At 29.5% G+C, this 72,089-nt stretch overlaps 5 protein-coding genes, 1 long non-coding RNA gene and 2 other non-coding genes across 19 annotated transcripts; 4 read left to right on the forward strand and 4 right to left on the reverse strand.

Moving 5' to 3' along the window:
• The first annotated feature begins 3,950 nt into the window (after window positions 1-3,950).
• On the forward strand, window positions 3,951-8,902 carry LOC108487054 (protein BTR1-like). 6 transcript variants are annotated; one of them, XM_053020693.1, is made up of 10 exons: window positions 3,957-4,198; window positions 4,305-4,413; window positions 4,702-4,940; window positions 5,020-5,126; window positions 6,575-6,768; window positions 7,601-7,725; window positions 8,038-8,133; window positions 8,209-8,270; window positions 8,372-8,456; window positions 8,537-8,902. In XM_053020693.1, exons 2-10 carry the CDS (start codon window positions 4,329-4,331, stop codon window positions 8,543-8,545), a joined length of 1,002 nt encoding a protein of 333 aa, XP_052876653.1. In that variant the 5' UTR covers window positions 3,957-4,198; window positions 4,305-4,328; the 3' UTR covers window positions 8,546-8,902. The 6 variants fall into 6 exon arrangements, with proteins under 6 accessions (XP_052876652.1, XP_017646762.1, XP_052876653.1 ...); XM_053020692.1 differs by having other exon boundaries at window positions 3,951-4,114; window positions 4,311-4,413; window positions 8,372-8,902; XM_017791273.2 differs by having other exon boundaries at window positions 3,953-4,114; window positions 8,372-8,902.
• A 1,949-nt stretch (window positions 8,903-10,851) lies between these two features.
• LOC108487277 (eukaryotic translation initiation factor 6-2-like) lies at window positions 10,852-14,346 on the reverse strand. 3 transcript variants are annotated; one of them, XM_017791577.2, is made up of 9 exons: window positions 14,196-14,341; window positions 13,437-13,462; window positions 12,885-12,973; window positions 12,570-12,666; window positions 12,409-12,494; window positions 12,282-12,326; window positions 11,924-12,054; window positions 11,356-11,466; window positions 10,852-11,270 (listed from the first exon to the last, which is right to left on the reverse strand). In XM_017791577.2, the coding sequence occupies exons 3-9, from the start codon at window positions 12,892-12,894 to the stop codon at window positions 11,013-11,015; spliced, it is 738 nt and encodes a 245-aa protein (XP_017647066.1). In that variant the 5' UTR covers window positions 12,895-12,973; window positions 13,437-13,462; window positions 14,196-14,341; the 3' UTR covers window positions 10,852-11,012. The 3 variants fall into 3 exon arrangements, with proteins under 3 accessions (XP_017647066.1, XP_017647065.1, XP_052876695.1); XM_017791576.2 differs by lacking the exon at window positions 13,437-13,462 and having other exon boundaries at window positions 14,196-14,346; XM_053020735.1 differs by lacking the exon at window positions 13,437-13,462 and having other exon boundaries at window positions 12,885-12,943; window positions 14,196-14,342.
• Window positions 14,347-16,467: 2,121 nt separating this feature from the next.
• LOC108486942 (NAC domain containing protein 50-like) lies at window positions 16,468-22,166 on the reverse strand. Of its 4 annotated transcripts, none has more exons than XM_053020225.1 (5): window positions 21,928-22,166; window positions 20,197-20,397; window positions 19,248-19,525; window positions 18,432-18,665; window positions 16,468-17,753 (listed from the first exon to the last, which is right to left on the reverse strand). In XM_053020225.1, the coding sequence occupies exons 2-5, from the start codon at window positions 20,240-20,242 to the stop codon at window positions 17,151-17,153; spliced, it is 1,161 nt and encodes a 386-aa protein (XP_052876185.1). In that variant the 5' UTR covers window positions 20,243-20,397; window positions 21,928-22,166; the 3' UTR covers window positions 16,468-17,150. The 4 variants fall into 4 exon arrangements, with proteins under 4 accessions (XP_052876185.1, XP_017646602.1, XP_052876184.1 ...); XM_017791113.2 differs by having other exon boundaries at window positions 20,197-20,403; XM_053020224.1 differs by lacking the exon at window positions 21,928-22,166 and adding an exon at window positions 20,558-20,703 and having other exon boundaries at window positions 20,197-20,403.
• An 8,386-nt stretch (window positions 22,167-30,552) lies between these two features.
• On the forward strand, window positions 30,553-36,405 carry LOC108487447 (ras-related protein RABC2a-like). The gene is made up of 7 exons (XM_017791794.2): window positions 30,553-30,886; window positions 31,747-31,815; window positions 33,622-33,687; window positions 33,984-34,105; window positions 34,229-34,357; window positions 34,468-34,600; window positions 36,052-36,405. Exons 1-6 carry the CDS (start codon window positions 30,730-30,732, stop codon window positions 34,579-34,581), a joined length of 657 nt encoding a protein of 218 aa, XP_017647283.1. The 5' UTR covers window positions 30,553-30,729; the 3' UTR covers window positions 34,582-34,600; window positions 36,052-36,405.
• Window positions 36,406-36,840: 435 nt separating this feature from the next.
• TRNAI-AAU (transfer RNA isoleucine (anticodon AAU)) lies at window positions 36,841-36,914 on the forward strand. The gene has a single exon. It is a non-coding gene; the product is annotated as a tRNA-Ile (tRNA).
• Window positions 36,915-39,165: 2,251 nt separating this feature from the next.
• On the forward strand, window positions 39,166-39,239 carry TRNAI-AAU (transfer RNA isoleucine (anticodon AAU)). The gene has a single exon. It is a non-coding gene; the product is annotated as a tRNA-Ile (tRNA).
• Window positions 39,240-54,311: 15,072 nt separating this feature from the next.
• LOC108488859 (zinc finger protein ZAT5-like) lies at window positions 54,312-55,890 on the reverse strand. Its single transcript, XM_017793139.2, has one exon. The coding sequence runs from the start codon at window positions 55,615-55,617 to the stop codon at window positions 54,481-54,483; it is 1,137 nt and encodes a 378-aa protein (XP_017648628.1). The 5' UTR covers window positions 55,618-55,890; the 3' UTR covers window positions 54,312-54,480.
• A 4,746-nt stretch (window positions 55,891-60,636) lies between these two features.
• LOC128282558 (uncharacterized) lies at window positions 60,637-61,482 on the reverse strand. Of its 2 annotated transcripts, none has more exons than XR_008272861.1 (2): window positions 61,065-61,482; window positions 60,637-60,928 (listed from the first exon to the last, which is right to left on the reverse strand). It is a non-coding gene; the product is annotated as an uncharacterized LOC128282558 (long non-coding RNA). The 2 variants fall into 2 exon arrangements; XR_008272862.1 differs by having other exon boundaries at window positions 60,637-60,935.
• Between the last annotated feature and the right edge of the window lie 10,607 nt (window positions 61,483-72,089).

Genomic DNA, 72,089 nt, shown 5'->3' on the forward strand with positions numbered 1-72,089 from the left:
TCGAATAAGTGCATCCAAGCCACCAGAACAGATATGTGGTTTAAACCACCGGATAAGACAAATTATTAAACTGTCAACACTTCCTTCGTCACATCATTATCCCATCCCAATGCACATGGAATACTATACAAATATCAGATGCACATATATCATACATGCTATACACATCATAATATAATATCATGCTTTTAGAAATCACATTAACAGAGGCAAAATATTAGATTTTAAATCCATAATACATACGTAACACATTTCGGAACCTATGAAGTGACTAATTTCAAATCACATTTCAAATACGGTCCTAACGAAATTTTATAAAAAAATGGGTCTACATGCTTGTGTGGCCCACATGGCCAAACCGGCCCAACCTGTGTGGCCCATACAGACGTGCGGCTTTCAAAATTTGTTTTGTCACTTTTTTTTTCTTTTTGTTCTTTCCTTTTCTCTTTTGTTGGCTTTCAAAATTTCAATGTCAATGTTTGCTACTTTATTATTGTTTTCTCTGTTATTGATTTCATGACTTATGATAATCGCAATGTCGTGTTCAAGCAAGGAATTTGTATTGACAATTAAGTGTAAATCTCATAAATGCGTTCTTCAGTGGTAAGATTTGTTAGTTCGTTTACGTATGTCGATTAGGGGTTATAGTATTCTGTAATATTCAATTAATAATCAATTTTGGTTTCTAATAGGAGAAAAGGGTGGTGCGTATGATGTCTCACCAACGACTTAGGCACTATTTTAGGCTGCCACTTTGCAATGGTAAGTGATTAATATTTCCAGATTAAGGGCTATTTCATTTGGTTAGGCTTTAGTTTGGCAGTTGCATTTGATTTGTGACTTGGTTTTAAATGTATGATTGATAATTTTCACTTTCTGGGATGTCGATTTAGGTATTGGAATTCTCGTAGTTGAGTTTGCTTCAGAAACTGATCAAGTGTGTAACGGAAAACTTGAAAAAAATAGTGAATGGTGCGATGCCGAAAAACCCACTGTCAACATACACGGTCGTGTGCCAGACCGTGTGTGTCGCACGAGCGTGTGTGAGGTCATGTGGGCCTATTTTTTGAAATTTTACCCTTGGTTCGTTTTTGATGTATGCATCAAATTTAGGCTTTCCGTAGGGTCCGTACTGTGTAAATAAGAATGTAAAATATGAGATTTGATTTTTTGCTTCCATTAATATTACTTTTGAAAGTCTGACGTGTATAATATGCGTGACTTTATTATCTATTATTGATTGTGTAGGCCACATAGGCGTGTGAACTCATTTTTTGGAAATTTCGCCTAAGGTTGTATTTATTTGTGATGCGTATTTAGCCATTTTGTAAAGTCCATATTGTATAAATAAGACTTCAAACCATGATATATGATATTATGATAATGTCTATAATGTCTAAAAGGTACGAAATATATATATGCATGATCTGTATATTGATAATTCTGATGGTATGTTTCTATTTTGCTATGTTTGTATATGAGCATATGATGTCTGATTATGTTATTTTGTGTATCTCTGAATCTGTTATATGACCATGCATGTGACGTTATGGCGAAACTGGTTTGCTTTTGTTGAATTTGTGACACACCTGTTCTGCAAAGCATGGAATTCCATGCCTTATGATTTCTATTATTGTACAATTGCATGTATTACATGCTTGTCATTTAGATTTTGTATTTGCATGCCATGTCACATTGCATGGAGATGGGATAATATGGTAAGGAGGACGTTCTGGCACTTTAATGATCTGCACTATTTGGTGGTTTATCCACATTTCTGTCTGATAGCTTGTCTGCAATTAATATAGTGGCTCGACCATACATATATGCTATGGCAGCTTGGTTGCAATATAGTGACGTGACCACATATATTTAATCTGGCAGTTTAACTATAACTCTGGTGGCATTGTCCACAATTATTTGTTGGTGTGTTTTCTGATGGACGAGTTCTAGGAAACTCTAATTTGGTTTGTATCGGAGTTAGGTAGGAAGTTTTTAAAAAAATATGCATTATGTTTTTTTCTAAAAAATACTGCATTAGCATAAACATGCATTTTCAATTTTGCTTAATTGATTGTTATGAAGCTCTCTGCGATACTTTGATCTAATTATTGTGTTATTTGTATTCTCTCTTTGAGTTTGGTTGTACACTAGGCTTTATAACTCACCCATCTCTTTTCACCATTTCAGGAAAACAACAGAATTATGATTAGGCGGCGTTTGAGAACTCGGATTGGTTTTTCGCTAAGATGGTTTGAATTATTTATAACTAAGTTTTCTAGATTTTTTATTTTTGGACTAGGTTTTCAGATTTGATTTTGGTTTTGGAGTTTTGTTATTTGACTTAAGTTTTTTTTTTACATGTTTTCTATTAAGTTAAAGGAATGCTTGATTTTTTTTTTTAAATTAAACAAAATATGAATTTTCCACTGCAAATTTGAAATAAGTTTTAGACAAGTTAATAACTAAAGTTTCAGAAAATGCACAATCGGTAAATATACGTTTTCTCTAATCTGAATCACAGTTTTCGAATTAGCTACTCTAAATTTTTCGTCGTAAATCTAAATATCAAATTAGTTGTTTTTCCGTAAAATAAACAAATTATGCGCGTGATTTCATAAAGGACTTGTAAGTGTTTTGCCGAAAATAATATTTCTAGAACTCACGATTTCCAAAGCTAAATTTTGATTTGGATTTTCAATCGGGAAATGTAATACCTCAAAATTTGATCATAACGTTTAAGCCAAGTCCGGAGTATTATAATTTTTTTCGTAATTTAAAAATTCTCATTGTGATTTTTAAAAAAAACTAAATACAATATTTATTACATATTTTATAATGAATTGTATAACATGAATTACGATATATATTGCCCAATTACATAATTTCTTATGGCATGCATAATATATTTTGTAAACCCCTCGTAACGTGTTTATGTTGTTAAAATGTATATTACCTGTTATAGTATTTATTATTAGCGTAATATGGGATCTATCAATTATTTTTATGATCAAATTAATTAAAATTAAATAAGTTGAAATTATTGAATATTAAATTTCCATTCACCCATAACTAATTAAATATTAAATTAAAACATCCTATAGATTTTATACTTTCATAAAATTTGAGATTTATTTTTATATTTAAAATTTAAAATAAAATTTGTTATTTAAACATATCAATTTAATAATTAATATTTTTGGTATTTTGTCAAAATTACCAATATTGTTGCTATCAATAAGTGTGTTATTATGGTACCTTTACTTTCATAAAAGTTCAATATGGTATTTGGACTATCAATATATGGTTTATTATAATACTTGGTGCTAACACCATTACTAAATTGCTGAACCAACCAATAAAAATTTGACACGTAGAATTTTTTCCAAACTATTAAGACCACATGGATAATATAACATGTAAGTTTAGTATTCACTTCTTTTTATTAACCATATGTTTAGTTATTTGTTTTTAATTTAATTTAAATTTTTTGTTTTATTTGATTTTTCATATAATGCTATATTATCCACGTGGACTATATGTTTTGGAAAAAAATTTTACGAGTCAAATTTTCATTAATTGGTTTAACAATTTATTAATCGTGTTAACAACAAATATTATAATAAAATACATATTGATAGTTTAAGACCTTAGGTACGATATTAAACATTTTATTAAAGTACAAGTAATAGAATAAAATACATATTAACAGTTCAGTACCACATTCCCCATCTGCGAAGTTCAATTATCACATTGGATATTTTATAAAAGTGTAGGTACCAAATGTGACATTATCCCTTTAAACTTTGACTTTTAAAGTATAAGTACTAAATTAAAAACTTTTGTAAAATTATAGGAACTGACAAGATATTCTAACCTAAATGTTATTAACTTTTAGCTTTCCTTAGGTTATTAACTTTTAAAAAATAGGCGGTTTTCTCGCTATAATTTTTTTTTAAATATAATAAATTAAATTAAAAACTCTAACGAGCCTGACTAAGCCATCGAGCGATGGATAGATAACGAAAATTAAAAAAACAAAAAAAAAAAACCAGAAAACTTCAGCTCAGGCCTCAAAGTCTCAGACGAAGGAGGAAAAAGCTACGAACTGAAAGTAAAAAATTGAGAAGAAATTTTGAAAAATAAAAGCATTAATCTCTGTTCTTACTGATTATTTGTTTAACATTTGATTACTTAGGTGAACTTTTTTATTAATTCCCATAAGCTCTGCGTTTTTTTTTGTCTATTTATTTGTTTACGCAGTGTTATCGTTGTTATTTACTCTTTTTTTGGTTTTGATTAAGGTTTAGAAGAGGAGAGAAGTGATAATGGAGTCGACTGAGTCATCTTACGTGTCATCTCCGGAGGAAGCGAGGAAGAGATCTTCGCCGCCGCCTAGATCGCCGACTTCCGGTAATTTCTGATCCAATCTTCTTCTTTTTTTCGTCGAAGCTTTTCATACTTGTGTTTTTACTTTTGACTCAATGACGTTAATCTTAATTTTTTGTTTTATGTTTCTAATGTAATGATTGATGTTTGAAATTGTTTGAATTTCGGATTCTTTTCATTTCGCTTATTTATTTATGTAGCAGTTTTCCCCTTATTAACGTGTGAAATTGTTTCAACTTTTCATATTTTCCAAAAAAGGCAAGATCTCATGAACTAAGTGATTAATTCTTCTCATTCTTCTTCTTCTGTCAGAAAACGGGGAGAAGGCTACATATATAAGGTTTCTTGTCTCCAATGCTGCAGCTGGTTCTGTAATTGGGAAGGGTGGTTCAACAATTACTGATTTCCAGTCCAGATCAGGAGCTCGAATTCAGTTGTCACGCAATCATGAATTTTTCCCAGGAACATCAGATAGGATTATTATGGTCTCTGGAACAGTTGATGAAGTACTCAAAGTTATGGAACTTATCCTTGGAAAATTATTGAATGAGGTGATCTTTATGATGACTTTTAACTCTACTAGTTTTCTGTCTTTCAGATTATTACAAATGTTGGTTTCCCTTTTGTCAGCTCAATATTGAAGAAAATGATGATGTTGAACCAAGAACAAAGGTGAGGCTAGTTGTTCCCAACAGCTCTTGTGGCAGCATAATTGGGAAAGGAGGGGCTACCATAAAGTAAGAAGTCTGCATGAACACTCCGATTATTCCAGATGTTTTTGTTGATACGTTTTTGAAAATTCACCTGTGACATAATATTATTTTGCAGGCTTGAAATTAATGAAAATTCTTTAACATCAATTCTTTAGTTTTTAGTAGTGTTGACAAGCATCCTGAGTAAGCTCAATTATAAAAGTGCAATTTATTCTTCCATTGTTTTGTATATTTCCAGGGGATAAACCTCGTAAAAGTTTTGACCTATAGTTGATTTATAGCATATGCAGATAAGCATTAGTAGTGACTGAAGCACTTTTTGGAATTGGTCATATGTGAGAATGTGTGCAATGAAAGATATATTTGACTGGGTTGTGGATTATTTGGCAATTTTGCACACAAAGAGCTCTTTATGATGAATTTGGGAGATTACTTTCAGGAGACAAGGTCTGGAAAGGACAATTTCTTGGCAATAGGACTAAGTTTAGTAAAAGTTACCCTAGGGATAATTTTGTTGCATCATAGTGAGTTACTTCTGTTGAGTTGTCTATTGAAAGCTTATATAGAAACTTGATGATGATGGCTTTAGGGCATAAACCAGTCAAGTTGCTAGTAGTTTCCCGTCTGGCCGAGGTTCACTCTAGATTGTGGTTAAGTCTTACATGGAGTTGACTTGGATGAGAATTGAAAATAATTTTATTTCATGAAATGGTTAGTAAAGATTAAAAACTTGAGGTCTAAAATTGTGGACTTAAGGTTTTTGAGAAGAATGCTTTCTAACATGCTGGTCTAGCTGGCATCAATGTCTGAACTGCATGATATTCTGCTATATTTTTCCTCTGTTTTCTATTGATGCACACTTATGTTTTTTGAGATGGACCAACCTCTTAAAAGTTACTTCCATGTCTGGAAATAGTAGGATCGGAGCCCTGTGCTTTTCTGCACTAATATTCTACTTCGCATAAAGTAAGCATGCTGTGACTGAGATGTCGTTCTGATCCAGGAAGTATAACTGCTTCCCCTAATTGGTTTTTGAGATGGACCAACCTCTTAAAAGTAACTTCCATGTCTGGAAATAGTAGTATTGGAGCCTGTGCTTTTCTGCACTAATATTCTACTTCGCATAAAGTAAGCATGCTGTGACTGAGATGTCGTTCTGATCCAGGAAGTATAACTGCTTCCCCTAATTGATTATAGCTACTACTTGTGGTTTGAGCCCTGCAAAAAATTATGACCAAATACTAAAAGCTCAAATAACTTTCACTTCCTTGCGTCCTTGTAAGAAAACTATCATTGTGAAATGTTGTTTTGTGCTAATGAATCTGAGGAAATGAAAAATGAGATTGTAATACAAAAACACATAAAATGATGGTTTTATACATGTGTGGTGTGTGGTCAGTTACTACCAAAGTATTATTGGCTGCCTAAAACAGATATTGCCATTTTTAATTGTTATTTATGCCTTTCTGTAGGTCATTTATTGAAGAATCTCAAGCTGGCATTAAGATATCTCCGCAGGATAATAATTTCAATGGCTTGAATGATAGGCTAGTGACACTGACTGGCACTCTAGACGAGCAGATGCGAGCAATTGAATTAATTCTGTCCAAGCTTAGTGAAGATCCTCACTACTCACAAGCTATGCATGCTCCATTTTCATATGCAGGTGTGTTCTCTTCTTATTTGGCCACTGAGTCTTAAGAGACTTTCACACTGCATCACTTGTTTCTGCTCCATGAACACCACTATTGCTTTTTATATCATCCTTAACAGTTATATTTTAGTCCTGATATGCAAGCACTTTTTTTACATTTCATGTTTGGCTAAGATAGCTTTTTAGCTGTTGTATGATGTTAACTATTAAAGCTTAGCTGTCAGAACATTTTTATTCCCTTTCTTTTATTTTTGTGTCTGGGGTTGTTGGTGGCTGGGGATACACACTTTTTCCTCTTTAATAGTACTAATTTTTACACTATTCCATCTAATATCTGTTACTAAGTCCAAGCCTGGCGGAAATCTTCTATGTCATTAAATCATTTTTCATGTCCTATGAAGTTAAATGTTAAAACTTAGTTGTCATCATGGTGTGTTTCTTTTTGGGGAAACACACTTGTTCTTTAATCTGTAATAATCATTTTTACACCATCCTATCAATCAGTGAATTCAATCCTGTCTATTCTGGGGCATAACTGAACCGAACACAATCTGTGCCTATATTTAGAGGTAATCATAGAATTTAAGAAAATGAGGCCAAAAGAGCATGACACCTCATTCAAGCTTTGTACATGAGACGGTATGGAATTTTCTTACGTTTGTTTAAAATCCAGTGGCTCGCTTTGATGGTTTTCTGGAATGCTGTTATGAGATACTTTTAGTTCTTCTAGTCAGATTCTTGATCATATTTTATTAGTGAACTGTTCTTAACGTGCGATTGGTATTTTTCCTTTCTGTAATCATTACTATATGCTACAGTAAGATTTCTTCAACTTGAAATTTAGGTGTTCTCTTCTCTGGTTTTCATGGTATTCCACATGCATATGGGCTTCCTTCTATGGCAACAGCGACCTACAATTCAATGAGCTATGCACCAAATGGGGCTGGAGGGAAGTTTCCGAATCCCAAGGTTCATCTCTTTCTATCATGTTTTATCAATAACATGTGATGACTTATGCTATTTACCCTGCTTACTGTTTAGAGAAAATATTTTAATTTGTTTTATTTTGACATCCATATAGTTCTAAAGATCAGTCCTATGCTCATTTTCTCTTCTGTTTGCAGACTCATAGAATTACTTTTTTAATAACTCATTTCACCCAAATTATATCACATTTCTTCTAGAATTGTTGTATTGCAGTATTTGTAATGTCTAACCCATTTTGATATCTCCTAAACCCTTGTTGTTTCTGAATTAAACTGAATAATGTTTCTTACCCAGGAGGATCGTAGCAACTCTATCACTATCGGTGTTTCAGATGGCCATATTGGACTGGTTCTTGGACGTGGTGGAAGAAATATCATGGAAATTAGTCAGGTTCATAAACGATAAAATATCATTTGGTTCATTTATTTTACTTATATTCTAAACATGAGCGCTTTGTTGTTGCAGGTTAGTGGGGCCAGGATAAAAATATCAGATAGAGGTGATTTCATGTCTGGAACAACCGATAGGTAACGATTACAGCTTTATCATTATGCTGTCTATGCATCGAGTCTGGTGGTGATTTTTTCCTTATTAAAAACCTTTTCTATCTTTCACCTTTCTTTGGCAGGAAAGTGACAATCACCGGATCCCAGAGAGCAATTCGACAAGCTGAAACCATGATAATGCAGAAGGTAGCTAATACCACTCAAAGGGTAATGGCTTAGTTTTCCAGTTATCAGAACCATTCTTTTTTGAATCTTTCGATGGAACCGCTTAGAACTTCCTCGTATAGTTTGACTAGAAACATATCCTCATTCATTGGCACACTACGAATCGACAATGCCAACAACATGACGTTAGCAACAAGAACAGGAAATTTTTACTCTAGCAGAGCTCTAATCAGGTACTCTTCGGGACACATGGACAAAAATTGTAGATTTTTTTAATTTTTTTTTTTTAAATTTTAAGAAAGAAAAAAGATGATGGAATAGACTTTGGCATGATTACTTGACTGAGAATTGGAATTAGCATAATGTGCTTTGGTTATATAATTGTAACAGATATCCGTGGTTAAACTTGTGGTATAATATGGTTATGCTTCATTAGAAGTTAGAACATCTAAATAATTATAATTTTGAAAAGATACCCTCTTTTTTTACGTTGAATTTATGCAACTTTGCTTATTTATAGATGATTTCATTTTCATCATACCTTAAAAGAACTTGTGGCTTGAAATGTTGCTCGGTGTCTAAACCTGCTCATGGGCTGGGTGTTTGAAAATAGGAAGGTGGTTCGAAAAATGAGTTTGTGTAACATTGAAGGTATGTTTTTTTTTTTTTTTATGTGATTTGGGCATTGGACAAGTTTTTTTACTTGAGCATGGCTCAGCTTGGCCTAAATATATTATGTCATAAAAAAATATTATATTAATTATATATTTATATTTATATTAAATTACTAATCCAATAATCATTAAACTCATTACTTAGAATCTAAAAAAGCTTACCCAATTAAGTAATCCAACTTGATTTTTAATATAAATATTTTTAATATATTAGAAAGTTTTTATTTTAACGCTTTTTAGTAAATTTAGTATATTATATTTTAAAAATATTTTAAATAAAATTAATTTAGAAAAATTAAATATGGGCGGGCGAGTTAAATTTACTTTTTATAAATTGGGCCAGGTTTGGATTAAAAACTAAGTTTATTTTTTAGACTAAATGGAATCCGAACTTAAAAAATTAATCTAGATATTTTGCATGGGTTCGATTTAAACCCGGTTTGGCTCAAGAGCACCGGTGTCTTTAATAAATTTTTGGTGTAGAGGTAAATATCAAATTAAGATAGCTGTGGCTGTAAGCTCAACTCAAGGCCGATCACTCCTAGTTAAATTTCACTTCTAAAGCTTGTACTTAATTGTAGATAAAATAAAGTTTTATATACTGAGAATTGATTATACCAACTTAAATCTCTAAACCTATTCAACCCACCATACCACTTTGGCTTATAATTAATTGCCCAAGTGCTTTTCCTTTTCCTTTTATATTGACTTATAGAATCTCCTCAATTTTTTCCATGCATGTTAATTGCATTATACATCTATAAATTATTATTTTTATTTTAAATTAATCTCTAAATTTTAAAATATTTTAATTACACCCTTGAACTATTAATGTTATATCAATTAGATTCTTTTATTATTAAAACCGTTAAATGACATGTCAATCTTATGTAGGATAATTTAAAATAATTTTTAAATAAAGTAAAACCAAAAAAGATATTGAACGATAAAACTTTAATAAAAGTTTTGAAAATTTTAAAATTAAGATTCTATTCACTTTCTTTAAAGTTACTGTGTCTGATATCCTAAACTACTTTTATTCTAAGAAAATTCCTACATTAATTAGCTCAAAAGTAAAAGCAGAACTGCTTATGAAACACTTTTAATGTAAGTTTTTTTATCAAATAAATTGACTTCTTATCTTTTAACTGGACCTACTTTTAATTTTTTGAAAAAAAAAACCTTTTAATATAAAAGTTTTAAAAGCCTTTGTCAACTGTACTATTTTATATTAACCTTTCTTATTTTCTCTTTGAAAACATTTCACATTTTCAAACGTTTAAGAATATTTAATTTTTCTCAACATTTGCAAATTAAAGAAAAGAAGTAGAAACCACAACAGAAAGTGAAAACCCAAAGCTTTTATTATTTTTTTTTTTGGAACAGTTTCATAAGTAGATCTGGTGTTTTTACTTTTCTTTTCCAAGACTATTTTTTGAACTTCAATTTCCTTTTTCCATTTACTTTATTTTTACCAGTGCAGCCAGTATTCTCCTAAAACACCGACAGCATTATTTAAAAAATAAATTTTTTTGTTCCCTAACGTACCCATCCGATTGATGGGAAAAATGAGGTGGTGCCTGTGCTGTACGGGCACCGTGCATTTTACCTATTTTCGTCTTTACCATTTAATCTATTCCATTTTGATAATTATTTATTTTATTTCATATTATTTATATAAAAAAGCTGAAAAGTTGAGGAATTACATATATAGAATGGTTCCTATGTAGCATAACATAAGGATAAAAGATGCATCCAAGTGATTTTCATCAAACATCAACATCTCACTTAATTTACACTTACATTATGTTTCTCATCTTCATTTTAAACCATTTCATATAAACTTCAGAGATCACATAAAACAGTGTAATACCATATTTATATGGAGGACTTCAATTTTTGATTAACCAAAGGAAGGGGAAGCTTAAACACAGGTATCAATCAATGACTTTCTCATCTCATCAACAATGGCGCTAGGTTGCGCTTCTCTCAACTTGAACACGCTCTCTATCACGGAAAGCTCCGTTGCAGTGGTGTCTGACCCGCAAAAGGCCGTCCAGTCATTTACGGTCATCCCAGCGGCTATCACTTCGCTCCCACGGTTGATAGTGCCAGCTACCAATGGAACCTGAAGAAGCGTTGAAAGTTCATCCAAGTCTTCAATGGATGTATGAGGATGGACCTGCACCATTCAACACCCAAAATCAGAATACAAGTGCGTACAATATGAGGCAACTATATCGCTAAAGGAAGAGATTCAATCTTACCAAGCCACCTCTGTTAGAAAAGGCACAGTAGCTCCCTACAAGAATATTACCAGCAATTGTCTGCCTGAAAACTTCTACGCCGAGAACATCAGCGATTATCTCCTCGGTTTCCTGATTCAAATTGTGGATGAACAGCATTATAAGCATATTGTAACATCTTGAGATACACAAGAAGAATACCCATTTATGCCTGTTTCAACCATCCATGGCATGGAAGCTAAAACAAGGCACTGACTGCAAAAGAAATGCTTTAACAAATACCTAAGATTTATGCTTAGGGATCAATGTCCTGTTTTCTTTTCCTTGATATTCAAGTTATGACATTGAAAAGGGAAATAAATATCGAGGATATTGAGGAACAAACATACAATCATCAAGGATTAAAGGATAATTCGAAAGTTCAGATATCATTTCAAACCAAGATGAAAAGACACCACAACCAAGTCATAATCTAGTCAATAATCAGTATCCATAAGGAACTACAACTTATAATCTGACAGCGAAGTCGCAAGTTCAAACATTTTCTTACCCATTCGCAATAAAAACTATTAGTGACATAGAAATTTACCTTGTCTAGATCAGTGTGTGTCAGAGCAACATGATCATTGCAAGCTATACAGTTGCCAAGAGCAGATAGTTTCTCCTCTATGCGCCGAACAACGACTTGATCCGGTAGACTATTCCGCAAGTGTTGAAGTTCTTCAATAAGAAGGAATAAAAAGAAAATCCAACATCAATGTTAGAAACTGAGTTTAGACTTCAAAACTAGTGAAATATAACAAATGTAACAAATGTACAACATTTTCCTATGGTGACAAGAGAATATGATCAAAAAGGTTTTCAGATCTGGCTCAGTAATAAAAATAATAGAAGCAAGTCAAACAACTTTATCATTCTTCCTTTTTCAACATAACTCATAAAATTACCTTGATCGGTCGTGTTGTGGGGTACAAGTAACCCATTCTTATTTCCTGTCAAAACAAGAAAGCTCACATAAGCGAAGTCAGAGGCATCTAACAGGTACAATCAAGAATGTCTTAAAAAAGTTCGCACCAGCACATAGACGTCCTATTATTCTGGTGCCAGCAATAGAGGTCTTAACAACTGGAATGACATCTGCCAGCTCTGACTCAAAAGTACTGCAAGGTGCCATTATAACCTAAGTACATCATCGAAAATAGGAAAGAGAAGAAAACTTTAGAAGACATGCTCACCTATAGAAGTTTTCTGACCCTCCAATTGCAGCCAAGCAGTAGGCATTGGTCAGCTTGGAAAAGACACCAACGTCACATGAATTTTCAAATTGAAGCCCTGCAAAAATCCACGATATAAGACTTGTGATTGTAGACCTATTTACTCCAAATGTTGCAAAACTAACAAATAATATGAGTACTGAATTTAAAGAAATTTAACCACAATGGCAATCTATACAAATATAAGAGATACAAGACATAGCAATAGTATGACTACCTTAGTCACATCAAAAGAAGATTAAATATAAACATCCTGAAGGCTGAACCGAAACTTACTAGTTGCCATTATCAAGCAGAGACTTGATCAAAAAGATAAGAACAGAAAGGAAGAAGCTCTGCGATAAAGAAGCTGGGTTTAAATCAACCTGACAAAAAAAGAAAAATACAATTCTTAGACTGAAAAAGAAAATCATACTCATCCTACAGTCATGCATAATAATATACTACAAGTCTACAGCAAGTAACCCTTTAACAAAATTTGTGGTCGAATTCAAGCAACAACCTTCTCATCCATTTTTTACCCATGAAAGATGGTGCTATACGAAAACATGTGATCAAATTGAAGGCTCAAAGAGAACATCTCCAATGAAAAAGTACAACCTAATAAGACATTATACTAATTGTTTCTACTTATCTCAAACCATCTTTCAACAGTTCTATCAAATAACAAAAACATATAAAACTTCTTTCGAAAATCTCATCATATATCACTTCCAGAATCCTATAAAACAGAAATACACACACAATTAAAACATTTTTCCTTCACAAAACTTGAACAATGTTTGAACAACAATCTGAACTTCGGTCATCTTCATAAAACCAGCTCACCTATATATGTTAAAAAGGTCTGAAACCTGCTAAAAAGAGATACGTGAGCTTATCATTGGACTAAATGCTTAGCTGAAACTGTATCACTAAATCAATTCCTTAGGAATATTAAATCAACACCACTAACAAGCAATTCCAAAGTGAACCTTAAGCATCCATAAACATAAAACGGCAACACAAACACAAATCCGTAAACATGAATAGGATTCATTAAAAGAAGAACATATATATGTGTGTTTTTTTGTGTGTGTATATATATATTTACGGTGTAGTTTTAGTTTTTCCAAGGAAAAAGATAAAAAAGGAACAAATATAAATGGAAACTGAAAGTCTCAAAAACCTTACGTCTCTTATAGAACCAAAGAAACCTGATAAAATAGAATACTAATACGATTGCTTAAATATCAAAGAGAATGAAGCAGGGTTTCAAATAGCGGTGGCCTAACAGTGCGGCGTTGCTGCCACCACTAAAGACCTCAATAGCAGTGTGAACAAATTCGACATCAATAACAGCAAATCGCGGCGGCATATAGCAATTCAACATAAAATAGCGGTGATAACAGTCCCCTATTTCCGGTAAGCCGATACTTATTTTTTGGAAAAAAAAAAAACCTTTCTCAACAAAGTAAAACAGAGAGAGAAAGAGAGAGAGAAGCAGTAGGATCATAAAACAGGAAATCAAATAATAGGAAAGTGATGCAAATAACTCAAAAAGTAGAAATCAAATCAAAACTTCAAATTTAGGTTTCAAAAAATTACCTTATTTGATTTTGCTGCTCTTTTCGGAAGGCAAGAGAGGGATATAACAAGTGGAAGACAAATGGCTCGGTTGGCGGCGGAGGATGTATGTGTGAATCGAAATGAGCGTGGGTCGGGAATTTTTAAAGCAAAATTTATTAAAGAAAACAACTTTTTGATATATATAGTACTTGGGGAAGATGAAAAAAAAAAAAAAACCTTGGAGAAGAGGGTTAAAAAAGGATTTATTCATGATTTAGTCCCTAACTTTTCCTCATTTTCATTTTAAAACTTTTTCTAATTTCATTTTGATACTGGAATTAGTATTTGGCATATACTTATTAGATGGAAATAGGAATGATAATTAATTAATTAAAATATTTAAAATATTTTATATTAAATCTTAAAAATTTTGACTAAAAACAATTAATCGTGACTTTCTTACTAAAATCGAATAAGTAAAAAGATTAGTTTAGAAAACTCATTTTTATAATCTAAAAACTAAGCTACATCTGTTCAATTTAGTGTCACAAATAAACAGACACCAACTCGTTAAGGAAAAAATAATAAAATCAATAAATTTTATGTGAATATTTAGTACACTAGCAATACACATTTTAATTTCACAAACAGAGCTATAAATTTATCACTGTCTCATTAATTAAATAATTTAAATTATATTAATAGTATACCAAATATTTTTCATAAATTTTAAATTAAATAATGAAAATTTGAAAACCTGTACTTGTAGTTTTGATTTTCTTCTTGAAAATTTACCCTTTAAAATATTATCTATTTTTCCAATAACTTTCCATTTTTAAAGAGAACTCCTCGTGTCTCTTTGAAAAGAGAAAAAATAACTATATATATTTACAACATTTTATTTTTAAAAATATATTTATTTACTTGAACATTACCATTTTATTTTTTTCAAAATTATTATTTAGAATATTTTTACCCTGATCTTATAAATAATTATATAAAAAGAAAAAAAGAAAATAGAGGAAATGAAAGGAAAGTTAAGAAAATATTATGAATTTTTATTTTGTTTAGATATATAAAATTAGTAAATGAAAATAAAATAAATGATTATTTACAGTTTGATTAAATTGTGAAAGTAAAGGAAATAATCTATTATGATTTTTTAATTATGTCATTTTATAAAATAGCTCATATAAAAACTAATAGGATAAAATGTAATTTTAAATTTTAAGAATGTGATTGATGGGAAGGTTATTTTACAATTTTTAATATATATCAAAACGTTGAGCCGGATCTAGGGGCTAGTAGTGCCCGCCTCATAATATGATTTTTTTCATTTAACCCTTTATAATTTATAAAAATTAAATTAGTAATTATAAAATTATACTTTGGTCTCAAAAATGACAAAAAATTAATTTAATCATTTAAAATTATAAAGATATAAAATATTAAAATAGCTATAATGTATTTTTACTATCATAAAATGTATAATTTAATTTTGGTCCTCCAAAAAATATTCGACTTTGCCTCTACCTCTTAAGTCGTAGTTCTGGGTTTGCCGTAGTAGAAAAGTATTAATTGAAAAGCCAAATAATTACATTAACATGTTTAGTACACTCAACACTTTCTTGAGAATGTAATGATACTTTAAAAATTACCCTTATAAAATAAAGGATAATATTCATATATTTTAGCATTTTCAATCATTTTTATTTTTAACAAATACTTGAAATAATCCAAAGATATTATTTGCTCACGTTTTGGCCTAATCAGTTTCATAAATACATTTGAAAAACCACTCCTATATTAACTCAAGATTGTATAGTTGTAAATTTTGTAAAATTTTTCTCACTTTTTACTTTGATTTTCTTTTACTAATAGAATTTTTTTTAATATCAAGTTAACCTATCTAATATATTGGTTCTATAATATTCTGTTATTTATAATTTTGGTTAATTCGTAAATTATTCAATTTCGAACTGAATTAATTGTTAATGAAATTTTAAAAGACTGAATTAGATTTGGTAACCAATCGATTAATCAAAATAATTCGGTTGAATAAGTTAATTTAATTAGAACCAAATTATGCACACCAATAAAAATTTCTAATAAACACACTTACTATGTTAAGACTTCTTTTTATTGGAAGGAGAATGATGATGACAAAATTTAAACTCTTATCATTTAAGTGCCTAATAAAAGCTCAATAGTGCTCAAAACAAGTGTTGGCAAAACGCTCAACCCTCGTTGGATGTGTGTATGCACGAATGATAAATATTGAAATGAAATGGCAACTTCATGCAAGAGGATGTATAGAACGAACTTGATAACCTTCTTTTTTTTCTTTTTGGTTCAAATGAGATGAAATTTACAGCAAAAAGGTCCGATACCCAGAAAGGTGATGAAATTTACAGCAAAAAGGTCCGATACCCAGAAAGGTACAACAAGCAAAGTCCAACCAAACCCACTACCCCACAAGCCAGAGGAGGGAGAGAGCACCGGGAAACAAAAAGAGAGGCTGTTGCACGCCTCTGGTAAAGGCCATGTCACCATGAAGCCCCAAAAAATCAATCCCAAAGTTGCCTTGGCATTTGCTAGACCACCGATAGAGGTGGAGCCAAGCCGAACATCGGCTACAACAGCCACCAGATGCTAAATCTTCAGATACGATGAAACCCCGGAGAGGTGCCAGCATCTTAACTCCATAAGAGCAAGGGAACTTCACCAACCAAAGATAACAGCAAACAGAGTCCATCAAAAAGCAAAGGTCATAACAGAGACTTGGGGCAAACGGACGGCCACAACCATGGGAGGTGAACCCATGTTTATTTGGTTAGATTTAAAATGCAACTAGGGCTTAAAAAATGCAAGAAAGCTACAACATTGTTCAACAACAAACAGAACCAAATGCTAATACCAATTTTACAACTGCGCTGGTGAACTATTATTCAATGCATAAAAATGAGAGTACCAAGGCTTCGCATGCTACCCGTCTCAGTTGCTCCTCTTTAGCTCCTCGTTCTCCTTGCTAAGGGAATCTATTCTTGAATGGAGAATGTTGATCATAGTTTGAGCACTCATCATTTCAAGCTTCAATGACTCCCTCTCAACAGAAATCTTGCGGATCTCTTTCTGCAATTCATTGATAAGTTTCATGCAGCTTGGAGGCACCACAGAGTCTAGATTAGCAATGTCAAATGTTGGTGGAGGAACGCGATGGTTATTCTCTTTCAGTTCTAGAGATTCCATTAGAGAAAATTCCAAGAGTGCAGAAATCGCCGTTGTTGTCGCAGATGATGGCGACGTTGTTGTTGCTGCCGCTGCAGTTGTTGTTGTCGATGAGCAACGATCCTGAGTTGTTCGAGTTGAATTCTCAGAAGCATTTGCATGGTTGGGACCCAAATCAGTATGCCGTCTTCTCTTGTACCGGAGTAGTGGCAAGGATGCTTCCCTGTTAAGCATGCATATGGGAGGGCAATCATCGGGTCTCTCAACCTTGCATGGAGGCAATGGAGGACAGTCATCTGTTTTGTCATTTAGCATCTCTCTTGGGACCTCATCATTAGGCAAAGCATCCTTACCGGCATGTTCAGTCTCCTACATTTTAAAAGAAGCTTTAGAAGCAATCAAGACTTAAGAAAATGAGGCAGATGACTTTTCGATAATACAACTGTATCTGTCCAACTTGCATACAAACAGGAAAGGGAAAAGTAAAATGAAAGATGGAAACACCAAACCTTATACAGAGATGATAAAACTAAACTAATAGTGTCAACTATCTATAGTTCTTGCACGATTAGGGTTCCAATTCTACATTTTGTTGCATATAAAACTTTGCATTCGTCATCAGTACTAGAAGGGTAAAAAAAAAAGGGAGACATTATAACATAGAAATAGAAGTAAATTCACAAGCAAGCATCATTTATCATTTAAGCCAAAAAGGAGAATGTAAAAGACGATATACAAATGCTGCATGCTACATGAAGAGATGCAGAACACAATCAATTCTGTCTAAAATACCCAATATCACCACCATTCATTGTAAAGATGCCTCGGACCATGATATAATCAGCTTCTCGTGTTGCATCACTTGCAGGCAATCATACATTATGCTGGCCTTTATAAGTTGGAGAAATTGTTATAGAATACTTTAAAACATGTGAAGTCATCAAAATGAGGATCTAAGGAAAAGTTCAACTGTGAATATGATGAGCACCTATAATAAAGATCAATATTTTAAGAAATGCAATAGCAGAAAAAAAATACAGCCCAAACCTGCTCAGAACCAATCATATGATCAGCATTGTTTTCAACTGCTGCATTTTCAGTAGTTGCCACATCATTGCCAGCAATCGCATCATTTCCAGCTACACCATCATCCCCAGTATCTACTCCCAGAACCAAAGGAATTGAACCATCATCCCATTCCGCCTCAATAAAAGGTGCATATCGGTTTCCATTGGGTGGTCCTATATTGTTCTTATGAAAAACTCTACATAGCACATACCCCTGCTCCACTCAAAAGATAGAGAAAAGAAAAGCAAAAAAGGAAGAAAAAAAATTTCTTATAATATTAGTTTCCAAGTTATAAACAATAATGTTTGGTTGTAGAGAAATTTCTAGGACCTCAAAAGGTTTCAAAAGTACTAATGGATCCCGTAGAGTAAGGTCTGAATTCTACTTATCTCGAGCTATAAAAAAAAAAAATCATAATATATGATATCCAGAATCACATTTACCGTCCATTTTCTAAATTGTGTAGCAGCACATATGCAACGAAACAAAAGCAAAAGATTTACAACAATTCAAGCTCATGTTCGCGTTCGTCTTATCCCCTATCTCATATCTTTCCATACAGAAAAATATATATCACAAGCATGTCAGTTCTTCAGTAAAATCAACCAATCCATCACCTAGGGCATAATGTACTAAGTATTTCATGTTAAAATTCGAAATATTTCATCATCCAAAATATAGCTGAAATCTACAGATATCTTTAGCATGCATAAAAGTGTAGGCCATAACATCAATACACACAACCTTATTAACAAATCATAGTCACCATGGAGATCAGTTTATAAGGTCTCTAACCTGTAATGCCCCAATTTTTTCCAATTCTTCTTCAGCAAGCCGATACTCATGCATGACCCAATTGGTTCGCATCCCATCTGGAGCTCTCCCACTATGAAATACAAGCGTCTTTTTCATCCCAATAAGCTGTGTATTGTGTCGGACTTCTCGATCCTTCCCTGTGGCCTTCCAGTACCCTTGGTTTGTAGCCCTATTCATTCTCCCTCCATTCCCATACTTTTTGTCCAATAAACTGAAAAAATACCACTCTTGGTCTCTGGTTTGCAACTTCGCCTTGTCTGAAAAACCAATCACCAAGAAGAAACTTTAGGACCATCTAACGTTGCTCAAGACTTTCACTTTTCTTGACATATCTCGTATCCAACGGGTATATAACCTCCAAGTATCCTCCAAATATATGGAAAATCTTAGAAAAGTCTAATCATACCCGTGTTGGATGCACACCCATATCCAACACTCACACATGAGCCCGAGTAACATAGAGCACCATGGCTCAAGAATGAACTAAAACCCACCCAGTAAACCTTATCAAAACAGCATAAAAGTGATAGCAAGGTTCTTACAGAAAACCCAAAAGAATGGAAAGACAACTAATATCGAAATATCACATTTCTTATAAGAAGAGATAAGCAAAAATACTACATTTAGCTACTAAAAGATATACTGAACATAATAATAAAAACAGACCCCAAAATTTTCATATATTCTTAAATTTTTTTAACAGATAATCCATCTATTTTTTTTTTAAATGAACTATACTATTTCCCCAAGTTGAGATATTCAAAAAAGGTAAACAAAAACCAAATATTTCGCCATATTCTACCCAAAACAAAAAAACTTTACCAAAAATGAAAAAATTAGATTTTAAAGACACCCTCTTAAAATTTCAGCAAAATCTCAACAATCTATCTAAAAATAACATGGAGAACTGCAAAATAAATAACTCAACCTGAAAGGTCCCAAGGTTCATGTTTGTAAATATCGACTTCAGCCATAGCGTTGAACCTGACAGGCTTATTGGAAACCTTTCTTTTCAAGTAATAGCTAACCAACTCTTCATCTGTTGGGTGGAAACGAAACCCAGGTGCCAACGCCGTAGCTGAACCACCCGTCTTCGCCGCCGCCGCCGACGGTGGCGGGGAAGTTGGTCCTGAAACTAAAGTTAAAGAAGTTTCACCACCCATAAACGACGATAACTTTTGGGGGAAACCAAAAATAAGGGGTTTTTTTGAGTTGAAAGCAGGAATGAAAAGAAGAACAAAAGAGATACTGGGACAAGTTATTGATTGAGGGTGAAGAAACAAGGGTACCTTCAACAGCAAGAAATTTCAACTTATAATTTTGTTTTGTATTTTTGGGTTTTAGTGGAATTGAGTTAATTAATTATTTTTATTGGTGCGTTACTCACTCTGCATTGTTACAGTGTGTACTGTCAACTGTGGTCAATATATGGTTAAAAAGAATCGAAAATTCATTAAAAAATCCAGTACAGGATTTTGTTTTTAATGATGCGATAATATAATTTCCAAAAAGGAAAATTTAATAAGTTTCTTACCAAATAAAGGGAAAATTAGTTATTTGGACATAAATTTTTTGTGGTATCTCAAAATCATACACGAACTTTGATTCATATAATTTGATACACGAGACTTTGATTGTGGTTTCAATATATACATAAAATTTTAATTTTGATTCAATTATATACATTTAAATAAATAAATATATCAATTTATTTTTATATCGAATGAATATAATTGTTTCTATATGCAATATATAAATACAAAATGATGTTATATCGATAATTGTGTTAAAATTTGTGTGAATTGGATCAAATTAAAATTTCATTTACAAAATTGAATAAAATCAAAATTAATGTATAAAATTACACATTAAACCAAAGCCCGTGTATAATTTTGAGAGTTATCCCTATTTTTGTTTTTGCAATTACTTATAATTTTAAGTGTAAATACCCCTAAGAAGTTGAAACAATTAAGTAAGGTCTCGGATTCTAATATTATGAATAGAGAAAATAATATAGGAAAGGTTTTGTTTCAATTTAAGGGTTTAACTCGATTCGAGCCTAAATTTAATTAAGATCGATATAACTACTAAATATCGAAGGATCTTAGACAAAAGAAAATAAATTGTTCAGAAATCTTGGTATTTGATTTTGGGGTTAATAATTTTTTTCGAGAAAAATTTTAACTAAATGTTTCAAAAATTTAAAAGAATTATTGAGAATTTTCAAAATGTTTAGTAAAGCAATATTAATATTTATTTTTTAATAAAAAAACAATATTTCATTAAATTTTATACCTATTTAATTATTTATAAATTAAATAATTCATACATAATTACAAATAAATAAATAAATAAATGGTTTTGCCTCTACCTAAATCTCAATCACTCCCTAACATAGCTTAAATTTGATAATCACAAATGTAAAAGTAAAGATTTGATTTCGTAAATTAGATATCTAGACTTGACACTAAATGATCAATGTTTATAAGATACCTAAAAACGAAAAGACAATTAATCTCCTTTTCGATATGCAATACACGAAGTTCTCAAAGTAAAATCAAATAATCATCAAGAAAAAAGTAGCGAGATATGACAAAAACAGCAAGCAATAACCTGATCTAAACTCCGAAAAAAATCTAAAATTTAAGATCTACATTACCACATAACGCGAAGATATGCTTCCACCACTCCAATTTGGGACAATTGAGAAATCACATCTCTTCGACCAAAACTCGAGAGAGTATACGTGATATGTTTCTAAACTTTAGAAAGGACATTGTTTATTGACACAAAAAAAGTGGAGGGGGGCGGCACCACCCACCCCCGAGACAAGATCCGAAGGAAAAAGTTAAAGAAAAAGAGAACGCGGAAAAGAAAAACGAGATAAGGAAATTTATAAACCCTTAATAATAAATATTACAATTTTTCTAATTTAATGAAAATAATGCATTAAATATATTTAAAAATAATATATTAGTTATTCTTATACGATGTTAATTAAAAATGCGTTAATTAAACAACTGATTTGAATACATAAACAATTGGGCACTAACTCAGTTTGACAGTAACAAAAAAAATTACAAAGTAAATTGTATTATTTTGAGGATATTTTTGTCATTTTGTATTTTTATATAGAAAATATAAATATATACAAAAATAGAATTTGAACTTAGGTTTTATAGATCTCAACCTTTGTACTTTAGCACTCAACTAAAGCCTTATTTGTTATTTATATAAGTTTTTATAAATATATTTGTAACATAATTCTTTTTTTTACCTATATTATGGGTGTGTCGTAATCTAGTAATTAATAGTCTATATTATTAAAATATGACATAAGTTCATGTACTCTTCATGAATTTAGAATTTAGTCCTTGTTCTTTTTATTTTTAGGAATTTAGTCATTCTATTTTCTAATTTTCAAAATTCAGGTCTAAATGTAAACACTATTAAAATTATTTTATTAAATTTAAGTTTATTACAATGTCATTTTTTAATTACATAGTTACCAAGTGAATATTTTCTTATTTCAAAATTTTATATTAACAAATTTAATAAAAGAAATAATAACATTAACAATTGTTCCTAACTTTTGAAATCAAAAATAGAGATTCAATTTCTAGGAAAAAAAGCATAGTGATTAAATTTCAATTTTGTAAAGAGTATAGGGACTAATGGCATATTTTAATCAATTAATGTTTTAGTTAAAAGTTTTAAAATTTTGGAAATTAATTGTGAGGATAGATGTATATTAAAAATAAAAATATCTAAAAATAGAATATATAAATAAAGAAATGTCCATAAATAGTAGAAATAAAAAGGAGGACGAAAATGTGAAAAAGAAGAGGGGGACTGAATTTTGGTCGATTTCTACAAAAATCCACTCAAACCCTAACAATAGGATAAAAGTTATATCATCCATAATCTACCAATTTTCATTTCTTTTTTTCTATCCCATGCTTTTCCGATAAGGCAAGTATTACGTTTGTGGGACATGCTGCCTTTTATTATTTATTATTATTATTTTATTTTTTCGAATTTAAGGTAGGTTTGGATGGATGTATCTTTACCTATAGTTAGTGTAAAAACAATAGTGGTAGTGAGATTAGATATTATAGTATGAGACAAAAAGTAAACTAAATACACCGCACCTCACTCCACCACCCATCTAAGCCTACCCTTAGATTTTATGGGTTTTAATTACCGAAAATATTTTTGAATATTTCAATTATTATCCGTTTTATTTTTTATATTTAGATTTAAATATTTGAATCTATTATATGATTTATATTTTAAAATTTTATTTTTAAAAAAATATTTATATTATTAAATACAATGTTGCTTGAATTAGACCGATTGATTGAACCGAGAATCGGTTAAAGTATTAGTCCAATTAAAAGGGTTAGACTGGTTGATTCGTGAATCTGCATGGATTAATTAAATTGTGTTAAAATTGAACGTAAATAATGACAATGAATCACAAAGAAAGAGAAAAAAAACACAGAATTTTACGTGAAAACTTTTTTGAGAAAAAAACATGGGTAGAGGGGAAGAAAGTTCACTTTGTCGAATTCGAATGATACAAGAGGAGAGACGGTTACGTCTATTTATAGATTTAAAAATCTTATTCTAATCAAAGTCAAATAGAACTACTGCAGTAAGATTAAATTACTTTATTCTAATCAATATCAAATAGATGAAGTAAACTTTTATATTGATTTTACTTGTGCAGCCTGTACCATATCACAAGGGCCGAAATATTTTGCTTATTGAGGATGTACAATGGGTTACGGCCTTTGGCATCGTAGATCCCCTATCTTGTCACTTATATTTTATTTTAATAGGAATTTATGTCACATAACTTCTAACAATTTGAGCTTAAAACATTGATTAAACTAGTTAAACTAGTTAACTTTATTTTTATTTTTTTAATGATTTAATTAATCAAACCGGTCAAATTAGGAATCGTTAGTTTGACCTATTTGACCATCAATTCAATTCTAAAAACTTTTACTAAACATGGATATTTAACATATTTGAATATTTTGTATGGATAATCTATTTAATTTGAATTCGGATGCTAATACTCGAATTTAATCTAAATAATAAACAAAATTCAAATTTCAAAGCGACTTTTGCGAATTCAAATTTTATAATAAATACTAATAATATAAAAAAAGTTTAACGGAGAAAGGTTAATTTTCCTCTTTTCTTTCCTAGTTTTAACCCCCAATAAACAAATTCTAACTATGAACTTGAATACTGTTTTCGCTTTCTTAAATCCCTCTTGCTTTGGTCTTACGTTGATTGTATTGACATCCTCTTTAACGTCCTATAACTCCCGGGTTTTAGTTCCAATTTTTGTGTATAGTTAATATTAGTGTAAAAAATTAATAAATTTTTACGTGTAAGTAAATCTCTCTTGAATTATAAATTTTAAAATTTTAGTTTTTAAAAAATATTTAAACTAATTAATTATTATTAAAATTTAAAAGAACACACCTTTCAAAATTTTAATACATATTTTTATAAAAAGTTATTTAATTATAAAATGTGAAGAGGAATATATTAGGACCATATATATAACGGTATATGGTTACCTTTCCGTGATCTTTCCTGCGGTGTGATCAAATCTAAGAGCACAGAGCAAAGCGGATGTTTGGCGTTAGAGAATGATCAGGAAGGGTAGCGTGAAAGGGGCAAGCATTGGCATTGCGGATGGGGCTCAAAGATCAAGGCACTGACCAATCGGCTGCTAGATTCTCGCGTTGCTTGTTGTGTGGTTCGTCGGTGGCTGGCTACTGCCTATTGGCTAATCCTTCACTCAAATTTTTATGCATCTCTCTTGCCTTTTTTTTTTTAGCTAACATTAGTTACTAAATTAAAGTTATGTTTTTGTTTAGGTTATTTAATTAATGAATTATTCAAAAATTTTTATTAAAATTATTAAACTGTTAAAATTAATATTATATGACTTCCTTTGTTCTTATTACCTACATCAATTGAAAGTTTTTTTTTTACAGTTCAATTTCTTTTTCATAAAATAACTTTAAACGTCACGAATTTATAAATTAAAATTTAAACAATTTGTTTTTCCGATCTCCAACATTAACCATCACATTGACTTAGATATAAGATATGTTCTTTTGCTTGTCGATAGATACTGATTTATCGTACAAATCATCACTTGGAGCTCGTTGGTGAAACTTAAAAAAAAAAACTTAATAGTCCAATAACTTAAATAAAAAACTTTTAAATAGCTTAATGACTTCAATGAAAATTTTCAAATAAATTAGTAACCAATAAAAAGTTTACCTATAATTTAATAACTAATAATATAATTTACCCTATTTTTAGTTTTTTTTACCTATTTCTTATTATTTAATTTTGGTTGATTTAATTGATCTCTACTAAATTTTTGTTCTACTAAAAAACTCTTTGACTTGCATTTGGCTCATGGTGAGTTTGGATGGGAGGTGCATTTACCTACGGATAGTCTAAAAATAGAGGTGGCGATGAGATTAGTACTATAACAATACTTTAGCGTTAAACAAAAAGTAAGTTAAATATACCGCACTGCACCCAATCGCCTATCCAAACCTATCCTAACACCCCTTGAAGTAAATTGCTACCAATTAATCCAATACAAATAAAGTTACCCTTGTGATTGGAAGCTTTAAAAGAACTTAATAATTTTAATATTTAGATTGATTTTATCAAATCAAGTTTAATTATCATTTATATATGTTTGGTTTAATTCATAAGAAAATATCATTATTATTTGAATGGTATCAAATTCTATATTTTATTTAATTTATAATTAATTTTAAATATTTTATATTTTATATAAATGAATAATATTTGGTACAATATCATGGGAGATTTTAGACTTTACAAGTAAAACCAGTAGTTGACAAGTGTTCTATAGGAATATAATAAAATATTAAAAAACATATGATAATTTTCTAAAGCTATTTGTGAAATAATATATATATATTGCTAATGTACTAAATATTAACCCTTTATATCATATAAAATGAATACTATGTATAAATTAATGGAAATAAGTAATAATTTTCTAAAGCCATTAAATATTTCAACAAGTGGTTAGGTGTAATGGTAAGATATACTACACTTTCAAAGGGAGAACGTTGGTTCGAGCCTTGAAAATAATATTATTAGCAGAGGTAGTCATGAACCCCGAACATGATTCATAAAACGGAGATGCATAATATAAAAAAAAAAATAAGTGTCACTAAAATTAATGTTGATTCACTTCTTTAAAAAAAAATTAACGATTCTATTTCCACTTTAGAAATTCAAATGTAGAGGAATGAAAATAAAGAATGTTCCGGGGGAAAATACAGGGCGGCCCATGACCATCAACATTGCATGCAATCATAAGCTTGTTGGAAAATCTTACTTCACGCGTGGATTAGAGAAAATTAAATCATATAATAGCCTAATGTTGTATCGGATTAGTGATTGAATCCCATTTTCTGGTTTAATAATAATAAGTATTCATTTTATAAATTATAGGTGTAGGGTGAGTAAAACTTAAGTTTAAGTTGAGTTAAATTTTATAATTTGAATAACAGATTAGTGTAAATATAAGAGTGTTCAAACGGTTAACCAAATCGAATTAGTATAGTAGTATTAATCGAATTAACCGAACTATATAATCTTTTAACCATTAACCGAATCGAAATTTATATATTTTTTGTTAAAACAAATATAAAATATATCAAAAAAATATTGATGATGTTCATTTGTCTTGAAAGTTAACTGAATTAATTGAAATTTTAAGTCTTGAAATACTATATAATTAAGTTCATTTAATTATTCAATTTCAAACCAATTAACGATAACCGAACTTCTAAAAAATCATTAACCGACCTCTGACCGAATTAGATAGGTTAACCGACCGAACCGATCTAATTCGATTAATCGGTTGGTTAATTCGTTTTAATTGAAATTTGAACACTCCTGTGTAAATACTTTTTGGTTCTTGTCAATTCTAAAATGAGCAAATTGGTCTTTGTGAAAAGAAAATAACCAAAATCATTTTCAAAAATTCAAAATAATTTTAAATTCTAAATTTTATATTTTTAAAAATATAAAAATTAAAAAAAACTAAAGAGTTTTGGCAACCTAAATAAGTTAATTAATGATTCATGTTTATCATATTAAAATATTTTTTTCTTATTTAACTTTAAAAAGTTTTCAAATATATACGGTTTCAAATCTATATACTCTAACATGAAATTAGTTATATTGTTACAAGATTTTAAATTGACATGTTCAATTTAATTCGAATAATTTCACTCGACTCGACTCGGCTTGACTTGAATTTCATTTCATTATACACAATTCAAAAAAATTCAAATTGAATTAATATAATAAAATAAGACTCATTAACTTAAAATTTTTTTACTTAAATCGATCGAACACCCACCCTTACGGAAACTTGTAAAACATTGTGTTTAAGGAAAATTCCCCCACAATACAACAATCTCTTATTTAATAAAGAAAGAGAAAAGGTCGTAGGATTTATAAAATTTGGGCCTAGATTGTAATTAGTGTAATGGGCCAAATACTTGTTATAAAATTTGTTGTATTTATAGGCCCATTGGGCTCAGAGTTTTGTTTAACGTACTGAAACCAAATTTAAAAAATGTTTTTTTATTGGTCCTTGAAAAAGATTTATTTTATTGGTTTAAGTTTTGGTTGTTATAAAGCTAAAATTAAAATAATACAAATTTAACAGATGAAGAAACAAAAGGAAAGCGAAAGGGGATGAAATTATTATCAAAATAGGTGAGGCAAAAACTGTTGACCAAAAATGGTCAAAGGGATTGAGCTGACTCACTGTGTTGTACGGAACGTGTCAAGAAGGTAGGCGTTTTACATGGCGACGTGGCATGGTTTGGAACAAATTGATGAGGAGGCCGTTTTTATCTAACCATCACCCTCTTTCATTACGACTCACCCTCTCTGACATCATCCTTCTTATATATATATATATATTCCCTTCGTTAAAAAAAGTTAACAAATATAATATAAAATTTCATTAGTAAAATATTTTTAATAAGATATAATTTATTACTTAAATAAACACTTACATATGAAAAATAGTGAAATAAATAATATATGAAATTAAAAAAACTTTTAATTTAAAGAAAATAAACATAATTATCTAAAAAATTATTTAGTAGAAAAACTTCTTAGTAAACAAACGTATGAAAAATTGAAACTTTAAAAAAAAAGATTGAAACATTGAATTTATTCATTAAATCTGTTAGAAAAATCAAAAGTTGATGGCAAAAAAAAATTTAAAAATACAATTAAGACCATTTTGACAAAACATACAAACATTAGTGATCAAATTTATAATCAAGTCAATTTAAAATTTCCCCTAGCCTTCTATGGCACACACCCAAAGCTTATAGGTGCTCGTGGATAAGTATCATAAAAGTTTTTGTATTAAGAGTTAAATTGTATTTAACCTTTTTTATTAACAAAATAGATAAATTGGTCCTTACATGTTAGATTAAAGAGCAAATTAGTCATTTTTGTTAAAAAAATTATCCATTTCTACATTAAAAACTGGCCATTATATGTCAGAATGAGGTACACGTGACTTCTGGTTAATTTTTTAACCACACCAATTTTTAACAATGAAAATTTATGAAATTTTTAATAAAAAAGATCAGAGTTTATCTTTTGATCTAATATACAAAGATAAATTTACTCATTTTTTGAGTAATGCAATTTAACTTCTTATATGGAGATCTCTATAATATTTTTACCATGCACATCAAGTGTTTGTACTTTTGTTTAGTTGAAATTTCCTTTAGAAATAAAAAACAAGAACCATAGTTCCATTTAGGGCGACGCCAAAATTATTTTTAGGAGGGTAAAATTATATTATAATTTTTATTATAGTAAAATGTAATTTTAAAGGATTAAATTAAAATTTTATCATTTTAGGAGAGCTAAAGTGGAATTTTACTTTTATTAATTTAAAATTTTAAAATGTTAAAGGACTAAAATTTTTTATTTTAGGGGAGCCCAGTGCCCCTGTTAGCCCCCTAAGTTCGCCTCTGGTTCCATTAAGTTGTTGACATAGGTACAATTAAATTAATAGATATTTACAATGTGAGTGAAAAATTATATAATAGATATATTTATTAAAAATTATATAAAAGAAATTCAATCAATGTTTTGGTTATACTGATAAAATCAATTGTTTCTCATATTTAGTATTATGAGTTTAAATCTCATTTTAATCAAATTTGTATCATTATATTATATAGAAAACAAAAACATATTCATTTAAAATATAACTTAATTTATATATGAGAGGATGTTTTAATATTTTTATAATTTAGTGTCCGATTCATCCGTGATACTAATTTAATAAAACGCTTAAAATAAATATAGATTTATAAAATTTAAATATAGCAAATATTTTACTTATTTTAAATATTAAAAGTAAATTCTTTAAAAGATTTTATTTAAGATCGAAGATATTTATAAAATTTAAATTGATTGATGGATTACATTTAAGAAAAAATAGAATCAAACTGATAAAATAATTAAAGATTAAAGGGTTAAATTTATCAACAACTATTATTTTAAAAGATTAAAATATGTTAAAATCCTTGTAGTTTTCATAAAATTAAAATTTAGTCCGGGGTTTGAGAAAAAAAAAAAAAAAAACTATGAAGAGTTCCGTTGAGACAAGCAAAAGTTAACTGAGGTGAAGACAAAATTATTAAATGCCAAAAATCCGGCCACAGATTGATTTTTTTGTTTTTTAAGAAATTAAGTGATATTTGCAAAGCAATCTAAATGGGGAGCCCACATATTACACCTGCGAGGGGGGAGCGTGGAACAATGACAACCCGGAAAATCATGCTTTACCTAAATCAATTTTTATTATATATTATAAAAAATTGTCCTAATAATTATAAAACAGATAAAAGTCTAAATTGATGTCTAATTTTAAAATAAACCATGTTTTATATATGCTTTAATATTTACATTTAACATTGATATTAATGTTAATATAAGAAAAATATGTTTAAGCATATTATATTTCTATTTAAAGAATAATATTTGATGTATTAGCCACATAGAAGTTAACAAGTATTTTACATGAGTATAATAATTAAAAAATAAATATTTAAAATAATATATTTTTTTGTTTAAAAAATCCGTACTTAAAAAATAAGCAAAAGAAAAAACAAAATTATATACTTGAAAGAAAAAAGAACAAAATTATTAAGAAACACTACCCGCCAACCCCACCATTGTCTCTATCTATTGTCTACTACTACCTGAGGAAATTTCCTTATTTCATTCAAAATATTTTTACTTTCGTTTTTTCTGGTTGTTGATGATCAGAGAAGAACAAAAGGAGATTAAGTTTTTTATTTGTTGCACTTGAGAAAAAAAAATGTTGGGTTCTTCTTCTTCTTCTTCAAAGGGAGGAGGGAACAACAACTGTGATTATTCATTTAAGATATTATTGATTGGTGATTCTGGAGTTGGCAAAAGTAGTTTGCTTGTTACTTTCATCTCTAACTTTGTTCATGATCTTTCTCCCACCATAGGTAACTCCTCTACTCTCTCTTTCGACTCCTTTATTTTGTATTTTTTGCCATCTTTTTGTATTTTGCTTGTTGGTTTTTGCCTTTGGAATTCACACCCAGAATTTGCTTTGAATTTTTAAAAACTTTTTTTGACAATAATTTTAGAAAGGATTGTTTTTATGCATTGGATTGGTAAAGGATTGAGGAGAAGGGATTAAAAGGAATACTTTTTTTGTTTTTCAATTGTTTAGGGAGTTAAGATGAGGGAAAAACAATGAACCAACAAACTTCCTTTCATTTAAACTAAAATTCTTTCCAAGTAGTTATGTTAATTGTTAAGTTTAGCCTTATATTATTCAGGAAATAGGTTCAATGTTTTAGGTTTCATCATTTTCGAATGGACTAAACAAAAATTTCTTATTTTTTTAGGGGCCAAAGTGCAATTTTACCATGTATTAACTTAAATTTTCATTATCTATAGAAGGACTAAATTGCATGATTTTTATTTCGGGGAATTCGTCCCTGACTCTAGCTTAATTAGCAATGATGGAACAGTGAACAGATGAGTAGCATAGGCAATTGTAAATTTGTAACTGAGTAGATAATTGTAAATTTTAGGCATGGAAACTAATTCAATTATCCTTGGAGAAAATTTTTGCACTTCGGTCTGGACTCTGGGGCCCCTTCCTTGTAGTAGCAGAAAAAAGGTTTGAAAGGAAATGCATGGCTTGGTAGTTGTAAGAGGAAACTAACATGGGAAAAGCAATGCCTCTTCTTTGTATTTTGTGTTCATCATCTTGTCCCATGCATTAGAAATATCTCTGTTTCTATGTTCAGCTTTTATGTCATATGTTTATTGAGTTCTTTTGAATGTTGTCAAGGGGTGGATTTCAAAATCAAGATGGTCACAATTGGTGGGAAAAGATTGAAACTTACAATCTGGGACACAGGTAAAATTGATATGATAAAGCCAACACTTTGCAACTAGTTCTTACTTGGTCCTTTATTTTTTCTGGTGTTTCCCTTGTGTATCTTGTTAGTTGCACGGCTGTTTTGCATGCGATAGGCTTGGAGTTGATGCTACTGATTTGTTTTGCTGATCTCCTCTGGAGTCTTCACTGAGAGAAAGAAAGTGGGGTTTGTAATGGTTTCGTCCTTGTTAGAACACAGAATAAAGGTTTAAGAATGTGTTTGAGTGTTTTCAGAAGTTAAGGCCGAATATATTGCTGAATGATATTAGTAGGATAGAAAATGTGCCTTAAAAGAGTGATAAAATCTAATGACTGCTTCTAAGGTGGCCAAAGAAAGCTTATTAAGTTGCAAGAAAAAGGACATCCAGGCCTACAATTTCTGAAATTGATGTACTGGTTATTGGGAAGAAAATAAATTTTGGTACTGCTCTAAATGTTGTGAGGATGAAATAATCCTGATGCAATTACTGCTGAAGCATTTGGGACTGATCTTCTGCTCATGGGAGTGAAGATAGCATTGATGAGTGCATATTTTAGGGGATGGTATGCTTGCTCTTTTATTGGATATGCTTTTATGTTGATGGAACCCAAGGAAACAGGTATTGTGGTAGCTGTAAAAGTAAATATTGGCCAAAAAGTTAGTGGAAAGCATGCCCGTGACAAGATAGACCAGAAGAATTTTGGTTTAATATAACTGAAAACATATAGCTGGAAGTGTCAGTAGCTTATTATACAACCGAGTACCTTCTAGTGTGTTCTCAAACTCATTGGATCTTTATATGTTAACAGGGATCTGCATGTAGGATGTCATTGAAATTATGAGAAGAATTATAACTGAATGCTTATCGAGACTCCTCAACTAGGACTTGTGGTGTAAATTTTCTTTGAAACTTCAACCTGCTTATGCAGTCATATATATGGATATGCGTGTGCGCGCGTGCATATGTACATATCATTTTCTCAAGTACTAAAGTCTAACTCTTTGAATTCACAATGATGGTTGAAGCTAGAATTGGACCAACCTATTATGATATATTTGCTCGCCATTGCAGCAAAAGAGCTCCTAAAGTTTGTTTACTGATGTACTATAATCTTATGCACTGTTAATTTTCTTCTGTGGCATTAATTTACATTTTCCTTTTGAGTGGGGTGTTTCATTGTTGTCAGTCTATCATAACAATCTATGTGAAGTTGTATACAATATGAACTGTTGGGTTCTGTCTTTGGGAAAAAAAAAGGTATGATTGCAAGAAGCTCCATTTTCATATCCTTGATCATTTCTAGCACAAATGGATTTTGTTTTAAGCATTATTTGCTGTTTAACCATTAGTGAAGTCAAAAGCATGATTGAAAATTATTAATAACATAAACCAGGAGCCCATAATTGCAGAAGCTTAGCCTTTAAGCTCAGATATATCTTCCGTACTTTCCATTAGAAGAATAAGAATCATCTGACATGGATTTTGTTTTAAGCATTATTTGCTGTTTAACCATTAGTGAAGTCAAAAGCATGATTGAAAATTATTAATAACATAAACCAGGAGCCCATAATTGCAGAAGCTTAGCCTTTAAGCTCAGATATATCTTCCGTACTTTCCATTAGAAGAATAAGAATCATCTGACATGATCCTTGTTGTTCGGTATAATTTTATTTCTTAGAGTAACCCTAATGTTGGAGAAGTTCTTCCAAATTTTGTTCTACATCAATTCTTTTGCTACAGAATCAGAGCTCGCAACTTACGTGCACCTAGTTCTCATTTTAATTGTATCTTTTACCTATTGCAGCTGGTCAGGAGAGATTCGGAACATTAACTAGCTCGTACTATAGGGGTGCACATGGGATTATCCTTGGTATGTCCTTGCATATTTGAAACATTTAGTCCTGAATATTTGTTACTGATTTTATTTTGCTGAATATATGTTAATGGATGATGCTTCGTAGTTTATGCATTGGGCAGACTACAAGAACTATGAACCATTCTTTATGTGGTATTTGTCATTACGATTATGCATGCCGGGGATCTTTAATCATCATATGGTTGAAATAGATGTATTGCTAATATTTGTGAGGACTATTATGATGCCATTGCTGCTTGCATAGTTAAATTAAGGGAACTTGAACCCCTTTTTCTTTTGTTACTTTGAAGTATATGACGTGACTCGGCGTGAAACCTTCACCAACTTATCTGAAGTTTGGGCAAAGGAAGTCGAGCTCTACTCCACTAATCAAGAGTGTATCAAAGTTCTGGTTGGCAACAAAGTTGACAGGGTAAGCCCTATAAAATTATTAATCATAGGAATAAGGCAGTGCTCGGTTATTCTTTTACTAGGTAAAAGATGCTTAATCGAATATATATCTTGTTCTTATGAAAAAGAAATGTGCCATTTTCAGGACAGTGAAAGGGCTGTAACTCAAGAAGAGGGTATGGCTCTTGCGCAGCAGCTTAAATGTTCTTTTCTCGAATGCAGTGCTAGAACCAGAGCAAATGTGCATCAATGCTTTAAAGATCTCGTTTTAAAGGTAATTACCTGATGAAGAACTATTATATACGATGATGCTCACTGAGCAATTTCGAGTCCATGTTGGAAGCTTGGTTGTGACCTATGCTAATGCATTCTATCGGTTCACAGATTCTTGAGGTACCTACTTTATTGGAGAAAGGATCAACGGCGGTCAAGAAGCAGATTTTGCAGCAGAAACAAGTACGGAAACCACCCGAAAGCAATGCCTGCTGCTTTCAATGAACATTCTACAACACTCGAGGTATAATCATACACAATAATGTTACACCACTACATATAGAAAGTTCCACAACAGATGTTAATAGTCGCAACAAAGTTATTCCCGGATGCACCGATCGGACATCCGATCGTATGTTATAGATATAAAGATAGTTTCATCGGAGACATCTTCATTTCTTCATTCGTAATTTTTCGAAATATAGGGAGATGAGGTTTCATCTTAGGTTAATGTAAATTTTTGTTTTACCATATGTTTTTTATTATCTTATGCTTTTTTTTTTTTTGAAAATTAATGTTTGTTTGAGAATTTTCAAGGAGTGTTTGTGTGAGGGTTTATTAGAGAATTTACATTAAAAAGAAGATTACGTATAATCTTTCAATATTGTATATTATATATAATTTTTAAGTTCATCATCTACCCCACACAACGCATTCATTAAATATTTATTTATTTATTTTATACCATATTTAGTGATGGGGATAACATGGTTCGGATTTATGCCAAAGTAATCAACTAATTTGTCAAATTTTAATTTAAAATAGTATGGTTAAAATATTATAGTCCATATATGGGTATTGTCTATTTTTTCATATTATGCCCCTTATCCTATGTTTGGAGATGAAGGTGGAGAGAATGTTTGTTATATAAAGTAAGAGCTTGATATGAATATCTCTTGTCCTATCCCTTAGGATTAGTAATAGGGTTTGTTCACGAAGTAATTTCATTGCTTTACTTGTTTATTTTTAGAATTTACAATTTTTTGAATAAAAGTATTGGGTTATTTGTTTTGGAGATATTTGTACAAGCTAAAGCCTGAAACATGAAAATCAATTGAGTTAAAGGTGAAAGACTTGAAAGAATGTTTACTTGAGGATCAAGTAAAGGCATTGGATTATAGCGAAGCTCTTATGGAATTATGTCGAGATAATCTTATGCCGAATTTTAGTTTTACTTTATAGAACAGTGATTAGACTATAACTCTTATGTAAGCAAAATTTAAGTATTATCTAGGTTAAAGATATTCCAAGAGATCGAGAGAGCATAAATTTATTCAAGTTAGAGATGTTTTATATGTGCATTGTTTTTGTAAACAATCAAGAGAATATCTTGTATTGCAAAACTAAGCTTTTGAGGGGCTTAGTGGAGAGTGATATAGTCTTTATACAATGATAAAGTTGCTAAATTGGTGAGAGTTAGCTCGATGTTAGGATATAAATCATTGGTTGTACTGTGAGAAAGATAGTGAGTCATTAAGACCCAATAGACGTAGATTAAGATCAAACTATATAAATAATCTCGATATTTATCTTTACATTTATACATTTTTAGTTTTGTGATTAAATCTGTGGCTATAGTTTCAATCATTATTTTAGTTAGTTTTTTATTTGCTAAGCAAGTATCCCTCGTTTTTACCGGACTTATAAAACCTTGATAGCAAGTGGTTTAATGATGACTTTGGCAATAATGTGTAGAGTTGGTGGGAAAGTTATGGAGAGTCTTATTGGAATAGGAAGGGACCTTCAAGTGGACTCTGATTGGACTTGACGTTGAGGCTTGACTTGTTGGTGGCCCATGTGAGAATTGAGGAGCATAAAGGAATCTTTAATCGAGCGAATCCTATTTTAGGCGAGCTAATGATTGACCTGATGAGGTCCTAATAAAAGTGGTTGGGTTGGTTCCATAGTTTTTCCTCTCTTATATGTATTATAGTTTTTATAGTGACAAAGTTTTTGGAATTGAGTTGGTAGTCGAATCAATCAGAATATTAATTTTCGATTTGATTAATTTCTCTGATTTATTTAAATAAATTATTAAAAATAATAAAAGCGATTCATGAGTTAACTATTCTAATTCCTTTATTTGAATCGATATTTTATTAATTTTCACTCTAATTAATCCGATTGATGAGTCTAGTTTGATTATGAATACATTGCAAAAGACAATGTTCAAATATTTTTCTAAAAAGTAATTTAAGAATTGTTGATTCAAGTAAACCGTCCATTTAAAATATTTAAATTCTAAATATTTTGTAAACATTTGTAATTTTGATGATTTTTTGTTCAAAGATACATAATAAATTCAAACATTATCCATTGAAAACCAAAACACATAAACAAAACAGAATAATTTATTTTTGAAAAAATATTAATTTCATAACAGCAAACAAAATATTTAATATCAAATTATTTAACAATTGTACATGCATGGTTGTCTCTTGTTCCTAGTGTACTAATCTTATTAAATATTAAACTCAATGTATTGGCCTATTAGCTCAGTTGGTTAGAGCGTCGTGCTAATAACGCGAAGGTCGCAGGTTCGAAACCTGCATGGGCCACTTATCATTTTCTTCAACTCATTTACGGAAACGGTGCCGTTTTTTCTTCATTCCAGAGCTCCGTTTAAGGCCGGGCTCAGGTTGCACGCAAATCCAATCTATACTTTTTGAAGTTCGTCTATTTTATTTTTATAATGGGTTTTTTTTTTTAAATTTTATTTTTTCAAATTCTCATTAAACATTTGACAACTTTTAATAACCTCAATTAGACTCTTCAAATATTTGCGTAAATTTTCATTAAACTTTTAAATTTTTGAATATTTTAATTAAATCTATCAAAATTTTTAAAAATTATTATTAAAATTCTCAAAAATTTTAAATATTTTAATTAATCTCTTAAAATTTAATGTCAAGATCCATCAGTAATCTATTTGATAGATGATCAGTATGGATTGAGTCCAACCTTTGTAAGGCTAATAGCATGCCCTAATCTTAGATTGAGATAGCATCTTCTCACCTAAACTTTTCAAGAACAAAAATTTATAAATAAAAATTATAAATAATTATCATAACTACCTCGCACGTATCTATAAAACTAAAATTTCACCCTTTTTTTAATAAATAATTAAATATGATATTTATATTTTTATTATGATATCAAAAGTTTTATTTAGAAAAAGGACCCAAAAACCTTATATTTTTCCTTAAATTTATGATTAACCCAACAAATAAATCTTGACAAGTTTTTAAAGAGAATTGCTTTATTGACAACTTTTAAAAGAAAAAGTAATTATAAATTTTTGAAAATAAAAATTATGTTTTCAAAAACTAATATAATAACCGATTGAGCTTTAGCTTGATTAGAATTGGTATTGTTATCAGTGCAGATGAACGTGAGTTCAAGTTAGCTGAAACGTATTATCCTTCTATTTAATGGTTGGGGAGAAGCTATAGACAGTTCTAGGCATTGTATAAAAAAAAGTCGATATGATAATTAATTTTACGATAATTACAATCAAAATTAAAATTAAAAAATAAAATAATTACAATCAAAATTAAAATTAAAAATATAAAATACTAAGAAATAATAATCTTTTGACCTTGCGTGAAGGACTCACAAGTTTAGAAGAATTACATTTTATACTGTCTATTTTTGAATATTTATCAAATACATGTTGAAATATGAATAAATAAAAGATTATCCAGAAAAGAATAAACACTTAAAAATTCCTATAACATAAATTAAGATATTAAGGTTAGAATTTTATATCCTTAAATTGTACTTTCTTTTTTTCTCAAATTTGATTCCACCTCCTCAGAATTCGGATTTCAACTTCTGTTCAAGTTGGTCCATATATATAAATGGATAAAACGCAAATGAAAAGAAAATTAATTATCAAAAAGAAAAAATATATATTTTAAAATTTGGATGGATAACTCGGTAAATGTCACATGAAACCTCAATTATTAGGAATTAAAGAGTTAACTGTATTAGACATCTCTAAATTAGGATTCTTATTTTAAATTGATCCTCAAACTTTAAAATATTTTAATTATATCTTTTAAACTATCGATGTTATACTAATAAAGGCCTTCAATTATTAAAACTATTAATTTAGCCTTTAAATAACATATCATATATTATGTGACATAATTTAAAATGAAAATTTAAAGAAAAGTAAAACATTGTAGCATAAGTTTTAAAAGCCTCTATCACATGGACGAAATAGTTTTGGTTTACACACAATTAAATTTTGAATCGAGGACACACGATCGCTCCAAGGAATTCTCCTTCAGTTAATTGGATTTATTAGCATGCTGATGGAGCTGTTAATTTGAGTACAGGTTTTGCATCGGTAAGGGCAGTGATTCGAATAATCAAGGTAACTGGATTTTGGGTTTTAACCATTCTCTAGGGATTTGTTCAATTTTTTATCCCGAGCTGTGGGGTATATTTGATGGGCTGATTCTTTTACAAGATTGAGGTTTAAATAGCATATTGATTCACACGGATAGCTTTGAGGTAGTTCACGCTTTGCAATGGAGTAATACAACTAGTTCGAGCTCTACAATAGTTAGGAGGATCCAATTGTGATTTTAATAATGAAAGGACCTTATTGATATAATTTTGATAGCTTAACAATACAATTAGAAAATTTAATGTTTAGAGCCAATTTAAAATGAAAGTTATAGTTTGGGGATATTTGGTAGACTTGAAATTAAATATAAAAGTTGATCAATAGCTCCTTAGGAAAATGCAGAACTAAACCAAATAATTAGTGTACATATTATTTTAAAAACGAGAAGCAACGGCCTATTAGCTCAGCTGGTTAGAGCGTCGTGCTAATAACGCGAAGGTCGCAGGTTCGAGACCTGCATGGGCCACTTCGGTAGAATTTTTCAACTCATTTTGGAAACGGCGTCGCTTCTTTCAGAGCTCATTTTATCCATACGTTTCGAAGTTCCTGTATTTATTTTATTATTTTTTATTTTCATCTTGTCCTATTTATTTATTTGGAATATAGAACACGAAAATCTTTTAGTGACCAAACATAGAGTATTTTTAAACAAAAATTTTGAAATAAAAATATTTTCTATTTTCTCTCTTGTTCTAAAAAAGTGTAAAATGAAATTGAGCATTTAATCACAGATAATTTATTAGTATTGTTATTTTATTTTTCTTTTAATTAATTCAGTTATTTGCAAAATTTATTCATTTATTGATTGTTTAGTAGATTGGATTAAATAAATTTGTGATATTCTTTAGTTTATTTATTTTGAATATAAAGTTTAATATTTTAAAATTAAAAAAAATGGATAGAGTTTATATTAACTAAATTTGTACTGACGTATAAAGTTGATTCATGTGCATGTTATATCAAATTGTTATAAAATTCATTAATCTTAATTTTAATATAGAATTGATTTTGATGACATACTTTTTAATGTAAATATTAATATTTTTATTTATATTTGATAAATTATTTAATTTAGGACTAAGCGCACACAAAAGAAAAAAAAAACAGAAAATCGATTCAAATCGTAATGTTGGATTCACTTTTATCAAATTCAGTTTAATTTTAGTTTGATCATTAGTTAAATTTATTTGCTTTAGTTCCAATTTTTGGCTGTTATGATAAAAAACTGCTATTATTCAAACTAATTTGAATTTTATTTCTTTTCTAATTTTAATTAATTTATAATATAAAAATAAATATTTTATATAAATCAATGATAATAATTTATAGAAAAAGTACCTAATTTTATTAAAAAACTAATGGACCAGATCCAACCGATATGATTTCGATTTGTTTTGATTTTTTTTTGGTGAAAGAAGAAAAAAAAGTTATAAAGAACTACTTAGATAAATACACAAGCTTTCATGGTTGCGTTTCAAAAAATTGAAAGTCATCATTATAATCAGTCGTCATTTTCGCCAGCCTATCAACATTTTTGTTGAGTTCTCTGGAAACATAATGAATCGATCAATGCACCATTTTAACTAATAACAGTCGGATTCTTCTGACCAAAGCTGAATTCAAACCTTTTGAAGACTTACTTTATAGAGCTTGTACTGCCTCTTGACTGTCTGAAAAATTTATCAACCTGTCGAATCATCTATCTAGTGCAGTCATCAGACCCCCATAATTCTGCGTCTAAGATAGAACAAATTCTAATAAACCGGTTATAGCCAAGGATCCAACTCCCATACTTGTCTCGTAACCCCCCCAATCATGGCAACCCCCAAAATTCTCTTTTATTGTACCATAAGTGTTTAATTAAATCTAATTCTCAGATGAAGATTTGATTTTTTAAAAGTTAAAAAGATTGCAAGATAATTATACTTTTTTTTAAAACTGATTTGAACCAAACCATTATCACTTAATTTAATTTTTAGACTTGTTAAAAGATAAAAGCTTTTAAGATAAAATAATTTCACATAATATTTTACCTTTTTATTTGTTAGAAAATTAACCCATTTGATGAAGTTATTTTAATGTAATAAATTTTTCAATTATAAATGAAATAAATTTTGATTAAAATGGCAGAAGTCCCTACACTTTTTATTAAAAAATTTGGTCCCTTTGTTTAATTTTCCATTAAAATAAACAATATCAAAGATAAAATAAAAATTTTAACCCTTAATATTTATATTTTTTCAATTTCGTCCTTACCCTTTACAAGTATATTTTTTTTCTAATTTTAAATAAAAACAAAAAATATATATAATTTTTAAAAATAAAAATTATATATATATATTTTAAAATACAATAATACATGAAAAAACTCTTTAAAATTCAAAAATAAAAAAATAAAAAGTTTTTAAAATATTTTAAAATATAAAAATTCAATGTTATCTAAATTAGATCGGACCCATTGGATCAAAAATCAACTAGGGTATCGGTCTAGTGAGAGGTAAAATACTAGTTGACCCAAGAATCGATATGAACTGGTTGAACTAAGTTAACAAACTAGTTGAATCACTTTTATAATTTTTAATATTTTATTTTTATTTTTAATAATTTTTTATAATCATGTAAAAGTATATTTATAAAAAAATTAAAATCAAATGAAGATTTTATTGATAAACTTAATGATTTAAGATATTTGTGTATTGTGTTTAAATTTCATTAGTCATCATTTTATGTATTTGTTTTTTTAAATTAATTTTTAAAGATATAAAAGATAAAAATACATGGTAATAATATAATATATGTTATAGAGGACTTAAATAGTAATTTTCTATTTTAGGGTAAGGTTTCTTTCTGTCTCACCTATTTTTTTAGTTATTTTCAATTGAATTGGTGCCTATTTTTTTAGTTATTTTTCAATTGAATTGTTGTCTAATATTGTGACACCAATTCAGGAGCTTAAATATAGGTAGGTATAGAGAAAAAATTATAATTATTTATTTTCTATAAAAATACTTACAATATCATAAAGTAAATGTGTTTTTCCTTTCTTTCTTTTATATTCATTATAAGTATAATTATATTGATGAATTTAACAGTTAAATTATTTTAAAAGATAAAAATAAATTCCAAATCCTTATATTCTTCGTATATTTAGAATTTAGGCCATTTACTTTTCGGATTTAAAAATATAAGTATAATTGTTAACACCATTAAAATTCTTTTGTTTACGATACCTTTTATTTTGTTACATGGCTAACAAATAAATTTTTTAAATTTCAAAATTGCATACTAATAAATTTAACAAAAAATTAGTTCGAGTTAACATTTGTGCCTGAAATTTAAAATTTTAAAAATATAAGAACAAAATTCCTGAAAATAAAGATAAATGGTTTAAATTCCCAATGATAGAAAAAATACAAAAAACTTAAAATATATTTTAACCTTAAAAAAAATCACACAAAAAGTTAAATTTTCCATACGTATAAGTGAATTTCTCCTGTATATTTTACCACCTCCACTATGATTTTTATTGTAGTTATTGTTCAATGAACCAAATCATGTGAATGTACACACTATAAATGCAATAACTGACATGCATGAGAATAGCATAGGCCATCCCATCATATGCATACATATATGCACATACATGTACTCAGCCAATGTATACTAATCAACTCACCCAAACTTTATTGAATTATTCAAAGCATATATGTTATTCAAAAAGGTGATAATGAGAGAGGGGAAATGGGTTTTCATGGGATAGTGGCATGAATTAGTGGAAAAATGTGTGCCTCGTTATAATTGCTTATAATTGCTACGTATGAAGTCATATAATGTGTTTGCTTCAAGTGGAAGGCAAGGGTTGAATACAATTTCTTTTAAAATAAAACAGATAAAATAAATTAACTACACTTGAATTCTCTAAATAAGATTGTCACTTGCAACAATTTTAGAAGAGTGTTGTATGACCCGAACATCTTCAAATATCTTTATATCCTAGTTTGTATTAAAGGTTATTTTGGCCAAGCAATCAACAATTTTATTAAAGTCTTTAGGAGAGTGTTGTATAACCCAAAGTCCTATATTTTGTAGAATATGATGAATACGTTTAATAAGGACAGAGTTCAAACTCGTCAAAGAAGGATCCTTAATGGTCCTGATTGCCTCCAAGCTACCTATTTGAATCATCATTTCAACATATCGCTTGTCTTGGATGATGACCAATCCTTCAAGAATACCCCACAATTCAACATCAAAGATTGAACATGTAGAAGCCCAATTTTGCCCGGACCCAACCAAAAAAACCAAAACAAACAAAATAAAAATATAAAAAAATAATAGTCCACAGTCCATTTAAAACAAATGTAGCCCAATATGCATTAAACCCAAAAAGCCAAATTTACAAACCCAGAAACTAAAAACCCTAGGCGGCCCGTTAGCCCAAAAATTAAACTCAATTTCGGTAAGAATTAAACTCTAATCCCATGTGAGCCTCCAGTGCCGCAACCTCCTCGATCGCGCCGCCTATGTCGTTTGACACCCCTCTGCCACCACCGTTGACCACGCACCAATACTTGCAAAAAGGACGAAGAAAAGACAGAAACAACAAAGAGATAACAACAGAGAACAGTGACAAAACAGTGGAAAAGAATAGTGAAAAACAACAGTTCGATTGTATAATCGCCTATAAAAGCTGTTGTAATGGCATGTAATCTTTGGAGGGAAAAAAATAAAAATAGATACAAGCAAAAAAAGGGCAGTTCATTCACTCGTATTTCATTTTCTTTCTTTTTCTAACAAAATAAAAATAAAAATAACAAAAACAGAAAGTTGAACGGTTTTACCTGAGTCGCCACGTAGCCGTCGTGAGCAAGGCCGTTAACCCCGAGGAAAGACGCCTCCTTTTCAATGCAAAAGGCCTTCGGGTTCCTTTAAACTCCTCGAGGTTTCGTCGGAAAAGGGAATACAAGGGTGCGCCTTCAAGAAAGGGGCCGAAAATGGCTTTAGAAGGCTTTGCCTTCGAGATCGGGGTTAAAATTTTTTTTAGGGTTTTTCAGCCACTGGGTAAGGTGGAGCCGTTTTTGGCGACCGGTGGCCGTCGCAGTGGAGGCTAGCCGGTAACAGGGCCGGAGGTGGGAAGTCTTGGAGAGAAATAAAGAGATTTTCAGATTTTTTTTAAAAAAAAAACTAAGGTTTGAAATGAATTGTTTTTTTTTTTTTTCACTTACATAAGCCCCCAAAATGACATCGTTTTGAGCTTATGCTTCAGACACCAAAACGGCGTCGTTTTGGACCCAAACCCGGTCCGACCCAACAACTCAGCAAGATCTGCATGTTTTTTAAAGGGGGTCTAATTGCCGCTTTGGCCCTTCCGCTTTTTCCTCGTTTTTCAATTTGGTCTTAATTGCTTTAATTTTTTTTCCTTTTAGATTGCACCATTTAATTTTATTCCGTTTTCAATTTAGTCCCCCGATTTGCCAAAAATAACGATGCGTTTAATATTTTTTGGGATATTTTCCCATTTAGTCCTTATTTCTTTTTGCGTATTTCATTTTGGTCCTTTATTATGTTTTATTATTTTTACAATTTAGGCCCCTAAATTCCATTTAAATTTCAATTTAGCCCTTTTTATATTTATTCATTTATTTTATTATAATTTAGGCTCTAAATTTCATTTTAAATTTCGATTTAATCTTTTATTCATTTAATTTCAACCTTTTATAGATTTTTATATGTATTGTTATGTTATGTTTAATTAGTTAATTAATATATTCGTTCATTTATTTATTTCTTTACCTTTTTTGTATTTAAAATTTGTATTGTCATTTATTCCTTTATTTGCACATATTATTATTATTTATTTATTTTTCCTTTATTATTTAATTAGTATTAGAATAGTAATTAATAGGATTATTGCCATTGTTATTATTTGGTATTTTATTATTATTATAATTTTATTAGTATATTATTCCTTTATTTATTATTTACTATTTTAGTATTCTAGCTATATAGCCACTTCACATTATTTCATTATCATTGTATTATACGCTATTTTTAAACACATTTGTCTGTTTTTCATACGATGCCCGAATAAACTAAATATATGTACCATTTTTAAGTGTTACATAATTTTTTTTCACTCGATGCATAAAAAGAAAATTTTTAAAATTAAGGCAATATTCCGTATTTGGAGATTCGAAAAGTCTTTTCTCTTTGAACCTAGATAACCGAACATTCCTTTTAAAATTAAAACACATGGGATTTAAATAGTAATTAAAATAAAGAGTAAGCTTATTCTCGAGGATTCGAGATGTCGTGTCTTAACTTACGGGATATGACCTTTTGTTACCTCGAGATAAGAGAGCCTTTTACATACATTTTGATTTATTCAAGTGATTTTAATTTAAAATAACATTATGCAAAGTGAGATCGCGTTTTAAATTCTCTTCAAATTTTTAATTTTCGATTCTAAGACATCGAGTAATCAATTAGGTACCAATTTTGGGCGTGTTGAGGGTGCTAATCCTTCCTCGTGTGTAACCGAATCCCGAACCCATTTTCTGGATTTTGTAGACCAAAAATCATTGTTTTATTAAATCAAGCCTTTTATTAAAACAATCAAATCACGAGGTGATCCAATCACACCTTATAAAAAAGATTGGTGGCGACTCCCATTTTCATTTTCAAAATATAAGTCGATTTCAAAAAAAAGAAAGTTTTGATAGAACATTCACCCAAGTATCTATTATATCCCATAATCCACTCACCATTTCCATTTATTATGACTTCCCTCACTGTAACAATTCCAGAAACTACCTGAGTCGCCCATCAGTACAAAGACTGATCCAATTTTTCGGTACCTAGGCTACTGACCTTGGTTCCTCTTGTCTAGACACGTCCTCCCTATAAAAAGAAACAAACTGTTTTGCCCAAGTATATGATAGCTTAACTATCTCACCTATATTTCAAAAGACGCCTTGAAAAAGCAAAAGGTTCCGATTCTTCTAAATTCGCCAGGCAAGTAAACCAAATAAACTCGACCAATTTACCTCATCAACGATTGGTTTAGCAGGACTCTGCAAATTAGACTTTATCCACTAAAGAAGGTTACATGCAAAGAAACATCCATTGGCTCCATCCGAAAGGACTTGCATCCAAATTTCTTTAGCTGTCAGGCAGTCTTTGATAACATGCAATATATCTTCAGAATGATGTCCACATATATCGCAAGATTTGTCATGCCCTATTCCCCTTTTAACATGCTATACATTAGTAAGCAAACATTGTTTTAAAACAAGCCATATGAAGAATCTAACTTTTTAGAGTCCTTGAAATTTCCACAGTATGTTCCACTGCACTTCCCTCGGCTTCCACAACCTTTCTCTTGGCATTAGACATTTGAGCGACCAAAATACCTCGTTTATGATGAAGCTGGGGTACAATTTAGTCTCTAGGGTTTGAGTTCTTCAGTCCAAATATAGTATGAAGGAGGCTTTACCGGATAATATCTTGTGAGGGAGATGCTCATTTCTATGGAGGGCCATTTCCAAGGTTTGGCCTTTAATTCGAGAAAATTTACTTTAGTCTGTTGAAAATGCGAACAATATAAGATGTTCGAGAGATCTGTGAATTCCAGATATAGGACCTTTGTTTCATCGAATACCGACCCATGCTAGTATTAATTTGGATTGTCTACTTAGTGAAATGATCAACAAGGAGGGTTCTTGGAACCTAGATCTTTTTCGTCTTTGGCTACCAGAGGAAATAATTAGACGTATTGTGGGTATTCCCCCACCTCATATGTTTGCAGGTTTTGATAAGATTATTTGGGCTCGGACTTCAAATGGTTGAATACAAATCTTATGCCCCATTGATAGTTAAATTGGTTGTAGTGTAAGTTTATTTAGTTGTAAGGTTATTATATATGATGATTGGTTAAATTGAAAAAATCGATCGAATTGATAGAATTAATAGTTTATTAACTTCTACTCATTAATGATTATAAAATTACTCATTTAAGATATTTTTTGAAAGAATTATATAAAACAAATCGTTTAATTATATCATCTAAAATTAAAATACTAAAATGAAATGATTTTTACCTACAAATTAATATGGATAATAATCCTTTAAATGTATCATTTAAAATAAAATAAAATAAAATAAAATAAAATCATGTTTTATAGTTAAAAATAATCTTTTAAAATAAATTTAAAAAAAGCTGAAAATATTAGGTAAAAAAATCGATAAAACTATAAAAAAATCTCTTCTTCTCTTTGTCGAAACCATTCTTTTGAAAACGGGGATCGACTTTGTTTGAAAGTGAAAATTAAAACGGGAGTCGCCATCAATCTTTTATCAGGTGTGATCGGATCACCTTTGTTTTAATAAATCAATTTTAGTTTACTAAAACAGGGCCTTTGGTCTACGAAACTTGAGAGAATGAGTTCAGGAGTCGGTTACGTGCGAGGAAGGATTAGCACCCTCGACACGCCCAAAAAATTGGTACCGAATTGATTAGTTAGTCTTAATGTCGAAAATTAAAAATCGGGAAGGGACTTGAAATACGATATTTTCTATTAATACTAATTTTAAAATTCTTGAATTAGCTTAAATCGATTTGTTTAAAGATTTCCTTATCTCGAGATATCAGAGTATCACATCCCGTAAGTTAGGGCACAATACCATGGATTCCCGAGCACAAGGTCGTCTTTTAATTTAAATTGGAAATCCGTGCATTTCAAAACTCAAAAAGATATTTAGCTATTTAGAACCAACAAGAGAACCGAAACCCCGTAAGTTAGGGCACAATTCTTCGATGTTCTAAAATGCGAAACATTGCCTTATTTATTGAAATTAGTAAAAATATGAATAAAAATCTTTAAAGTAATGAACAACAGAATGATATAAAATAGGCGAGAGACAAAAATAAACGAGTTGGAAATACATTGAAACAAATAATAAATATGACAACAATATTAAAACAATAACAATGCATGCGATATATTAAACGTAATAATAGTATCCAATGTGAAATAAAAATAATGAATATATACATAATAAAGATATTAAGAGTATGTACGTAATATATATATATATTTATAAATAGTAATAGTGTTAGAAATATACTATATATAGTGTTTGAAGTATATACATAAAATAGTGAAAATATAACTAGTAATGTTAAGATATATATAATATATACATATGTATGAAATAGATATAAAAAAATATGTACATAATATAGTGTAAAAATACATACATAATATAATTAAAATATATACATAAGATAACATGTAGAAAAAAATATAAATAATATAGTATTAAAGATATGTACATAAAATAGTATAATATATATATACGTAATATAGAATTTAGAATATACCTAATATATTAAAAGAATATATATATATATAATATAATATTAAAAAATATAATAATAACAAAAAAAAGAGGGAGAGAGTGGGTGATTTCCGGCCACCGTCCGGTCACCGGACCGTCGCCGGCCACCGTCGGTGCCACCGTACATGGCAGCCGGACCTCAAAAAAACTTTTTCGGTAAAAATAGGAAAGCTTCCTCCTTTTATTTTTACTTTCGTATAAAGGAAACAAAATAAAACTGAAAGGAAAACAATAAGCAAACAAAGAACTTAAAATGAGAATAGACCAAGAAACCTCTTTTGCTTTGATATTTGATTAATCTCCAAAAAAAAAAAAAACTAGCCTCTCCAAAAACTAGCCTTTACAATAACTCTTCTCATTGATTACTCTCAAAAAACCTCTCAAAAATCCTTTACAATAACTTTCTCCCCCAAAACTTCTTCCTCCCCTAAATGCAAAATATGAGAAGGCCTAGCCATTTACAAAATATTTTTTATTGTTTATGTCTTCATTTGTAGGTACAAGTGGTGGTGGAGCAAGTGTGGCTAGTGGAGTAGGTGGTGGAGCAAGTGTGGCTAGTGGAGTTGGTGGTGGCAAAGGCTAGGATTTAGTTGAGAAAAGTTTAGGTTGTGGGCTAGGGTTTTTTTTTTATTTTGATTTGGGCTTAGGGTTTGGGCCATTGGGGTTTTGATGTAAATTGAGCTTTGGGTAGTTAAGATTTTAGGTTTTGAGTTTAATTTTGGTGGGTTAGGTAAGGTTAAATTGGGTTTTGATGTAAATGGGTTAAAATTGGCCTACAACACTCTTTTTCAAATAAAAAATATAAATGTTGATTGAGTCTTAGTTTAATTGGCATGAGGATTATAGTCGATGTAGAAAGATGTGGGTTTAAGTGCATTGAAGTGCATTATCCTCCTATTCATAGGTTGTGAGGGACTATTGAAAATTTTAAACATTAAATCAAAAAAGAACAAATATAATGAAAATCTATAATAAGAGGATACACGTGTGAATATTATGTGAAAAGGAGGTGGGGCACCTCAATAGAACAGAGGATTTTTATTCGCAAGGGATTTACTCATTTCAGGTTTCCCCATTTTAATCATTTTACTTTTTTTAATACACTTTATCTTTCTACTCTAAAAGTTTAAGTAAGATAAAAATAAGGTTTTTCTTTGTTTTTTTTGAAAAAATTATGGTTGAATTAATTTTAATAGAAAAATAATTATTTGTTGTATTTGATTAAGTTTGAAAGCTAATTTCATTATTTAAAAGGAATTTATTGTATAATATTTTTGGAATTCTTTTGAGTTAATTTTAGTATTGAGGTATCTTAGAGAGTTATTTATAGTGAATTATATGTAAAGATAAAATGATTATATGAATATGATATATTATATAATTTATATTTTTTTAATAAGAGTATGTCACTTCAATATTTTCATCCTAAATTTTAACAGATTATGTTGAATTTGATTTTTTCAGTATAAAAATGCTAAAATGACACGCTCTTGTTAGGAAGAGATACAAATAACATGGTATCTCAATTTCATACCATTTCTTCTCGTAAAGATAATTAAGAGTTTCTTTACTTTTTTTTTTTTTTTACCTTTCTATGAATTGTGAATGCTTTTCTGTTGTTACTATTCAATGCTTAATACGCTCAATTATGTTATCTTTGTAATTTATAATCAACTTAATCGATGATGTATTTTTTTGAAGTTTTTTCTAATTAATATTGGATATGAATGTTATTAATTTTGACATTTTATTGATTTTTTTTGTATGTAGGTGTGACATGTGTGCAAAATATTAAAATACAAGTTTAAAAATGAATTTATTGTGGAATTAGTAATAAATTGATGTGACCAATTGAATTAGTGGTTGGATTCATCAAGGGAGTTAGTGGTTTGGTTTAAACAACCTATGTAGTCGAAGTTGTTGACTTGAGTTGAGTTTTTCTAATTTGCAAGGTTATCGAGTAATTAACTTGGAAGTTGCTTCATTTGGTAATTAGTTGTCAAGTAGTTCCTACAGTTAATTTGACACTATAGAGGAATTGAAGGTAAGACTATTCCTTGATTTCTATAACGACTTATTATCGAGTGGAGTGAAATCTATAATTCGTGATCGGTTCAGAATTGAAACCAAAATCGTATTTGGGGCTAGAGTTCTTAGTATATTGGTTAAATTTGTTTTTGTTTCGAATTTCCCTTATTTTAATTTTTATTATTTAATTACGTTATACTTTAATCCCCACAAAAAATTCTAGTTGTAAGAAATCTCTAAATTAGCCAAATTAATCTTTGTTGAATCGATCCTACTCTTTATATTGTAAATTTAAATTTTGTTATTTTAGATGAGCTTTTTAATTTTGGTGGATTTAATACCTATTAGTAATTTTCTTATTTTTAATTCATTTATCCACTTTAGTTTACCAATAATCGCATGTCATTGCATTCGGTAATTCAAGATTTATTTGCCTTGTTTTTTTTATATCTCCTGATATATCACTTGTTTGTAATTATATCTATTTATGAGATGATTGGCCTATTCAACCCGTTTAGGACGAACTTGGATAAGAAAAATTACTTGGATAAGAAAAATTATTTTGAGACTGATCCGATCTAGGTTGAATATAAATTAAATAATTTTAGGAATATTTTTATTTAATTTTATAAATTTTATAAAAAACAAAAATACTATTTTTACTATTTTTTTTAAATAATGAAGTAGACTATTTGCATTGGTTTGATGCTTTGGTTGTCCACAAAAAAACCTTTGTACAATCCCCAATAGAAAAGGTCATTGTTCCTAAAACAAGAGAGATGTGTTGAATGACTTTCATCACTTCATTAGCTCCCTTTTCATTTCCATCTTTAATTATTTCACCAAACGTTCATTCATTATCATTGTAATGTTGCAATCCCTCTCATATATTATGTTTCAAGCAACATGGACTTTAGCTAATGAAAAATGAGCTCACTCAAACCTCAAGAAAGGCAAGCTTCTTAACATATGTATGAAGGCACATTCCAAACCAGCTGCTGTCTCCCTCATGAATGCTGATACCCTATTCATATATTTTTAATTTTTTGAAAAGAGTTATGTTGTATGTAAGCTATGAATTGGATGATTAGATCGGTTTTTAAATTAAGTCAATTTTTATTTGTGGGTTTGGGTGAGTTTTTGGTTCAAATCATTTTGGGTTTAAGTTATTTGAGACTCAGGTTATTCATATTTAGATTTACCATGTCCTATGCAACTTGTGAATTGGGTAGGTTAGCTTGATTTCAAATTTAGTCAATTTGGGTTGAGACAATCGTTTTGAATTTGGATCATATGGGTTTAGGTCATTTCATGTTCGAGTTTTTTAGGATTTGGGTCACTCGGGTTTGGTAGCTGGATTTTTGAGTTTGAGTTATTTTAGTTTTATCGTTCATGTTTGACGCTTAGGTTTGACCGTTTGAGTTAGTGTAAGTTGTTTTATCTAATCATTTTGGGTTTGAATTATTTTAAGTTTAGGTTTAGTGTTCAAATCATTTTGGGTTTGAATCATTTTAGGTTCAGATCATTTTTTGTTCAGATAAAATTTATACCTATACACAGAGATAATTACCTGGTAATTATATCATTTTTGAATTATATCTTTTTTTTTTAAATATGAAGAATTGAACCTACTTGTGTCAAACACATAATATTATCTGGTAATTAATCTAATTACTCCAAGTGTTTGATGTTAAATGTCTGCTTTTGTCTTCGAGGAGGAGCTAGACACGTTGGGGGCATTGTAGTAAGTTAATAACTAACCCCAAAGTTCTCTTTCTGCCATACAAATGAACATGGTATTGCCTTATACTATGCATGTGAATGCTACACATGTAAGGATAGTGATAACTTTTGACATATACACCAATCATTCATTAAAGTATTTTAATTTGCAACCAATGATCGTTACTTAAGATATCTTCAATTTTTGCTATTTTCAGTGTTTAGTTACACTAACTATGCATAAAACTATGCAATTTTATTTTATCTTTTTAATAATATTATTATAAGTTCTGATTATATCTGTTCTTTTTAATATAATGTATAGAAAAATTCAGTCCCTTCTAACCTATAAATAGGAGGATAATGCGATTCAGCACACTCAGACCCCGTCCTCCTGCATTGACAATAATACCCATACCAATCAAGCTACGATTCAATAGGCTATTTTATTTTATATTTATCTTACTGATTTACTCTATTAATTTACTAAACATGGCATCATAAACTGAGATCCAAAATTAATTTAGTCAAACGCCTTAAAACAATTTCTAAATCTCTAATTATATTACAATCATAACAAGAATTGACTTACTAATATTATTCTAAATTGAACATGTAAGCTTTAAAACAGCTTGGCACATTATTATTCTCTAAACCTCACAACTTGCACCTTATTTATTTAGATAAAATAATTGACTACTCAACACTCATAAAATTAGCACAGTTAATCATTAGCAGCCTCACAATATTATTGCATTCCTTTGTGAGGTAGACACACACCAAACTCTTACTTAAGAACAGCTAATGATATGCTTAAAAACAAATCATAGCTATCATAATAATAAAAAGTGGGTTTACAAGGCTATTTGTCTTCTTCAATTAAACCTAATTGTTTGGATATAATCGCCAACTTTCTCTTGCTTCTTACCACATAAGTTTAGTTGGGTTTTTGTTAGGTTAAATTATGATTTTGGTCTGTTTATTATACTTAAATTTAAGATTTAATCCCTTCCAAAGGTGTAGATAAGTAGATAAGAGGACAAGCTGTGGCATTGATCCCTTAAAAATGGTAAATATGTCTTTTGGTTCCTTTGAAGTTTATGAAATTACATGTTAGTATGATGGTAAAATTGCATTTTACCCCCCCAAAAAATTTATGATTTATCTTTGACCCCCTTAAAACAATTTTCTAGCTTCACCCTTGATCCTTTCACTTTAATTCGACATAATTTAGTGCATTTACTTTCATAGTGTTATTTGCTAGTTTAAATAAACAATACCGTTAATAATTCTAATTAAAATGCTGACGTGAATTTCTTTTTTCTTGAGAACACCCATTTCAATTCATTATGCCAAGATGACTCTTTTTAAGAAAAATCCACAGAAGTATTTTAATTGAAATAGTTAATGGTGTTACCTAATTGAACTAATTAATAACCTTATAGAAATAGAGAGACTATAAATTATGCCAAATTAAAATAAAAGAACTAGATCTGAAACCATAGTAGAAGGACCAAAATCATAAATTAAACCGATTTCTCAAAAAGTACTTCCAAAACTATGAAATCAAACTAGGGTCCTTGATTTATATGGTTAATTAATAGGCAATGGTATTTTAGGCATGAACCAATATCTAAATTGCACTAGAGGACACTTGAAAGATTAAAATTTTAAGCTGCCTCAATGGTGATTTGGAAATCATGATTATATTCATGAAATATTGAACCAAAAAAAAACATTTAAGTAAAAAGAAAAAACACAAAAACAAAAATAAGAAAAGGGATATTTGATGTTAATTGATAATAAAAAATATTAAGGTTCTAGATCCGAATTTCCTTAAGAAGAACTAAGCTTGGTGTTGGTGTTGGTGTTGGGTGATTAGTTGTCATTGAGTATACAAGTAGCTAACAAGAAGAGGTGGAAGAAGCAAAGAATAGGAACAAAAATAGTAAAGTAGGAACGTGTATTAGAAGCATAAAATATTATCTTATATTGTATTATATTTGTGGATTCATTTGAGAAGATCCTTTCTGGCTTTTTTTTTTTCTATTTTTTTCACCACCACCCAACATGAGAGTGAGAGGAAGAGAGAGAAAGAGAGAGAGAGAGGGGGGCATTGTAGTAATTGAAAAATAAAATAAAATTATGAAAATTAAGCCACAAACATTTTTTTTAAGCAAAATTGGTTGTGGTGGTGACAAATCCAAGCCTAAACTCTCTCTCTCTCTAGTGTTTAACACATTGTAAAAGAAGAATTGAAACCAGAGAATAAAAAGAAAAAGAAAAAGAAAAAGAATACCCATCATAAAACTTTACACATATATATATCACATTATTCATTGCTTTTCATCAAAGAATTCAAGTTTTCATATGATTATCATTTGATCAATTAAGGACAAAAGAATCAAAAGAATCTTATAAAATGTTGAATAAATATAAAAAAAAAAAATCAAAAACACCCAATTCAGCTTTGGATGATATAATCATTTGTATAATATAAACGAGGGATAAGTAAAAAAAATAAGAGTTAAAAAAAAATGGGATTCTTTAACCTTGTTTTAGTAATGACAATCCACCAAAGTGGGGGCGGAGAAGACAAGAGCTGATTGTTGTTGCTGCTGCTGTTGCTGTTGTTGTTGCTGCTGCTGCTGCTGCTGCTGTTGTTGCTTGGAAGCAAAGGAGAATTTCGGTTCCCGATGATCGACATCATCGGGGGCCGGAAGATTGAGATCCAAGTCCAAAGACAAAACGTTCTTCGGTTTCTTAGGTTGCTGAGGTTGTTCCAATGGCGTTGCCACTTTCAACGACAACGCAGTGTTAGCAGCAACAACACTATTACTACCACCTCCTATGGACCCTCTATGCCTTCTCATATGTCCTCCCAAGGCTTGTCCCGATGTAAACTCCGACCCACAAATGGAGCATTCATGGACCTTATTAGGCTTACCATTATTATTGTTGTTGTTGTCTTTGTTGTTATTCCCATACAAAACCCTATTGTTAATGTTATGATTGTTGTAGTTGTTGGTGTTGCTCAATTGAAGGGAAAGAGATGAAACGTTGTTAGTGATCTTCATGAATTGTTGTTGTTGGTGTTGCCCTTCTTCTTCATCCGATAATCCTATTGTCGTCGTTCCCGCCGTGAATTGTCGTATTTTCTCGTCAACCGTTGCTGCCGCTTTTGGTTTCTTATGACTGGCACGATGACCGCCCAGGGCTTGGAACGAAGGGAACGTCCGGTTGCACGTTTTACACTCGTAAACGTAGTACCCAGCCTTACCGTCCCCGTTGGAAGCGGCTTCCATGAACCTTCTGCTGTTGAATTTGTTGTAAACAACCCCGGAATCATGTTGTTGATGCGGATGATGATCGTCGGGTTGTTGTAATAACTTGAGGGGCGGCTCCCTAGATTGGCCTTGAGCCAATAGGATCAAACAATTAGCCATGTCTTCTTCTTCCTCGGTGGTGCTATCTTGGTAATTATCGGAGGAAGAAGAAAGTGACAAATATTCACCATAATTGTTGTTGTTGTTCTCCATGTTCACAACATTATCGCCATTGAAAATAGAATTGTTTGAAGCAATGGCAAAAGGGATAGGAGATTGAGGCCTTAAACGCTTGGTTCGCTTACCTTTAACTATGATGTTGTTGGTTTGGTCTTTAGACCCCATTGGGACTTCCTCAGGTGCTTCCATTATCTTCCCCAACACAAACCCAAATATAAAAAAAAAAAAAACAATGAAACAAATAGGGGGAGAAAGATAGAGAGGAAGCAAAGGAGAGGGAAGTGGGGTGCAATATATAACCAAAAGGAAAGAAAGGAAAAAGACACATATATGATAAAAAAGAAGAGGGAGAAAGAAATGGGCTTTTGGGGTCAGTTTTGGAGTCAAAATGGGGGAGACCCCAATGGAATAGTAAAAAGAAAAAAGAGAGAGGAGTAAATAAGTAAGGTCAGATTTTGTTGAGCTGACAAATGATTAAATGGGGCAAAAACAAACCAAGGGATGTAACTGAAAAAGAGGCAAAATTAGAAGAGTTGTGGAGAGGGTTTGATGAACGTAAAAGTCCCGTTTCACACTCTCTTTCTCACACTTTGCCAACGCACTTCACCATTAATATTTTAATTAACGTCAACAAATATTATAAATATTGTTGTATATTTCAAGTATAGCAACAATTATTGGTTCTGTATCCATATCATCCCATGCTTTGTTACACGATATAAGCATGCTTCCACTTACCTTTTCCTGTCTTAATTACATTTATAAATCATATGGTCCTTTCCTTTAGTTTGTGTGAGAGAATTTAGGCCAATTTGTTGAGATCCACATTTCATCCAACGGGGTCAAAACTGTAAATTAACCCTTGCAATAATTAGTTTTCTTCAGGGGCTAAACTGCAAGTTTCCAACAATTAGCTTTGTCCTTGGTTTAATGGCAACTTTGAGATCTTACTGTACATAAATACTATATGTAGATTTTCGGTTTAAATTTTACTCTAATTTAAGACTTATCATGTTAAAATGGTTGAAATTGAATTATAAATGTTTAAAGTGACAAAAATATAATTTATATATATAATTAAAAAAATAAAAAGATTATATTAAATAATTAAAATTTAAAGAGATTAAAAAGGGTATTATACCCTTTAGTAAGGGGGCTAATGCCTTTGTCTGTCCTCTTTGGTTTCTCTCATGTTTATACTTTTACTAGATATGTTCATAGGCCAGACCACTCAATCTCGAAAGTTCACCCAAATTTGGGAAGATTTGGCAAAAATATTAGGTCTGTTTAAAATATGGTGCAGGCTCGAGCTTCAACATTCAAGGCTTGAGCCTGACTTATTTTTATGTTTGTGATGTTCTATATTATGTTATTGTTATAAATTATGTAATGTATAACACATAAAAATTAAATCTATAACACTACTATAATGTAAGCCTTAAAAATGTTAAGATGAGTATATATAAAATTTTAGTAAACAAAAATATATAAAACTATTAAATATGAAATTAAGAATAATATAAATATATATTTTATTTTTTAAACATGGATAGGCCTAAAATGAGTTTCAGTTAATTATTTAGAAATATGAGTGGACTTAAACAAAATTTTAAGCCCATATTTAGGACCAAATCGAAAACTTGAACAAATATAAAATATATTAACATTATATCTAGACCGACCCATGAACACTTCTAACTTACACATGTTATACTTATAACTTAAAAGAAAAAAAAGCCAATTAGGTTATTAATAAAAATAAAAAATTAAATTAAATTGGTAAATTTTGATTTGTTAGTAATGAGATTTGGATATTTAGTTTTTTAAATACATATTAAAAGGTTGGACCATTATTAAGTCAAATGTATCTTTAATGTCAAAATGGTCATTTAATAAGTTTTAAATTAAAGTGGTCCAAAAAGAAATGGTAATAGAATGTGTCACACCGGTATGAGTAGAATTTTTTTTTACTGGCAATAAACTTGATATAACAATCACAAGGACTTGCCTTTCCCTCGTCACAATGTTATATGGCAAACAATATTCTAAAAGAATAAGATAGTTACGTAATGTAAGCATTGGGACACAAGTCAACACTACTTATTACTTTAGCATCACATTTTACCCGTTATATATCACTCCCCATGCCATCCATATCATGTTTCTCATCATTGGGAACCCTTTATAACATAAATTAAAACTGTGTTGTTATAGATTCTAATTATATTTATTTTTTATACAATATGTAGAATATAATCCTTCCTCAACTTATAAATAATAGAATAATGTGCTTCAGTACACTTAAACACATGTTCTCTTGCATTGACAAGAGTGTCTATACCAATTGAGCTATGTGTTTTTGAATGAATAAAAATTTGTGTTGTAAAGTAAAACATATGTTAAATCTGTTTAATAAAAATAATAACGCAATTTTAGTCCAAAGTTAAAAATTTTGACGTTTTTACTTGAGTTAAAATCTAAGATTAAAAGCATAATTTGGTTTGAAAAGCTACCTACTTGTCATTGCTTTTGGATTGAAAATCACTTTTTAACCTCAATGGTAAACAAAACATTATTTATGGCTTGAGTTACTCGCTCATGCTAGTAGATATGACTCATTTTAGGTCGGGTTGGACAATTTTCTTATTTTATTTCAAGTTGATTTGAATATAAATTAAATAATTTGAAATTTTTTATTTACGCTTAACTGTAAAAATATATAAATATTAATAGAAAAATCATATTTTAAAAAAAAAAAAACTAAATGGACTGATCGACGTGAACTTAAAACTTTCATTTTAAGATCAAGCCATGATTCGGTCGGATGGAAGAAAGTTTGATAAGCAAATTAACTTTGGCTCAACGAATGTGTGTGTGGTGAGAAGATTGGAGTGGAGTGCAAGCCTGGAACCCCCACGGAATCCACCCTGCTATCCCTGCCTTCTCTTTCTTTGCTTCTTTACTTATTTTTTCTTCCATCTCTTTCTTTTATTGGCATGCTTCATGCTCTCTTTTCATTACATCTAATTCCTTTCTACAAAATAAAATAATAAAACAAGAATGAAGCTATTCACTAAATTTGTTTGTCCATCCGGTTAAATTGGGTTGTATATGTCTAAATTCGACTCGATAGTAAGGGTGGAAAAAATTTATTCAAATTGATTTAATTAATTTTATTGATAGTCTTCGGTTAAGACTATTTGATTAAATTAGTTATGATGATTAAAATAGATTATGGCGATCAGTTATTATTTATGAATTTTTATAATAAATTCAATTTAATTAATTGGCTTTTAATATATATTATAATATATGATAAATAAAATTTTTAATTAAACCCAAACCAATTTCTCTTGGTATTTTATTTTTCACATTTGAAAGGAAGCGAGAGAAAAAAAGAAACAAGAAAAAAACGATTTAACCGACTAAATCGATTGATATTATTGTCAATGTTGAATTAGTTAAGAGATAAGCTAGTTAGAGTGCAGTTAAAATATGGATCGTTTCTTTTCGATTTCTTTAACCAAACAGACCAACCCGAGGAATTATTCTCCCCTACCCAATTACCCCTTTCTTTAGTATTCATATTTTATAAAGTATATATTATAAAATATTAGCAAAATCTTTTTATATTAGTATTTAATTGAATTTAAATAAATAAATATTTTTTATTTAATTTGAATCTCAATTAAATAAGACGAACCCGTAAAAGTAAATTTTTTTTGCTCAAACCTAGTCTTAATTAAATTTATTGTGTCAAGATGGCTGTCTAGCCCTTAATTAGGTTTATTTAATTCTTTGATGGATAAAGTAATATATGGTAGGATTTAAATTATAATCTCAAACTGAGTAAGTTTTAATGCCAAGATTTATTTGGAGTAATGGTTAGAACTCCTATCCGGCATTTGGATGATATGGGTTCAAATATTGTTATGCCTCTTTCCCTTTCTAATATCATAAATATTAAAAACGGGTTATTGTATTATTTGATAGTTGAGTTTAATATTTTTTTTTCTAATGTGGTACTTTTGTACTCAAAGGTAACAATTTTAATTTTTTAGTGTTTAATTCAAGTCTTAGGGTTGATTTGATGAAAATATTAATTACTAATATTATTAGGTTTGAGTTTTTATGCTTTTGTTAATATAAATTTAGTGCTAATTGTAAATTTATTTAATTTTACGTTTAATTTGTCAAATATAGTTTAATAGATATGATTTAATTCGGATTTTACGATTGATTTGATGAAAATTAATTAAAAAACACTATTACTTTAGGTATCAAATTGAACCAAAAACTAACACATGTATTATTATTAAAAAAATGTCAAAGAACCCTAAATTGCAAAACAACAATAAATTCGTGTCGAATGCGACCACTATTTATTTATGAAACCCTCTTTAATTTAAGTTTTTAATGTCTAAAAAAATCAGCTTTATTTATTTATTTTTAATTTATACGTAGGAAACTACCAATAACATAGAATTTGCTCCTCCGTTACTTTAATTACACAAACAGCTTGTAAGTGAATAAAGAATTACTAAAAGAATTGCAGAATTAAAAATTTTGAAAGTAAAACTCGTGTATTGATTTAATGATTAGGATGTTCATTGCTTCAGATGAGACTTGAATTTATATCGTATTAATTACAAATTTATTAAAAAAATAATTTTAGAGATTTAAGTACATGTTATGAGTGTTTTATATGATCCACACATCATGCTGTATTGATAATGACCTACTTATTTTTATCAAATGGCATTAAACATGTACAATGTCATTTATTTATTATTTAATTGAAGTAGGTAATTAATTTTATTCTTTTATTACGATTATAGAGGAAATTTAGCTTTTAATTTGGTCATTAAAATACTAATAATTAAAAAGGCTGCTTGAATCGGCCAAAAGCCAATCATTAGCGGTCAGTACTTCAACTTGGATAGCAATGCATTGGTTAAAGATAATTAATTATTAACTTTTTTTTAATTTTTAATATTTATAGAGATTTTTTATTCTATTTATAGAACTCTTTTTACAGTGCATTTATTTATAGAACTTAAAAATGTTTATTATTTTAGTAACTAACTAACTAAATAGATTAACACTAACCATTTATATAGTTATTTAACTATTAAAATTTTTTATTTTAAATATTTAAAAAATTGTAATTTAGACATTCGTATTATATAATTTGTTTATTTTAATCACTTTCATTAAAAATTCTAACAAAAATATGATATAATTTTTTTACATATAAACCAATCATTTAATGTCACATGGCCTAATTTACCATGCCATAAGTATTGTATACCACTTTAAAGGACAAAAATATAATTTGCTTAATACTAATTACTAACCCAAATAAAAGAAAAAACAATAATTAAATAGTTGGAAACCCGCAAACATCTGAATCTTCATCTTCTTCCTCAAAATTACCTTAAAATTTGAATGAAAAAAACCAAAGCATTTTATTATTTTCCATCTTCTTCTTCTTCTTCATCTTGGATCTCACAAGACCGATAAAAAAACAATTTAATACATATGCAAAGGGAAATCAGATGATAAACAATCAAATTAGTGATTTTTTCTATGGATCTAATAGCAATAAAGAAATAATTATTGAGAAAGAAGGAAACCTGGATGAGCCAAAGAGCATCGGTAGTGACAACGATGCCCCACATAATAGTGGCTTGAACGTCGGTGAGCTGTAGACGTTGCCCAAGCTTAAGGAACTTCAACAAGGCCCTTTCTCCGGCTATTCCTGAAATCCCCACATCTGATTTGAAAATGAAACCCTAGCCTCAATTCCTTTGTCTTCCCTTCCCAATTCCTTCCTCTTCACTTTAATCCCCAATTCCGATTTGAAAATGAAACCCTAACCCAAATTCCTTCGTCTTCCCTTCCCGATTTCTTCCTCTTCACTGCTGCATTTGAAGTTAACACCAGAGACTCACAAATGCAAATATCCCAATTTTTAGGGTTAAACTCATTTAAATTAAATTAAAAGTTCGGGGACTAAAATGATAAATTTTTAATGAATAACAATGACATGAACTTTTATTTTACATGGAAAATAAAGATTTAAAAGAAAAAATACATGTCAGCTTGTCGTTTACCCATAAATTAAAAGCATGGACCTAATTGAACATGCTAAAATTTTCTAATAAGACTACTTGCATAAACAATAAAACGTCAGGGGCTGAATATGAAATTAACCCATTATTCATTTCCCCAAAGGCCTTGTCTATGGTCCCGTGGACAGGTCTCACCATGCCAATACTCAGTACACTCTTTTTATATATAGTTATATATGTATGTGTCTGCGTGCAAATCCAACTAACCATGTGCAGCAAAGTAGCACCAACTAATTAACTAATAACAAGAGGGAAAAGGACATAATAGTGCACATTATGTTTGAATAAATTGTGGAGATATCATATGGATATGATTATGGTGAACCAAAACGAAGATATAGAAGTATACTTAGTGGCCGATCACCACCCCCAACTGCTTTACTTCATTTTGCCATAATTTCCTTGAACCTAATGTCACCCATTAGGTTTGGTGCTAGTATTGGATTTTTAGATGAATTATATTTGCATTAATGGAATTTATAGAAATTTTAAGTTTGTGAAATGATACATATTTTGGTTGGGATTTCTAAATTAAGCTAATTTTTTTTTACTAAAGTGGCAGATGATGGTTAAATTCAGATGAAAAATATGCATGAAAAAGAATACTATATATTAACTTGAGGTAGATCCATAACAAATCTGTCATAGTACTACTATACATCAATTTTTTAAAAAAAAATTATAAATGATGGACCCAACTTTTATTTGTGGAATTTAAAATTGGTTGGACATATTAATATATAATCACAACAATAATACTTATCCCTAAGATATGTTATGTATAAAATAATAAATAGTATACTTATCATGTTATCAATATCAAGGTGGACTATCTCCATAACCCAAGTCATTGTTAATGTGTGAAATTGGTGAGATAATTCCAAGGAAAGACATGCTATAATTGGTGACCCAAGGAAAGACATGCTATAATTGGTGACACCTCTTGTTCAATTAAGACACCAATATATATATATATTTATGATTTTAATATTTAATAAGTAATAAAAAAAAGCTATAATAATATGCACAGATTGAATGTGGTTTAAGTTGTGGGAGCATGAAGAAAAGAGAAAATGGAAGGATAAAGGAGGGCAAGTTCTTGGGCATGACGATAGTGAATATTAATAGTGTGGGGCACGTAAGGTTTGTAATTAACTCATCATCCAAATCAAAGAATATTGGGAAAGATTCCCAAGCAAAGGATCTATTCCTTATTTTATATCATGGTTAATTTGTAAGCTCTTTTATCATTTTATATCATGGTTTGTGGGCTCTTTTATCTCTAAGTATTCAACGATTAGAGATGTTAATGGATTTGATTCTGCATAATTTGATTTTAAAATTTTTTTAAGTTTAAGTTTAATTGAATTTTATTTGAATAATATTTTTACTATTAAATGAATCAATTTCTATGTATTATTAAAAAATCAAATAAAATAATTTTATTTAAATTTTTTAATAATACATGAATTGAATTCATCTACTTTACATTAGAACTAATTTGATTTAATCCCTTAATAGAGGTACCTATCAGGTACTTAACATACATACATATTATTGGAGGGATTTGTTGGGGGTACTTAACATACATACATATTATTGGAGGGATTTGTTGGGGGACGTAATGGCCTTGAACTCCAAAATTTGATTTTTTTTTAACCTCTTAAATTATTAGGGAATTACAAATTAATTAAATGACCCCTAAATTTTTTTATTTATTTCTGAACCGTTCATCTATATATAGTGTGTGAGGGTAGGGGGAAAACTAGCTTGGAAGAGAATGCTTGGTAGCAAGTGAGAGCAAGTTTGGGCAGTGAAATTAGAAGTGACCATTTTCAATATTTTATTTCATCCATTAGAAAGACAAAGAGAAAGAGGTTCAGTAGCTTCTGATCCACTCAATGCACCATGTTAGTAACAAGTTAGCAGCCCTCTAATGGATTCAATAAATTAATTGACCTTCAATAAATAAAGATTAAAAAAGAATGTATGACATCTTTAATCATTTGAGTCAACTATTACAATGTCCAGCTAGCCTAACCTAAATATAATATGACATTATGAAATGAGGTCTTATCTTATCTTGATGTTACATTTGATTATATATGATTATTTTTATTTTGTTTTAACTGTTCTAATATAGTTATCCATGTGACAATATTTTAGTTTGTTTTATCTTTAACTTATAAATAAGAGAATAATAAATTTTAGCGTACTCGAATCCACGTTCTCCTACATTGACAATAATGTCTGTGCCAATTGAGATTAAACTCAATCAGCGAATATAATCATTCTTTAGTTACACATATTAATTTATTTCTTTTATGAAATGTAATACTTGATTAAAATTTTAGGTTTTCTTATATATAATAATTTGTCGTAATGGAAGCTTGCTTCTTTTACAAGGCAATGCCGATGGATAAAATGTTGCTTGATTTTCGTAGCTTAGGACATTTGATCACCAATAATTCCTATGTTACTTAACGGGTGTCGTTTAATATAATTATTATTGATTCATTTTCCTTATAAAAGAAGACCAATGATTTGTCAATGAAGCATTGTATTACTCTTACAAATTTCGAGGTTTTAGATGGGTAAGTTAATTTGAGTTAATTGTTCAATTTAGTACTTTTAAAGTTTGATTTTAATAGTAATTGTTGATATAATTATAAGTTGTAATTTAAAAAAATCATGATTTAATATTTAATATTATTTATTAAATAAAATTATTTAACAATATTAAGATATTAGAAAATTTTTAATATTAAAAAAAGAAAAAGAAAGTTGGTGCTCATGATCACACGTTTATCCAACGTGTCAGAAGATGCATCTTGATGTTCTGAGTCACGTTATTAACGTGTATAGACTTTGATCATATTGCGAGAGTATATAAGTGTCCTTTTGTATAGCTTCCAAATTGATAATGGATTTTTTATATTAGCAAGCATCTAATTCATAGGTTTACAAACTCATTCGCCTATTATATGTTTTGATATTATCTGTTTTTTTTTTTTTTACATAATGTCTAAAACTACTCATAACCCCTTCCTAATCCATAAATAAGAGGATAATGCGCTTCCACGCACTTGAATCCATGTTTTCCTACATTAAAAACAATACCTATACCAATTAGGTTGAGACTCAAAAATTTATCTATTCCTATAACTTTTACATGATAAAATATATTATTTATAAATGATATTATGTTTGTTTATCTCTTATACTATCTAAATTTATTTTCGAAACACCACGTAGAATATATATTTCTATTAATAATGTATATTTAATTATTAGATAATTACTTTTACATTTTAAGTATTTATCAATAAAAATATATATATTTTTAATTTTACTTCAAATTATAATTACTTTTAAAATATCAAGAAGTAAAGCAAGAGTAAAGACCCTTAAATTTGTGATGAACTATTAACTAAAAATCATATTTTTAAAAATCAATATAAAAGAAAATTGAAGAAGAATATATTTAATATGATTTGCATAAATACTCATAATCAACTAAACAAAAATCTTGCAATATCAAAAATAAATAATAAGGATATATTTGATACAAACATATACAATTCATGTAAATCATTGTAAATGAGAACTCATAAGAATTTACTATAAAGAGAAAAGACAATAAAAAGAGTTATGGAGAGAAACTAATTAGAAGCAAGAAAATTTTTTAGGGGACCGAAATTAAATTGAAAATTTTATTATGGTAAAAATGTAATTTTACTTTTGAATAGCCTATATTTTTATAATTTTAAAAGATTAAATAAAAAATTATCATTTTAGGGGTTAAAGTGTGGTTTTACCTTTACAAATTTAAAATTTTAAAAATTTTAAAGGGTTTAAATGAAAATTTTTTCATCTTAAGGGGGGTCGGGTCCTGTTAGTCCCCCACTTTAGAGAGAAAAAAATGAAAATAGAAAGAGAGTAGCTTATTGAAAAGTGTATAAACTCCTTATATAATGTAATTTAAATGTAATTAAAACCTATAAAATGTTTGAATTAATAGATAAAATGTAAATTTTTCAAAAATAGAACATATTTTAAATTGAAAAAGAAAAGAAAAAGTTATGTATACCTGTTTTTATACTTAAAAAAACTTAAAATTGAATTTCATGTATAGACCTGCCAGTTAGGGTGTTTATTATTCCAGGTGTGGCTTAAATTTGAATCGCGCTAATTGCATTACTTTTAAGACTTTGCCTCACTTTTGTGATTCAATAAAAAAACTTAAAATTCAATATATAATTCAATATTATAATATATGTTTTTTAATTTTTTTCAAAATATTTAAATTCTCTTAATTTTAAGACCTAAATTGCCCTATTAATTCTTAACGACTAAATAAGGAATTGGTTTTATATATTATATAAATCAACTAAAAATCACTTATAGTAATATAAATGTGGCAAATAAAAACCTAAAATATATAACAAACATTCGCTTATCATTTGTTCCCTTTAGACAAAAATAAGAGAGGCATAGACATGTTCTTTGTCAATTTTCCTACTAAGTAATAGGCTTAGTGAGTTATGATGGAGGTTAGACACATGCATTTAATAATTTGAGTAAATTTTGATTGGATCAAACAAGGTCCATGTGGAAGGCAACTACCACTTCATGGCGAGTTGTGATCTTTAGGCGTGGTTGTTTCTAGCAATTGGTTTGACGGAATTTTCTCCGATTAAAGTAGTTGATTTGACGATGTCAGCTAAGATAATTAGGGATGTGGGACGGGTATGGGCCCCACACCCATTCCTTCATAGAACTTTCATCCTCATCTCATCCCTGCCCCGTGACCGGCTGCGGGTATAAAACCCAAAACCATCCCCACCCTGCGACTCGTGAGACTAAAACCATCTCGGCCACACCACCCACATGGGTCCTCAGACCCACCTAATACTCGCTATACCTACCCCACGACCCACTTCATATAATATATTTATAAGTATCAGTGAAATAAATATAAGCCAAACTTTTTATGAAAAAGTATGAAGCATCTGTCCTTCGGACTTTCACCACATATGTGACATTATTCCAACTGTCATCATTTAAAAAGAAAAAATTCGTCGCGATCCTTTAATTGATAAATGAAATATAACTTCAACACGAGTTTAAAAAATTTAAAAAATAAAGTTCGTACATAATATCTAAATACAAACAATGTCTCAAATACATCATAAATGTTTTCAAATGTAACACAAGTGTAAAAATTCCAAAAATAAATCAATACATGTCACTCTTGTTACTTCTGTATCATATTCATCTTCTAATTCTTCTATCAATTGTGAGAAATTGTGATGAGTACTCTCTTTTTTTCTAAAAAAATAACAATGAATGTGAGTTGAGTACTATTATCGAAATTAAATTTTTATTTTTTAAATATGCTTATTATATTATGCAAGGTCGGCAGGGATGGGGCGGGTGGGAATGAGGCGCGTATAAAGTCATACCCATGCCTGCCTTATCACCCACGACGAATCTAATTTATGTTCTCATTCTCATCCTACCACCCGCGAAACTTGTATCCATCCCTACCTAATTGGATGCGAAATGAGGCGGGACCCCACAAAACCCGCCCCACTAACATCCCTAAAGCCAATATGTATTGATATAATAAATAGATCCAAAATATTTTTTTTTTCACTCAAAAAATGGTTCCTCAAACTGAATTAATTTGTGCTCATTATAATTCTTCGAATTTGAGACATTTTATCTAAAGATACACCCACAACTTCATTTAGTCTATCACTTTAATCTCCTTGACATTGTGCAACAAACAATACAACAATTGTTTACACCTACCACTATATTATTGTATTTCAATATTTATAATTCTTTTTACAATTTGGTAGGGCATATTATATTATTAAAGGAAAACATATGTTTAATTCTTGAAAATAATATTGTTGGAAGAGATAATCTGTAATAAAATGTATATAAAAATATTGTAAAAATTATTTATAAAATTTTTAAATGACAACTTTATTACTTTAGAAAAACGAAATGGGAGAAGATTGAGTGAAGTTTAAGGCTAAAGCTCTTTATATTTGGCATTTAATTTGTTTATTTATTGTAAGTTTACAACATGAATGAACCTACTGAAAATTCCTTTTCCTTGCACTGTACCAACTTTGCTGAACTGAGAAGTAAATCAAGAAAAACAAACAAGTCAGTACCTAAAAAAAAAAAAAAAAAACTATCCATATAATATAGATTTAAAGTGTTTGTTTTTGCAAAAAGAATCTTTCCAAAAAATATGAAATTCACAATTAATTTATACATATTTAATTAACTACTAAAATTACATATAATTATCAATATTGAACTCATTCGATTCTACTTGTAAATAGAGCTGATTCTGAATCGAGTTGGGCCTCAATAAAATTTTAGGCTCGTTTTTTAGACTTAGACCTAGCCCAAAAATAAGTCTAAAATTTTGTCTAAACTTGACCGGAATTATAAAAGCCAAACTCAAACCCGCCTAGCCGATCCATATTAATTCTTCTTAAATTATTTCATTATAGACAATAAATATTAAAAATATAATATATCAAATACACTTAAAAACATTAAAACAAATATTAAAACAACAAACCAATTGAAAATACATTAAGAATTCTTTATACTAAGATAGTTACAACTAAAATAGTAATAAAATTAACAATAAAACATCAATTCTACAATATCCAAATAACATTAAGAGCGATAGCAAAACAACATTAAAAACAATATAAAAATGCACAAAAAAACAACACCCAAACAGCATAAACAACAACAAAAATAACAGTAAAATAACAAAAACAGTAGCAAAAATAGCACTAAAACACCAGGAACAGCAAGATAATTTTTATTAAAAAATAATTAATTTATTCAGGCCATCCCATTTAGAAAGCGGACTTCATTTTTTGTTCAAGATCATTTTTGGACCTATATTTTTATTCAAACCCTTTTATTTTTCAGACAGACCTTCGAATTAGGCTGCCCAACTCGGCCATGATCAATTCTAATTGTAAATCCATATATTTATTTACTTCAAAATTGAAATTAAAATTTTTTCTCATGTAAGGAAAATTATTAAAACAATTTATTTCTATACATACATTTAAATCCCATCATTTAGCAAGTGAAATCTCTCATTCAAATATTTAATCAACAATAGACTTGAAAAATGCCCAAGCATTAAAATTTGGAAAGTGAAATGACATTGTAAAAAACTAGTTACCGAGAACCCAAAATTTTGATTGGCCAACAGTTTAATTCCCCAAAAAAAAATATTTATTTATTTATTTTGTTATATGAATTGAGAGATATGTATCAAAGATGGAACATACATAAAGCCAACCCATGTGCCAACATTGGCTCAAGTCATTGTCCAATAAGGAATTTAGTGACACCAATCACTTTTAGAAAAGAGGAGTAGCAGCTGAACATGGAATTAATGTTAATTTTGTTGAGTATGAGATATTCAATTAATGTTAATTACATCTCTCAATCTCTTTCTCTATGGCAAGGTGTGATGGGATTAGCTTTAGAGTGGTGTAGACTACCCATTGCTGCTAATTGTTCTTTCTTACACACACATATAAAGCCAAATTGATATTACGATTGATGTAAACAATTAATATTGCATAACAATAATTTTAAAATCTTGATAATAATATAAATTTCACAAATAGAATTAGTTGATGCGAAATTCGAATTAAATTGTTGGATTTGATTAAAAAAATACCGTGAGAAAATGATCATACGAGGGTCTAACTTTTATAAAAATGCTAAAATGAAGATTAAACTTTTCGAAATGGTCAAATAAGAGTTTCTCAAATGTTGTATATCAGGCCTGAAATTATATTTTGACTACTTTCTTTTCTTTTGAAACAATATATGATTCATGTGTTATGTGTTTTTTTCTAAACACGTTAACATTCACTTCATTTTTTTTCAAATTGAGTTGGAGTGCGTAAAAAACCCTTATTTGAATATTTTTGTAAAGATTAAGCTCTTATTTAACTATTTTTAAAGACTCTATTTTTATGTGAATAATCTGTAAAACGATGAGTCTTAATTTAAGCATTTACCCTTTATCCCAAATGTTTCTATGTTTATGATCTAGCACAATCTTAAATTTTGTAAAATTGAAATTATAATGGCTATTTTGAATAGTCGGGAGATCTTACGTTAGGTTTGTTGGTAACATATTGATCATCAAGCTCCCAAGCAAATAAGTGAAAGCAAAGAAAATGTCTCTTGAGTTTGGTTTGGGCCATTGGGCACAATGTATTCAGAAAAGTAATCACCATCGTATCATCATAATCTTGATTGTTTCAACCGGTGAATTGGATCAATTGATTAAGAATTAGTTGAGTTTCGATCTAAAGAAAGGCATTAGATCAGTTAATCTGTTAATCGGTACAAGTTGATTGAAACTTGAATCGGTTGATTAAATCAGTTGAACAAAATTTTTTTTTAAATATTTTTATTTTTATGATTTGTTAGTGTTTTATTTAATCGAACTGAACAGATTAATTGAACCAACAAATCAATAATTTAATCGATTTGATTATTAATTCGGTTCTAAAACCTTCACCATAACCCTAAGAATAATATTTAACTATATATATTTGTTATTAAAATTTGATATATTATATACGTGTATATAAAGTTTTAACTCATTTAACTTAATAATTTGAATTTATTTTTTAAAATAAAACACAACCGCGATATATAAATAAACTGATGTTGGTGAAATGAGGATGAAAGAATTTAAATATATAATTAAATATTATATATATAATGTATAGCTAAATATTGTTTAAAAACCTAATATTATATGCAACTCCATTCTTGACTTTTGAGACCCTAAGAGAAATAATAAATTGAAGTCTTTTTTTTTTTTTAATTTATAGAGTATAATACAATAAAATAAAAACATATATTAATAATTTTATTAAAATAATGCGTTTTATTATATTAAAATTGAAATTCTTCATTAGCTTTAATGGTAGGAGGTGAAAATTGGGAACTAGAGGAGTTTTGGAGAAGTCAAGGAGTTGGAGATGAAACGTTTATGGCGAAGAATTAAAGGCTCTTTTTATTTTCTTTTCTTGTCTGCAATAAAGCGTTGATTAGAAAACTTAACTGATAATTTCTTTTCCCGCAATAAAAGCCGAAGAAAAACTTTTTTTGGGCCCCTTCCATCCCTGGACCTTGGTTGATCGCACTCCCAAACTACCTCAGGGCCGGTCTGATTATATATAATGCCTTGTTTGGTTGGTAGTGTATTAATATAAGGAAAAAAAATATTTATTATTTACGTATTATGATAGATATAAAATAAAAAATAGTTAATACAAATTTAAATTTAAAATTACAAATATGAGTAATAACCCTTACAAAAATAACACCTCTTCAAAATAAGTGAAAGAATTTTCTTTCTCTTTACTAAAAATAAGTCATGTGAGTAGCTATATATTACTAATTGAATTAACGCGTACACTAAAACATATATAAAAATAATACTTTTACCAAACATAAAGTAAATTGAAAATTCCATAATCAGAGTTAAATTTATGATTAATACCCTTTAAAATGTATTTGAAAATCTAAAAAATAAACTAATAATACACATTTCAAATATGTTTATGAAAATTTTAATTTCAAAGGCCTTTTTACTTTGGTAAATTTAGATAAATATGTGTTCCCCTAAATAAAAACACAACTCACTTTAAATATGGATTAGCCCCCAATCAGAACACAAGTCACTCTTTAAACCTAAAACCAAGCCCAATTGCTTTCTTTTTCTATCCATATTTTATAAAACTTATATTTCTTTTGGTCCAAAAATAAAAACTTATGTTTGTCCACATTATTCTAAAAAGTTTTATTCACGATTTAGCGCTGGATATATACCTATTCTTTTAATTTGATATTTTTTTTTTTTGAGTTTCAATGTAGTACTTAAAATATTAATGGTGGTTATTTTGTGATGACCGTCAGAAAAATCTATTAGGCCACTTTGGCCAATGAAAAAGTGACACGTGACTTGTTTTGGTCAATGAAAAACTACCAGGTGACAATTCGATTTATTTAAAATAAAAATATTAAATATTAAAACTACTATTGACTTTGATCGATCGTTGACCGATTGTTGACTGGGCATTGACTTGTCACATGATGCTATTAAAATACAACACATGTCCTTTTTATTTTTTAAATATTATATACTATATTAATTAAAATGTAAAAATCATATATAATATATTTTAAATTTTTATAAAATTCTAAACATCCAAAATTTTTATAAAATATATTTAAATTTCAAGTAATTGCAAAAAACCTTGAAATTTAAATACTTTTTAGAATTTTATAAAAAAAAAAAATTGTATTTGTTATAGGCCAATTTTGGCCCAGTTACATTTACAGATTAAACCCAAAACCCATTTTACATTAAACCCCAATACTCAAGCCCAACTACCTAAACCCCTTTACCCATTTTCAAACCCATACCCGGAGCCC

This window comes from Gossypium arboreum, chromosome 10 (genome assembly GCF_025698485.1).
Source record: "Gossypium arboreum isolate Shixiya-1 chromosome 10, ASM2569848v2, whole genome shotgun sequence".
NCBI classification, from domain to species: Eukaryota; Viridiplantae; Streptophyta; class Magnoliopsida; order Malvales; family Malvaceae; genus Gossypium; species Gossypium arboreum.

Excerpts from the sequence above, each read along its gene's own strand:
- LOC108487054 (XM_053020692.1), top strand. The coding sequence starts at position 4,329 with ATGGAGTCGACTGAGTCATCTTACGTGTCATCTCCGGAGGAAGCGAGG. Across the intron at positions 6,769-7,600 it reads TGCTCCATTTTCATATGCAG|GTGTTCTCTTCTCTGGTTTT; the intron begins GTGTGTTCTCTT and ends CTTGAAATTTAG. Across the intron at positions 8,134-8,208 it reads ATATCATGGAAATTAGTCAG|GTTAGTGGGGCCAGGATAAA; the intron begins GTTCATAAACGA and ends TTGTTGTTGCAG.
- LOC108487277 (XM_017791576.2), bottom strand. Across the intron at positions 12,495-12,569 it reads GGGTCAGAAAACTTCTATAG|TACTTTTGAGTCAGAGCTGG; the intron begins GTGAGCATGTCT and ends GGCACCTTGCAG. Across the intron at positions 11,271-11,355 it reads TTTCTAACAGAGGTGGCTTG|GTCCATCCTCATACATCCAT; the intron begins GTAAGATTGAAT and ends TGAATGGTGCAG.
- LOC108486942 (XM_017791112.2), bottom strand. The coding sequence starts at position 20,431 with ATGGGTGGTGAAACTTCTTTAACTTTAGTTTCAGGACCAACTTCCCCG. Across the intron at positions 18,666-19,247 it reads AAAAAATTGGGGCATTACAG|GGGTATGTGCTATGTAGAGT; the intron begins GTTAGAGACCTT and ends TGAGTGGAGCAG. Across the intron at positions 17,754-18,431 it reads ATATGATTGGTTCTGAGCAG|GAGACTGAACATGCCGGTAA; the intron begins GTTTGGGCTGTA and ends TTTAAAATGTAG.
- LOC108487447 (XM_017791794.2), top strand. The coding sequence starts at position 30,730 with ATGTTGGGTTCTTCTTCTTCTTCTTCAAAGGGAGGAGGGAACAACAAC. Across the intron at positions 31,816-33,621 it reads ACTTACAATCTGGGACACAG|CTGGTCAGGAGAGATTCGGA; the intron begins GTAAAATTGATA and ends TACCTATTGCAG. Across the intron at positions 34,358-34,467 it reads TTAAAGATCTCGTTTTAAAG|ATTCTTGAGGTACCTACTTT; the intron begins GTAATTACCTGA and ends ATCGGTTCACAG.
- LOC108488859 (XM_017793139.2), bottom strand. The coding sequence starts at position 55,617 with ATGGAAGCACCTGAGGAAGTCCCAATGGGGTCTAAAGACCAAACCAAC.